Consider the following 72,089-nt stretch of genomic DNA (forward strand, 5'->3'; position numbering starts at 1 on the left):
GACATTCTCACTCTCTCTTACCTCAAGGACAACTCCGTAACACAAGCACATCCTTTGTAGCCTTAGTCGCTACTCTATACTATCTTTGGTAGCCTCCTATAGGTTTTTCTCTTTATTATTACTCATCATCTGAGACATATGTTCTAGTGGCTTCCCAATTGTTATCACATTGTCTTGAATTGCAACAACTTGTACTTCTTGGTTAGTTCCTCAAATAATGACTTCCAAGACAACGAACATGATCTCCATTATTTTGAGGTTACTCCAAGTACTCCTTGGAGTTCTCCTCTAATTTTTTCCTCTATAGACACTCTTAGGGTTTAAAAAATTGACACGTATATATGACCCAACCTCTTTTTCTTATTGTCAATAAGTTTGTAGGTTGGGCTCAAGAGTCAAATCCAAGACTCCTTTCTAACCCATTGCCTATTCTTTCTAAAAACATTTTAATTATATCATTAACCCAATTAGTTAAGTTTGAAGTATAATTATTTTATTAAAGTAATTATTTTATGTTATTTAATTAATAAAAACATTATTACTTATGATTTTAATTAATTAATTAACTAAGTCTATGGTATATTTTTTATTAAAAATAATTTATTTTATTTTATTTCAGAAAATTAAGATGTTACACATTTATGCCTTTCTTTTTAATTTTATAATTTTCAATAAATTTTAACTAATAATAAATTGTACTAGAAATAATATATTAAAGAGTTTATTGTTAGTAACCCTTCCTAATCATAACCTTACTCTAATGAGAATAGTTTTAAATAAATACTATATATGAATAGTTCATCATGTGTGTTTATCATATGGTAGTAGCTAACAATATTTGGTTTCTTGTATGATTTTTGTACAATTAGTTCATCAAGCATTGGGTTCTTTATTTTTTTAATTATTTTCAATTCTTGCTTGTCCTTTTGCACTTCGAGAAAAACCTAGCTCTCTTTCTATTTGGTACAAGTACTTTTCTATGCAAAAAGTATCCGATATCAATCTTGAAGAGTGAATAAAAGGCATGTAATCTTCTTTCTTCAATCTATGGACTTCTTCACATGGAAACCATCATTTTATGAACACAAAGTAAAAACCCATTACACTGGCACAAATGACAAGCACTTTGTTAATATCTTGATGGACAATTGATTGGAGGACACAAATCACCAAAATCTAAAAGTCTTGAAGCATAAATCGTGAGAAAAATTATTTTGGAACAAAATTTGCCCAAAAACAAAAGTTTAAGGACACAAAATACAATTAAACCTCTACCACATATGCTATGTTATTCATATTATCTATATTAGACATGCCACATCATCACTTGTTAGTATTTTGATGGACAATTGATAGACAGGTACAAATCGTTGAAATTTAAAAGTTTGAAGAAAAATTTGTGAGAAAAAAACTTGAAACCAAAATTTGCAAAAATAAAAATAAAACTTCGAGGGCACAAAATAAAGTTAAACCTAATATTTTCTAAAAATATCTTATGAAAATTTTAGCTTATGCAATAATTTTCAATACAAGTATATAGGTAAATAGAATTTGTTGCCATAAGATTCAAGTCGACATAAAAATCCAAATCGATAATTTTTGTTTTTTTAAATGATGATTTTTAAATCATTAATATATATTAACTTATATTAGTGAGATTAAAATTAAATAACATATATACTTTCAGTTTGTAAGCCATATAAAAAATCATAGATTAAGGATCGTTTATGATTTTTATAGTGAATTACATATATACTCTAATCTTCTATTAAATTATGTAATAAGTGGGATTTAATTACATTATGTATTGAACACATCGTGTAAAAGATCGACTACTCATACAAAGTTATTCAATCCATTATTCATGTATTTAACAAAAAAATATAATATGACAATGAAAATTTTTAATTTCTAACATGCCATATTAAATATAGGTAATAGTATCAATAATTTTGAGAAGATGCACAACTGGCAGATTTATTTATTTTGGGAGATATACTCGAATAAAAAATTTAAAGTAGTTAGTTGTAAATTGCATTACCAGATTTGATTGGGAATATACTCAGTTAATTATAAAATGATATTCATATTTCAAATGTGATAAGTATTATATGTAATTGATGGTTTTGGAAATGTTTTGAATTTTTAATGTTTCACACCTATATCACACAGGTATATAAAATGAAGAATACTTTTTTGATTTGATTATAAATATCAAATATTCCCTTATAATTTTAACTACATTTTCAAATTATTTCCTTTAAAATATGAATTGAATAATTTTAAAGCTAACGTCATGTTAGGATATAAACAAGTCTCACATCGATAAAATAAGATAAGAAATAACAATTTATATAACACAAACATACTTTAATGAAAGAGAGGTCTTTTGGGTGATGACCAAAAACAAAACCGTGAGAGCTTAAGTCTAAAGTAGACAATATCTCATCATTATGGAGTATACTTGTATAATAACCTTAAAAAAATAACCCTCATAAAATATCTTCTCAGATAATTTATTATTCGCTATATGTAAATTTAATATTATCATTGTGGAGTATACTTGTGTAATAACTTTAAAAAAATAATTCTCATAAAATATCGGTCCGATTTTTAAAACTATGGTCTTATCTCTCAATTTAAAGGTGAAAATATACAAAAATACAAAATCAACGTACTCGATAAAATTTGTTCCTTTTAATACAAAGTATAACATACTAAAAGATTAACCACTCTACTGACAAGTAGGGATGGCAAATCCCGTATCCGCGGGTAATACCCGAACCCGTCCCGACTTTGACGGGGAATACCCGGTTTGACCGGGTACGGGTACGGGTACGGGTATGTACTTACCCGCCTCGTACCCGTACCCGTACTCGTCCCCGTTCTCATTTTTAATTTAATATTCACTTTCAATTTAATTATATTAAAAAAATTTAATATTTTTTATGTGTGATTATTTATTATAATATGAGATAAATAAATAACCTAATTATAATTATAATATAATAAAAATAATAATTTAAAAATATCATTTTTTTTTACAAAAAATAAAAAATAAAAAATTGACGGGTACGGGTATACCCGATACCCGACGGGGACAGGGATGAGGATGAAAATCTATACCCGACGGGTATGGGGACAGGGATGAGGATGAGTTTAACTTGCGGGGACGGGGACGTGTATCATGAAACCCGTAGCCGCCCCGCCCCGTTGCCATCCCTACTGACAAGTTACTCTTTTAGTTTTATTAGTGAAAAATTTAATACATATAATATATACAATTATTTATAATTATATGTCAAGAAAGGAAACTTTAATATATATATATATATATATATATATATAATTATTTATATATAATTATTTTAATATGGTTCAATCAATCCATAATTTAGTTGTTCTATTAATATTATATTGACTATAATTTTTTTGGAGAACTTTTTTTAAGATATGATATGAATTTTATTAAAATGTATAAGTATGAAATATATATAATTTAAATCTTTTGTTGAAAAAAAATAATAGAAACCGAGTCATGTAGTTTAATTAATGACTCACCAGTTCGAACTTTGACTCACTAATCCATTAATTTAACCAGTTTGATAATCGATTTGATTTTTAAAACATTGTATAGAACTACTTAAACTACTTAAACTAAGAACGGTTGATAAAATAATGTATTCATATATCATGAGTTGATTAAAAAATTAATTCATATATTTACACAAGCCACCAATCTAGTTGTATTAATAAATTATAATTTATAGTATTTAACTTAACATTGTTAAAAACTAAATTAAATTTAAAATTGTATATATTAGATAATTAATTATTACACTTGCATATAATAAAAACAAATTTAAATGACTAAATTATGTAATAGTTAACTTATTAATCAATGTTATTAGGTGATTTATTAAATTAATTTAGATATACTATTAGATATTTTATTAGTTAAAGCTCTTACATTCATCAAAAAAGAATAAAATAAACCAACACTTCATTAACAAGATATTTGCATTTTCTATGCTTAGTGTTTAATGGAAAAAAAATAATTTCATAACATCAAAAGCATATATTGGATATGATATTGTTCATTTAATTTTTTTTCCTCTTGTGGTATATATATATTAACAGCATATTCTAACGTTTATGATATTGTTCTTTTACTGATTTTTTTTCTTCCGATTTGCTAATTATTCATTTTCAATTACCATGAAGCAAGCTTAATCTATAAAAGCCCGTTCACCTATTATTCCTTTACAAGCTAGCAAAAGAAAAATCTTGTTTAATATGTGAGTATACTTTGGTTAAAAATGCAAAGGCTAATAATCTCATGTATCTTGATTCATTTTTTGGTTTCACCCAGTTTGTGTATCCGAAGCAATGCTACAACCCAAATGACATATGTTAATGTGATGGACCAAGGAGCTCGTGGCGACGGCAAAACTGATGATTCAAATGTATATGGCTTTCAATTTTGTTACTTTTTATTATTTAAGGAAATTAATTTTACATCTAAGTATTCATTAATTTAATAGTATCTATATTTTATATATTCTAATTGATTGTAGGAAATTTTAAGTGCGTGGCAACGTGTGTGTGGAATGGGAGGGCCAGTAACTCTAGTCATACCTGCAGGAAAAATATTTTTTGTGAGAAGATTAGAGCTCAATGGTCCTTGTAAGGCACAAAGTTTTTGCATTAGGGTATAGCTTGCTAATCAATTACTTCCATCATACTACATAAGAATAGTACACATTTTGCACCATACAAATGCACAATATGTATATATATTAAATAAATAAATAGTATTAATTACTTATTTACTTTTGTTTTGCTATAATTTGTTGCAGCTTGCAGGGAAAATAGTTGCTCCAACTATGGATACATGGGTTGGTGATAGGGGATGTTGGATTGTGATCCAATATGTAAATGGTTTAACAATTGATGGGCAAGGAGGATATATCGATGGCTATGGTTCTTCTTGGTGGGAGAAATGCAAAAGTTGTCAACGACCAACAGTATGATATATATATATATATATATATATATATATATATATATATATATATATATATATAAATTTAAATAATTATTATTTTAATATTTATTAATTTTGTAACTAATTATTTTGGTGTAACTATTTAATATATGTAGTCCTTGTGTTTCCACTCTTGTAATGGTCTTGTTGTGAGTTCTCTAAGCACGACTAATAGTGCTAGAGCTCACATAGCTATAGATGATTGCAATGGTGCAAGATTTGCTCATATGAATGTTAATGCTCCTGAGAACAGTCCTAACACTGATGGCTTTGATATTGCTAATTCCAAATATATATCGATAGAAGATTCTACTATAGCAACTGGTAAACTAAACTAACAAATACACAGTATTCAATAACTTGTTACACATGCAACTTTAATTTACCTTACATTTTGAAATAGGTGATGATTGTATTGCCATCAACACTGGTTGCTCCTTCATCAATGCTACCAGGATTTTTTGTGGACCAGGCCATGGGATAAGGTTTATATAATTTTTATCTTAATTGGTTGCTCTAATTTTTACTTATATGGTACTTTAAGTAATAAAAAAATCAATTTATACATGAATGTTAATAAATAAATGTATTTAATTTTTACGATTTTAAATTAAATATACACTATATTTTATAAAATATCTTTGATTACACTTATATAGTAAAATAGAGTTTTTATTTATTATCTATTTATTTTAGGAGTATTTTTGAATTAAGAATATTAAATAAAATTGATTTGATTGAAATTTGTTTATATATTAGTCCACAAATTTAATTTTTTTTCCTTATATATTGTAGGTCCAAAGAGTAGTTTATTACACCTAATTGATAGTTTAAATATATGCAAACGGATCTTCAACTTAAAAAATTGTGTTAAATATTTGACAATGTTTTTTTTTTTTTCAATTTTGTTATTCTTATTTTTGACAATTCTAATGCATCAAACATATTTATGAATGAATCAGTGTTGGCAGTTTGGGTAAAAATGGAGCTAAAGAGATAGTTGAAGAGGTTTATGTATATAATTGCACCTTCATTGGGACTACAAATGGAGCAAGAATCAAAACATGGCCGGTGAGTCTAACTAAATAATAAAGACTTTTTTTTTTAATATATTATTTTTTATTTATTTATTTAAATAACTTGGGCCCATACCTAAATAACTCAATTTTGAAGATCAGGTGAGAAATTGGTTACCTAGTATCTGATTTTTCTATTGAGCTTTTTTTTTTTTTCTTTCATTTTTTGGTTTTTGTTTTTATATTTTTGGGTTTTTTTTCTCATTTTTTGTTTTTGTTTCCAGATTTTTATATTTATTTTTTCGTTTTTCAATTTTTAATTTTCAGATTTTAAAAATTTATTATTAATAATTAAAAAAAATTATTTAGTTTAGTTATTAGAATATAAAAAATATATTTATTATTTAAATTCAAATATTTTTAAAAATATTGTTTTGATTAAAAAAAGAAATATAATTAAAAAATAGAGATAATTTAATTGAAAATTGTCAAATAAAATATGTATTAAAAAATATATTTTAATAATGAAATTAAATTTTTTAAATATACAAAATTTAATATTATAATTTAGTAAATCATTTGTTAAAATTATAAATATGTTAATTAAGAATGACATTGATTTACATGCGTCAGAAATCAAATGCTAGGGTTTCAGAGTGTCATTGATGCAATGTGTCATTAATGACTGTGTCATTGATGTAGTGTGTCATTGATGCAGTGTGTCATTGATGACTGTGTCATTGATGCAGTGTGTCATTGATGCAATGTTTAAGGTTTCAAAGTGTCATTGATGAAGTGTTTACGGTTGATGAGTGTAATTGGTTGAACCTTATCTCCACCTTCTATTTAAATAAGACCATTCTTGGGTTCAAATACAGAGTGCAATTGAGCCAAGTATTCTTGTTTTCGTGTGTTAGTCTTTGTCTACAACAATGTCTTCCTCTTCTTTCCATGTGTTAGTCTTCTTCAATGGTGAAATCACTCAAAGAAACAAAGGGGATACTTTTGTATCCTCTAACCCAATGTTTTTATCAATTAGTTCATGTATCACACTTGACGCGTTGAAAGTTAAGATCCAAAGAAAACTCAACTTACCACAACCACATTCAGTTGATCAATTTTACTTTCGATATCCACAAGTGGTAGCGGAGGAATGTTTAATTTCTAGGCTATCAAGCTTACCGACGATGAAGACGTTCATGGTATGATTCAAATGATTCGTGCCCTTAAACATCTTACTTCTGTTCAATTATATGTAGATCTCACACCAATAAATTCTTCTTATGAAAACCAATCTTCTTCCTATCAAAACCAACCTTCTTCCTATGAAAACCAACATTCTTCCTATAAAAATATCCTTTGAGAAATCGGTTATCTAATAACTGATTTCTTACCTAAGCCTAAAAAATGGGTTATTTAGGTAAATAATAATGGGCCCAAGTTATTTAAATAAATAAAAAAATAGTATATTAAAAAAAGTCAAATAATAAATCATAATCCTTATTAAATTGTAAATAAAATCATATTATTTATTCTTCATGTTTTATTTTAAAATATGTCATCTTATCTTCTCTCCATATGTAAAGAACAAAACAATGAATTATTCTTTTTTTATCTCATTTTTTCACTATTTAAGTATTTTTCTAATACTGTCCTATTTTATACAGGGTGGATCAGGTTATGCAAGAAAAATCACATTCGACCAAATCATACTAAAAGATGCTATAAATCCAATAATTATAGACCAGAACTATGGCACTAAAGGACCAAATGCCGGGGTGAAAACATGAATATTTGCATTCACATTATTTCTTGTGATTTTAACTTGTTTATTATTTATTAGTTACAACAATTATGTTTTGAATTTGGACAAAATAGGAGAAAGCAGTCATGGTGAGTGAAGTGACTTATCGTGGATTTGATGGAACTTCGGCTAGGAACTTGGCAATAGACTTAAAATGTTGCACATTGGGTTGTTTCGGTATTACATTTGATCAAGTTCACATTATCTCTTCACAACCCAAAAAATCAACCTATGCTTTTTCTAGTAATGCCCATGGAATAGTTATCAATACTGTTCCAAAAGTCTCTTTGCCGAAATGAATTCAGAAACTTCTGGGGCTATAGTGAAATGAAGATTTAATATATTAGATACTAGTTGATCTTTTAAATTAACTTGTTATGTAAATTTTCTTCCTTTTCCCTAAATAAGAATAATGCCACCTGGATGGCCCTAAGATAATGATGCTACCCAATTATATAGGCTATATACAGTAGCATTTGAATAAAAATTTAATTTAGCTTTTCTTATTATATGTTTAATAAAAAAGCTATTTGCTTTTAATCTCTCTTTAATCATTATGATATTTATCAACAAAATATTTGTTTTTCTCTAATTAATTAATATTTTATAGATATTTATTTTTATAACATTAAAAGCTTATTTTGGCTCGTTAAAAAATATGGCGTACATTATTTGGTAGACTAAAAGGGAAAAAATAATATATTTTAATGATTATGATATTGTTGATTTATTTTATTTTTCATTCCTTAATTTTTCAATTTTTATTATTGTAAAGTGTAGCATCTCAGTCACACTAAAATGAGAGAGATTGTATTTGTGTGAGATTATATAATTGATAATGACTTAAAATAGATCTAATCAGTATTTTCTATATCAACAAGATGCATATACTTTTCACACTACAACAAATGAGCTAAATAATGGAGATTAATTTTACGTTTAGTGAAGGTTTTTATCCTCCACAAAATAAATCGCAAAGATTTTCAAAAACCTCTACAGTTACATTCATCATAAGCAATTATTGATGCTTTTTTAGAAATCTCTCGTATTGTGAGTATAAACTTCATCTTAGGCAAAATATACTAGTAGAAAATATACTAGTAGAAAATTTATCCAAAACAAGAACGGATAAACTTCATGCATCTTGCTCTTTACTCCCAAATAGCACTTCCTAAATATTTCCTATCATAAAATATACTAGTAGAAAATTCCATGTAACATCACTACCTTATTTATGTATAACTCTATCAATCTTGCCAATGAACATCTAATATTAATAAGAGTAAGGTGGGCAAAATTGGTGAGTCTATCCGCTATAAACCAAAAGGAATCAAATTTCTTAAGCGTCTTAGGCAAACCTACAACCAAGTTCATCGACACACCATCTCACTTCCATGCTAGAACGTCTAAAGAATGTCCTAAAGACTTCTGGTGTTCTACCTTAAAATTTTGGCATACTAAACACGAGTACACAAATTTCTCTTCTTCTCTCTTCATCTTAGGCCACCAGAACATCTTTCTACTGTCCTGATACATCTTAGTAGCTCCTGAGAGAATACTAAGAGTACTCGTATGTCCTTCTTCTAAGATCATCTTCTTAAATTCAGGATTACTAAGCACCCAAATTTTAATTTCAAAACAACATCAACTCCTACTCGAAAAGGGTTATCTATACTCCTGCTAATATTCTCCACTTGGTTCACTAAGAAAGGATCTAACTCCTGGGCTTCTCTAATCTCATCCATCAATTTACCAGTCATTTCAACATGCTCAATCTAATGTTCCTAGGGGTAAGTTCACACGTCAAGCTTAAGTCTATGAACTCCTTTATCATATCCAACCCTTAAATCATCCAAGATGATAGGTGAAAAGTCTTTCTACTCAAGGCATCTACTACTATATTATCTTTACTTCTATGACCTTCTCCAATAATCAAGTACCTAAGCGTAAGTTCACTAAGTACACATACCCGGTCTCTAAGTCTTACCACTCCATCTATATCCAAAGTAGATTTCGTTTTACTATCTTGTCCTATAGCCTCACATTTTGCCACCAAAATGAATCATTTAATTGTGCTTCTCCAATTTTCCTTCAATAATCCACTAATTACTCGAGTCATGCCTAGTTATTCATACCACTAGGAGTGATCTCACTAGTCAAACTTAAATCCCTAAATTGAGCCAGAAGATCCATCTTTCTAATCATAAGGGAAGATAACTATGCAGATTTCCTACTCAAAGCATCGGTCACCACATTGGCTTTGCCTAAATGACAATTAAGATCAAAATCATAGTCCTTAAGAAATTTTAACCATCTCCTTTGTCTCATATTGAACTCCTTCTAGTCAAAAGATACTTAAGGTTCTTATGATCACTAAATACCTCAAGCTTAGAATCATACAGGTAGTATCTCCAAATTAAAATGTGAATACCCCAGCCGCTAACTCAAGATCATGGGTAGGGTAACTTCTCTCAAATCCAACTTAGAAGCATCATAATATACCACAAAAGACTTACTAAAATCCAGTAATATTAACACTGACATACTAGTCAATCTTTCCTTAAGAGTTTGGAAACTACTCTCACACTTACTATCCCACATAAAGGCAACTCTCTCTTCTTGGTCAATCCAGTCAAAGGTTTATAATGTTATCTTAGAAATTTCCTCAATAAATCTCCTATAATAATAAGTTAATCCAAGAAAACTCTTAACCTTACTAATTGACTTAGGTATTCTCCCACTTAAGCACAACTTCTACCATAGATAGATCTACATTATACCTCCACTAGAAATTACAAGACCTAGAAAACTCACTTCATACACTCAAAAATCATACTTAGATAACTTAGCCTAAAGTTGTCTTGGATATATCTTCACCCTTAACTCCAATATGATGATATCACACCTTAAGGTCAACCTTACTAAACACACAAACATCCACTAATTGATCCATAAGGTCATCTATCCTCATATCAACATACACGTATATCAAATCATATTAGAATACCTACTTTAAACATTCATATATACCATCCCTAAGCATGTACGAATCAATCACCATTTACTCCATATAGCATGTACATGAACCAACTTTACCACATAGCATTATACAACCTTAAACAAGCTTTCAATCCACATGACAACGCCTCAGAACTTCATAACCAAATTAGTTTTTATCATTGCATTGCCTAACAACTCAAAAACATTATGACAGCATACATCTCCCTTCAACAACTATCAAAGAAAATGACACACAGAGAGTTTCACTCATCCAAATAAGGTCAAACCTGTCTCAAAATAAAGATAAGAGAATAAGCCAAAAATCCTATGAAGACATGAGATTCTAAAAAGATCATCTTCTTAGCTAAAAATTTCAAAATCGCAGCAGATATATTCAGCGCTTACAGCTAGACCTTTGTTCACTAAAACAACCATAACTAGAGTTATAGATCTCCGTTTTACATGATTCCGGTGCCATTGGAAAGATAACATCCAAAGCTACAACTTTTATGAAGACCACATAAGCTATTTATCTCAATATAGAACTTGTACTGGCGTGATAAAACTGCAGCGAAGACATCCCCTGCACCAGACAACAAAAGAGTGCACCAAAGTCCAAGACCACGAAAATACCTTATAATACTTCCAAACTCACTTCTTTCCATCCCAAACTCATACCCAAGCTTCTCACTACAATCCTAAACCAAATCAATTCACATATTCCACACAAAAGACTTAGAGCTGAAATAAAATCTACATGCAACCTAAACCATAAAAAATCAACATGTAAGCATCAAAACTCAAGAAATCACCAACACTTTGGCCTTTCATCAAGAACACTCAAAACTCCAATTCTCAACATACAACCTCCTTGGATTCAATCGCTACAGCTATAGATTTTGAAAACTCCATCAACCATAGACTCTTAATACCTTTGACAAATTAATGTCTCAACGAAATCTAAGGTCCCAATAGTTTCTTGTTGATTAGCACAATATTTCGTCTACTACTACTTGTACATGTGCTCGCAACACGAGTGATACCACCCAACTTCTACTTCTTACATAAGCAAGAAGTATCCAAAACGAATAAGCAATCATGAGAATGAAGAAAGTAATCATAAATAGTATCAGCTAAGCTATATCATGCCTACCAGCCATATTTTGAGAAGAGAAACACCCAATTAAGAACAACAACAACAACAACACAAAGAAACATCATCATCATCATCATCATCATCACAAAGCAAGGCATCATCATGGTACACAACAAGAAAAACACTATCAGAGTACACAACAAAATCATGATGAACACATAACACACATCCAGTTTGAATCAACCAGGCTCTGATACCACTAAATTGACACCCTCTACCCTGCATACCATAACACCTAAATAATAAAATTTGAATAACACAATATTTCATTTTTAAAATACCAAACGTGTTAAGATAGAGAGCACCACATCCATGAGTTAAACAAATAACATAATCAGTGGAAATTACAAAAAAAAATAAGGCTAAGGTTTTCAACATAATTTAATAGAAACACCCTCACCATAGGGTAGGTTGCTGTTGGCCATTTTTGAAATCTTGATTAACACTCAAGAACCTTGATCTAGATACCAATTGTTAGAAAAAAATGGCTCAATCCAAGAGAGAGGGTGAATTGGATTCTATGACACTTAAAAAATTTTCAGAGTTCTAAGGATCTTTATTTAAACTTAAATTTTTCTAATATGAATTCTCAAAGAAGTTCCTTGAAAGACTTGCCAATGGGAATGAGTCCTATATGCTTTCTTGATTAATCTTGATTAAGTTCAATGTTAAGAACAACTAATATGCAATACTTTGATTAAGTTTAAAGCAATGTTATTCATACAAACATATTAATCAAGACCATCCAATTTAACACTAAACCAAGATTTTGCTCAATGTAAAAGATAAGAGTGAGAGAGAAGAATGCACAAGTATTTTGTCATAGTTTAGCCACTCCACATATGACCTACATCTAGTCCTCAATCATAACCTAATCAAGATTTGTTCCACTATCTCAATGAAGAAGTTTTACAAGCATACCACACATGCATATACTCCTACATTCAAGATAACCACTTTCTTGCCCCCAAGAAAACACTTCTTGTAGAAACTCACTACAAGAATTCCTTACCACTTGAGACACCTATTCAAGATTTCCCTTACACTTTACACAAGGAATTAAAGGAACGAACTCACCTGGAAGCTGAACAAATCAAACTGTGAATTCTAAAAGCAAATCTTAATCTTCCTCTCCCAAGAATGTAGTGATGATGATGATCTATTTCAAAGGATTTCACAAAATGTTTTTCTTCTTGGTTTCACAAAGAAAACACCCCCAAGAAGGTCACAAAGACTTCACAATATAGTTTTTCTATCGTTGATTCTCAATTCATTCTCTGTTTTGAAGTTTCAAAGTGTGAAAGCTATTTATAAATATTTCAAACCTAGATAATCGATTATTTTAAAGGATAATCGATTATTTTGCTCTTCATGATTTCTGGAAATCACTCAAGAATAGAATAATCGATTATTTCACAGATAATCGATTATTACAGCAAGGCTCTTTTCACTTGTTGCTGGAATAATCGATTACACTTAATGATAATCGATTATTTTGAGTTAGTTTTCAAAAACTCAATTTTATACTTCAAAAATCTTTTCAAGTATTTTAATTCATCATCATACTCACTCTTAGTCAATTTAGTCTAAAATTAACTCATGCACAAAGCATACACAAGAAAAATAAGCTAATCAAAACAACTCAACTCATAAGAACTTATAAACTACTCCTATTACACATTATGATATTCATATCTTCTTCTTGACTTAGTTTGTGTCCATGGTCAGCTTCAACTCTCAGAATCCACCCTTTGTTATCATCAAAACTCTCATGCTCTCTCATACTTCAGAGCTTAGTCGATTCACTACTCCATGAATCTCACCAATCTCCCCTTTTTTGATGATGACAAACCACTATGTTTTGCCAACCATCTTTTCACATTGTTAGATATGAGTAGCTTATTCCTTGTTCATATTTAGACACTTGCAAAACAAACTCAAACCTTTCTCCCCCTTTGGACAACATAAAAAACAAACAGGTACAAATATATATGTCTAGATATGGAGAATCAATTTTTGCAGATTGCATATGTATTGATATATGCACAAGAGTCATTTGCTCAAAATCAATGCCACAAGACTAACTTAATATTAAGAAATCAGTCAAGCACTATCACCATAGGCATTGTTCGAATCCGAATTAATATTAGAACTTGTATCAGAGAATTTGATAGCAAATTAACACAATTGTATTTCAACACACAATACATCAGCCACATTGTCATAAGTATAATTTCTAATGCACCAACAAATGTGCATTAATTCAATCAAAAATGCATTCCAATGCACAAAATAAACCAATATGGCAACATCAAAATTCAAACCAGAGTAACCAAACACAATATAACCACAATTAAATTCATATTGCACCAGAATTAAAATTGTTCAAACCAAGATAAAATCAAATTCAAACGTTTAGAAATTAAAATTATTACAACCTAATTGAAATTTAGAACATAAATTTTAAAACTAAAACTAGACTTTTAAAAATCCTAAACGCATCACTCTGAATCCTCTTGCATTCCAAGTTGAGCCTTAATCCTAGCAATCTCATGATCAAGGTTATCAAACCGATTAAGAATGCTAGAATAATATGAGTCATGTTTCCTTGACATTTCCATGACAACATCAAGCTTATTGATCATAATCTATTCAAACGGAGAAAACACTTTAGGTTCCAATTCTTGCTCTTGCACTGGTTCATGCTCCACTTGTGGTGGCAGTTCCTCATCATGAGACGGAACTCCATCTTCATCCGTTGTTGGTTCCGGTGTTGGAGGAACATCACCTTTGAACACCCATTTATCTTCTTACTTTAGCATCCCCATATGATGCAAAGAAGATTTTTCAATCTTATTTGAGGCATGGAGAATTATCTTTTTCTCCCCTTGAATATCCATACCAGCTTTCTCAAAAATTATAGACATCAATAAAGCATAGGGTATTAGACCATCCTCCTTTCTCCTAGCCTTCCAAATACAATCATTCACAATTGATACCCAGTCTATTTTAACCTTTTTCTTAATGACATGCATAAGCAAAATATCATCTCTAGACATTTGAGCATGGTTATGAAACCTAGGTTTAAGCATCCAAGCTATTATAAAAGAAATAAACCTAGAGTTTTTCTTCATACCTCTAGCCAGAAATTTGTTGTAATTTGTGGTCTCCAGGTTCCTTTGACAATCCCGAAAGGTTTTCAGCTCTTCAAAGTCACCAAAATTGAAGGGTTGGGGCTTCACACTTCCTATTCCACTAAGCCTAGCCACTTCTTTCAAATTTGGTCCATCAAGCTTTATGAGCTTTCCTTTCGCCACTGATTGCATTATTCCCTTATTGCTTGAGGCAAAACACAAGAACAGCCTAATGAGCTATGGGTAATACGGACCTTCCAACTCCAAGAACTTCCCAAGCTCTTGATGCTCCAAGAGAGGAGGAAAACTAAAACTGACTCTTGAACCACTCCAACTTCAAAGTCTTTGGAGGAATGATTCTCCCACCCGCATACCACTCAAAGTAGTAGTCTTGGGTTTCTTTGTCAGCAAACCATTTGTAGATTAGTTTCTCAACTCCTGTGGGCAGAGGTCTTTTACTCCCCCTGACTTCAAGCTTCTTGATTCTCTTGGAAGATGAGGCCATTTTGTGATTAAAGATGGGTTCTTGGTTGGAAAAGAGAAAATGAAGAAGAATGTAAGATAGAAGGGTTAGGGTTTGTATGTGAGAGTTGAGAGAATGTGTGAGTTTTATAGAATAAGAGGGTTAAGTGATTTTAAAGCCCTACACACCGGATTAGGTAGAAGAGAGGTGCCACTAGGAAAGTGGGAGGTTGGGAGTTGTTGCGAATAAAACCATTCAAAAGCCGTCTGGAAAAACAAGGGTTGCGCAAATAATCGATTATCTATACAAATAATCAATTATTTGTATTAGTAAGATTAGCCTAAAAACCCTGTCTGCACTAAATAATCGATTATTTTTGGAATAATCGATTATTCCAGAGACTCATGTCTCATTTGTGCTTCTAGATAATCGATTATTTTCAGAATAATCGATTATTTGCCTAGTGTTGCTTAAAATAATCGATTAAATTTTACAATAATCGATTATTTCAGAGAAGTTTTGTTTCTTTTACTTTAAACCTTTTAAACCATTCTTGATCCATTTCAATTCTTAAATCACTCTTTTATACACCATATTTCAATGTTCTATACACACATTAATCAAGTTTTATTCAAACAATCACACTCAAGTGTACATTCACAATCAATTCAAACAAGACTCATTGATAATTCCAAGTTCAATTCTCAATTGATTAAATCTTTCTTTTGGTAGAGGTTTTGTAAATATATTATGTAATTGTTTATTTATTTCAACAAACTCTACTTCACAATCATTTTTTTGGAACATGATCTCTTAAAAAATAATGTATTATTTCTATATGTTTTTTCCTAGAGTGTAAGATTGGATTTTTGGTTAGATTGATTGCACTTGTGTTATCACATCTTAACGAAATTTTGTTCAATTCAGTTCCATAATCTCTTAGTTGTTGTTTCATCTAGAGGATTTGTGCACAATAGCTGCCAGCGACTATGTATTCATCCTCAACTGTACTTAAAGCAACACATGCTTGCTTTTTGCTATGCCATGAGACAAGTGCACTTCCAAGTAGGTGACAAGTACCACTTGTGCTTTTCCTATCAAGTCTCACCCAGCATAGTGTGAATCTGAATAACCTATCAGACTTAGTGAGACTCCTTTTGGATACCATAAACCTACATTTGTTGTTCCTCTTATATATTTAAGAATTCTTTTGACAAATTTCATGTGAGACTCTTTTGGATTTGCCTGAAATCTTGCACACAAGAACACAACAAACATTATATCAGGTCTACTAGCTGTCAAATATAAAAGTGATCCAGTGATACCTCTATATTTTGAGTTGTCAAGAGCTATCCCTTTCTCATCCAAGTCAAGATTGCATGAGTTTGATATTGGTGTTGCAGCCTCCTTACACCCTTCCATACCAAACTTTCTCAATAGTTCATTGCAATACTTACTTTAACTTATAAAGATTCCATCCCTTATTTGTTTGATTTGCAACCCCAAGAAGAATGTAAGCTCTCCCATCATTGACATCTCAAATTCACCTTGCATGGTCTTAGCAAATTCTTTGCATAGAGAGAGATTAGTAGATCCAAAAACAATGTCATCCACATAGATTTGAACATACATTTGTTTGATTCTCAATTCATTCTCTGTTTTGAAGTTTCAAAGTGTGAAAGCTATTTATAAATATTTCAAACCTAGATAATCGATTATTTTAAAGGATAATCGATTATTCTGCTCTTCATGATTTCTGGAAATCACTCAAGAATAGAATAATCGATTATTTCATAGATAATCGATTATTACAACAAGACTCTTTTCACCTGTTGCTGGAATAATCGATTACACTTAATGATAATCGATTATTTTGAGTTAGTTTTCAAAGACTCAATTTTATACTTCAAAAATCTTTTCAAGTATTTTAAATCATCATCATACTTACTCTCAGTCAATTTAGTCTAAAATTAACTCATGCACAAAGCAAACACATGCAAAATAAGCTAATCAAAACAACACAACTCATAAGAACTTATAAACTACTCCTATTACACATTATGATATTCATATCTTCTTCTTGACTTAGTTTTTGTCCTTGGTCAGCTTCAACTCTCAGAATCCACCCTTTGTTATCATCAAAACTCTCATGCTCTCTTATACTTCAGAGCTTAGTTGATTCATTACTCCATGAATCTCAACAATATTCATTTTTCACATTATCTCATCATATTCACATAGTCTCCACATAACACTCTAATTCCTATCAAAACATATTCAAACTCAAAATTAAATATACATTCATGCTCAATAATCATCAGCAAACACAATAAAAAAACTCATAAGGTAAAACAGAAAACATTCAAAATATGTCTGTTTCTCATAGGGTTCCCACAGGATCCCGCAAAACACTCTAATTCATATCAAAACTTGTTTATTTTCAAAATTAAACACATATTTACACTCAGCAAACATCAAGGAACACAATAGAAAACTCAGAAGGTAAAATAGAAAATATTAGAAATTTGTCTTTTTCTCATAGGGTTTCCTGTAGGAACCCACAAAAATCTCAAATCATACAATTACAATTCTAAAACTGAAATTAGTCATTCATTCAAGCAATTCATAAAATTAGTTACATACAAGAAGAAAAATAGATAAAATAGACACAATTGGGGAAAACCCCTCATACATGAGCATACAACAAACACAAGATTGGGGCCCAATCCCACTACCTAGCATACATTCCCACACCTAGAGCGAGGTTTCTCAGTCTCCCTTTACCTTGTTGAGCAAAAAAGATGAATGGTTAAGTCCGGGGTGTGATTTCCTCCTCCTTCCAGTTCTTTAAGCTCTAAAGCGTAAATGCGTATGTGAGAAAATATAAAATGTAAAACTTATCAGCGTGAGAAAATATAAAATGTAAAACTTATCAGCTTTCTCTCTCTTTTTTTTTTTTAAACCTAACCTCCCTTTAACCCTTTAGTAAAAATGTGAACCATGGTTATCAAAAATAATTTCCCTTCCCTTATTATAAATAATTAAAATATAATATATAAACAATTACAATAATTTTCTCCAAATACTTATTATAACAAAATATCATAAGAATAGATAGTTCTCTAATAAATATTACACAAAATAATTTTCATAAATATTTATTATTTAATTAAAATACTAATAATTATTAAAAACCTCTAAAATATTCTATAAGACCTATTTAATTAATTAAAACAATTATAAGAAAATAATCCCAATAAATATAAAAATAAATAATAATTAAACTATTATATTAGTAGAAAATTCGGGATATTACACCATGCAGCCAAATACTAAAGTGTGTTTGTGTGTGTATTGCTAATTTTGTCATAAATATACCACACATACTATATAATGATGTGTGCACATTAATTAGTTACATGTGTTTCAGGAGTGAAATAACTAGCCAATTCTTCAGTGATCCTTTCTTCCTTCATTACCATGTAGCCTTAAAAGTTAATTTTGAATTATTTTATTTCTCTTACCATTGGTTTGAGATGGAAAGGCAACACCAAATGAAGAAAAGCTTAAGCTAGAAACACGAAGTCTTGTATTCCTAAATATATTATATGGAACAACACCCAATCCCATGCATTGTACTCTCTCAGAGTGTTCTGGCCCTAACAATCCTTGAAATCAATCCTTGAAGTCAATTTTTCTAAAGAAAAATTTACCATTATAGTCTTTGCTGCATCATTTACAAATGATCCATTTTTCCTTTTATGAGTTTCAATATATAATTGTCCATGAGTTGGTACCTTCCTAGTTTCTAACAACTAAGATAAATAAAGAGTGAGTAAATATTAAACTTTTTAAATAATAAAAGTTAACGTTTAGTGTCATTACTAACTCATTTCTTCTTCTATGATTAGCTTTGGAGCCACCAGTGTGTGGAATAACTTACTTCGAATTTCTTTATTTCTCCTGTGACACCCTTACTACCCCAACACATATATAAATATAATCATATAAATAAACTAAAGAATAAATTTTTTAACGTTGGTAAAAGGGTTCACATAAAACCTTCATATTCATTTATCAATAACCAACATAATAATTGAAAATAAAACTTGAAAGTTTACAAATTGTTTTCAAAATCATATTTACAATTCCAAATCCATATAAAATCTATGTCCTAAAAATCCTCTGCCCCGATATCACAATATCAGAGCATACCCACAATTCAACTTTTGACATTCTAGATGTCACTCGTAACTGGATCTTCCTCACCTAAAACATCCATAATTTATACGGTGAGAAAAGAAAATATCTACATGCAAAGTACATACAACCACATCATAATGAAATCATAATTCATATATATACAAGCATGTATCATAATTTATCAATCCATCACAATCCACACAATTTTACGATTAACAATATCATTTCCACATCCATAATTCAAGCCAATCTTAAAATTAACACTATGCCAAGACCTCGCCACATCTGACACAAGTGATATGGGTTAATTGCCTCACTCAACCCACACCATACTAGGGTTCGTATCATCCCTGATCATCCAGGAGTACGCTCGTCCCTGAAACATCACCTACCCAGGGTTCGTATCATCCCTGATCATTCAGGAGTACGCTCGTCCCTGAAGCATGAGTGTGAGGAACCACAATCACATTACAATCCATACAGTCTCTTGCAATTAACCCTATGCCAGGGCTGCCATAATCGACATAAGTGGTGTGTGTTAACTGTCTTACTCATCCCACACCATGCTAGGATCACGCCCTCCCTGTAGCACCACTTACCCAGGGGTCGTGCCATCCCTAGTCATTAGTGTGATAGGAAACACATCGCAATCACATTCTTAATCATGTCCATACAACATCTCATCTCATATCACGATTTCATATCACATACACAATTCCATATCACATACTCAACAGATAAGTCTAACAAAATAAGGGTTTACACATCCCTCAAGCAATTCACATCTAGATCATCAATTCTTATTAAATAATATAATAATAACATTCATAAATTAATATAATAAACAATAGAATTATCAATTTAATATAATTTTAACATAAATAGTAAAATCCCCAATTGTCCCAAAACCTAGCTCACAGGCACTTTTCTACAATTTCGTTCTCTTTCCCAGATCATCATTCTTACAAATTATTAGCATATTTATAATCCTCAACACATACAGAATCTAATGAGATCCTCAATTCCTCAAACAGAAATCATCCAATTTTCACAACCTAACTTACAAACACTTTTCTATAATTTCGTTCTCTCTCCCAGAGCATCATTTTTACAAATTAAACATATATTCGTAGTCATAAATATATATAGAATCACATAAGACAATTAATTCTCCAAACAGAAATAATTATAAAATTATTCATAACCCTAAGGGCTCTTCCTCTACCTAATTCCCTCATGGAACCCTACATATAAATAATCCCATTTTCCCTCGTACCTGGATAAATAGGAACTAGGGCATAACCTCCTCCTTTCTTTCCTTAAACAAGGACCGGGACTAAAACTGGGGCAGAACCTCATCCTCTGAGTTCCTCTTGGTCTTCAGAGAGAAGAAGAGGAAAGAAGAGCATAAGAGAGAAGGAAGAGAAGGTGTGTGAAAATGAGAGAAATGAGGGTCTCTTTATAGGAATTCTGGCTCACCTATCGGAATGGCCTGTACTGAAAGCGGAACGGCCCGTTCCGGAACCTTCAAGTATACACAAAATTTTCCACTGGAACGGCCCGTTCCAACTAAAATATTTTAAGCATTTTTCTTATTCTGGAACGGCCCGTTTCACTTTGGGAACGGCCCGTTCTGGAACAACCCAAATAGGCAAATTTTCTACTTTGGAACGGCCCGTTCTGATACTTAAAAATGGGTTCATTTTCAACATTTGGAACGGCCCGTTCCACTTTTGGAACGACTCGTTCTGGGCAATCAAACATAGGTATATTTAGTGATTTGGAATGGCCCGTTCCAATTTTGGAACAGCCCGTTCCGGGCTACTGATCCACCCTAATTGGGCCCTTGGCCCAGTGAAAATTGGGCTGTTACATCTCCTACAAAGTTCCTATAGGAAAAGCATTTAAAACTTTACAACTTGACATATTAATCATATAATTAGCCAAAAAAACAAATTAATATTTAAAACAATCAAATTTGCACCAATGTTAATGGTTTCTGACGATAATGAACAAAACGAGCCCATTGATATATATGCAAAAAAAGTAAAGATAGGAAAAATATAAATAGTGTAGAGATAAAGAAAAGTATATATGTGACTAATTATCATACCTTTAAAATTATTTCAAAGCAATCATCAAAATAATCTTTAGGTATGCTTGAAAGTCCAGACCACCTATCTTAATCTATAGGAAATAATTTGCAATCAATTGCCAATGTTCCAAGAAATCCAGCAAGTAAGGCTTGTGCTTCACCAATTGCTTGGCCTTGCTCATCAAAATCCACAATGATGCGTAACTCCCTAGGTAAGCTATTGACTCCCCTTACTTTCACATTAATCTTTTTAATAGTTTCTTTAGAGTCTTTAATAATAAAAGAACTTAATAATAATAAAATTTGATAGTTTATTTTATCATAATTATAAATGAAAATACAATACTTATATACCTATTGCCTCAACATTCGAACATTGTGTAGACTTAGCCCAACATGAAGTCTAATAGTTTCATCTTCTTGTGAAACTTTAGAAGTTGATACATGATAAATTGGAATATTAATAGTTGGGACTTCAAGAGCTTGTGAGGAATCACTTGGTGGGGAATAAATTTGAGGATTCATTGCTAGAGTATAATGTGTTGGAGCTTCTGTCAGAGGTGTATCACATTGTGGTTGAGGTGCTGATTTTTGTGGATTTCTAAAATGCTTCACCTTTGGTATGGGTACACATTAAGAGAAAAATAAAATTAAACATTATATACTATCAAAATCAAAACAAGTTTAAAATAATTAATAAATGAAATAATTACAACATTTACAAGTCAAATTATTGCCTTTAAAGAAGTGCAGATATAAATAAATATAGTCAAACAAGTGTGAATTTCTTGCTATTTTAGGAGTCAAATTAACTTCAATGAATTATACTATCATTTAGATGGTTTGTAGCCAATTGTATGTATTGATCATCAAGCCTAGAAAATTGCTCAAGCTCTTGCTCTTGGTATGGCTCATTTTCATATGCATTTTCTTCTACTTATTCTCCCATGTCATATAAATCTCTTGGCTTTATATGTACAACAACACTCCATCCTCCATTGACTACATTATTTACATAGTACATCATTTGTGCTTGAGATGCTTCAATGTATGGTTCATGTTCTTCACGATTGCCAACATGAATCAATCTGTCAAAGTTAACACAATTAAAATTCTAGCAGTCCTTTTTATACACTCTATCTTGTGTAGTATTAGCCCATTTACATTTGAAAAGGATAACACTAAATCAAGCATAGTAGTTAATCTCAATGATATCTTCCAACTTTCCATAATATGGTAAGTCTGCTTGCCTTAAGTTACCATCAACACTCACTACTACAAAATTATTATTTTACATCATTACATCTACATCGGTTTCTCTATAAACGATGTAAATAAGAAAAAGCGGTGGTAATCTTGTAATTAAATTAAAGAAGTAAACCATTCTACATTGGGTCTATTTCTGACCGATGTAAAATTTGATTGATAATATTATTCTACATCGGGTTTTTCATTTAACCGATGTAAAACTCAAGCCAAATTTTCGATTCACCCTCTCGACACAACACTCTGGTGGGCACTCTCACAAGATTGAACCCTCTCGACACACATCGCCCTCTCCAACCTCTCCCTCCCCTTCGACTACGCCGTCGCCATGGTCCTCTCGCGCCTCGCCCACACCTCTCCGCCAAAACCCTAGCCTCCCGCTATTCCCTCTCCAACATGTGCGGCGCCATCGACACCACCCTCTTCCACCTCCGCTCCAGCCCTAACCCCAACACTTACCGCTGCCGCTATGACTTCCCCTCCTTCCTCCTCTAGGTCGTCTCCGACCACAAGAAGATCTTGTGGGACGTTTACATCAAGGCCACCAGTGCCACCGACGACGCCACCCACAACCGCTCGTGTCATCTCAGCAGTGCCAATTCTTTCCATTTTCTATTCTATTTTTCCTCGCTCAGCTCTTCTCACAGTTCAATTTCACTTATCTCTTCGATCTCGCAGGTCGCTTCCACCGTCGTTGACTACGAATTCTCATTGCGCGGCCTTCACAAGGACTCCGACCAGTACCATCGAGCGATTTCCCATGTTTTTGTTGTTCCAATCGTTTTGGTGATAATAACTTCGATTTTATGTTGTGTTGAGATGTTGAACTCATCATTTTGATGCTTAGGTTCATCTACGCTTTGCCGAGAGGTTTCTCAAGTTATGCGAAGCCAACAAAGGGTTTTACGTGAAGGGCTGCTTCATTTAACATCATTCCTAGCAACACTGGAGCTGCCAAGGTGAACATTTGATACTCTATATGTGGGGTGCATTTGGCTCTTTACCATAAATTGATATTATATTGTTTACAGATAACTTTTTGATTATACTCAGTTTTTCTTTCCTGTGTGAAGGTTGTTGGGAAAGTCCTCCCATCTTTGAATGGAAAATTGACTGGAATGGCATTCCGTGTTCCTACTGTCGATGTCTCTGTTGTTGACCTCACATTGAGGTTGTAGAAGGCAGCTTCATATGAAGATATTAAAAATGCTATCAAGTAAGGGAAAAATATTTGTATTATTAGATCGTATGTGAATTAAAAATATTTATTTGAAAGTGCCTCCATTTTGGAATTGGTACTTCTGCATTAGAGTCTTATATAATGTTGTCTTTCTTAGGGAGGAGTCAGAGGGCAAGTTGAAGGGAATTCTTGGTTACACTGAAGATGATGTGGTCTCCAACGACTTTGTGGGTGATAGCAGGTATAAATTATGTGACAGTTGGAAAGTTATATTTATCACACATGATGGCCGGCAGTGGGGATGCCTTTTTTCATTTGACAATATTTGCCTTTTTCTGGAATGAACTATTGACCTTTTTCTTTATCATTGTGCCAGATAAGCATTTTTGATGCAAAGGCTGGAATTGCATTGAGTAAGAATTTTGTGAAGATTGTGTAGTGGTACGACAATGAGTGGGGATACAGGTAATCCACCTTAAACCTTTTCAAATACATATGATGATGGGGTAGTGCATCACTTAACAGATTTGGGATGTGTTTTTAATTTGGCCAAAAATCTAATACATGCTGTGTTCCGTGGTTCTGCAGCTCCTGCGTGATTGACCTGCTTGTTCACGTTGCCAAGAAGTCTGCATAAATTATAACTTATGTTTATGTCTAGCTGAACTTTGATTTTACAGAATCATTTATATTTTGTAATGTTGCATTGTTCAATTAATGGTTATATTCTAATTTCTATTAAGCCCTCTCGTGCAAGAGCCATTTGGACTAAAAAGTGTGAAAATGCATAAGCTATTGTTTTAGCTTGAATTGAACCTATCTTGGGTAGTGTGTTATCAAATACAATTAACCAATTATGCTATTTATAATATGTTTTTTTTCTACTTGTACTTGCTATTATAGAATACGTGTTCATTTGATTATAATCTCCCTTGTTTTGGTGCAGGTGTATAGCCAGCCACTTTTTGCCACATTTGAGAATTGGTTCCGTTTTAAATTCCCATATAGTATTAAATTCTTTTTGGGTTGGTGCATCATCATATAAATTAGCATTTTCATTTTGGATTAATATGTTGAACCCATGATTTAGCATATTCTGATTAGGATTGATTAGATTTTGATGTTTAATCAGTGGTTTGATAAGGAATCGTTTTATAAATTGGTTTGTTGATTTAAAAGGCGCTTAATTCCGTAGGTATATTCTTGGAATTAATTGACATTTAATTGATTAATTTTAGGGTAAAAAATGAATTGAAACAAGAATTGGGATAGAGCTTTAGAAATTGATGATAGGTCCGATTAGAAAACTTGTGGATTAGTTGTTTTTATTGAATTTATTTCTCTTTATCAATCTGTAATTTGTTTTCGTTCTTAAACCGACTCCTTTTATTTGTTTAGTTTTTTGCATGTTCTTAATTGGTTGATAACAACTAAAGCTCTTGGAGAGAAGACCAAGACTTATATTCTCTAGTTATAAACCAATATAAAAATAATTAGTTATATGAAAAAGTTCATATCTGTAATCTGCTACTGATCTTAGAAATTATTTTTATATAAATCAATATAAAAATAATTAGCAGGCGAGCATACTAAGAGAGTAGGCTATTGTGTCTCTCTGTTTTATTTTTCTTTTAATGTATTGTTTAGGTATAAAATGATAAGTTCTACCAACCGAGTGATGCATATTCATGATAGGTTATGTTGTTTAACTTGAGTTATTTTTGGTACCTGTTCTTTACTATCAACATCATCTTTTAATTCAAGCTGGTTCACAGAATATTACTAATCTGCCGAAAGCTGAAAGTTTTGAATCTCTGTGGATGTGTTAAAGCTGCATCTGATACTGCTTTACAGGTATGATTGAGACTTGTTGGTTTGTCATCTTCATAGAAGAACTAAGATGGTTGAGTATTAATCCAATAAATAAATGAAATGCAGGCTATTGTCGTAGCATTCTGGGATTCCTCCTAATTAAAAAGGCCAAAGGTTCGTAAAAAGAAGTTTATTTACCCTCTGCATTTTGACATTTCTTTAAATCTGATCTTGTTTTAGTGTAACTCTGTTTTATTTGTTTTAGTGTAAATCTGTGATTTGGGTTTTTTGATTGTTTTTCGTTTGTGGGGGTCTTGAATTCTCTCTAAGTTTCGATCTTTTTCAAAAATCTTAATATGGGTCTTCACTTCAGAACTTATAACTTCTGCATACTGTTGAAGATGGAGCTAAAAGACAGATGATAGCATAGTATTTCTAAAATTTGTCATTGGACAAGAACTATTCGATTGTAGGTGTATAGGCTCCCGAAATAGGCCTAGAAGAACAACAAAAATCAAATTTTGGGGAGATTGGATGGGTTAGTTCAAGAAATTCAGTAGGATAATTGTATATTTTTTGGGAGGGGATTTGAATGGTCATGTTGGAAGAGATATGGGGGTTATATGGTGTTATGCACTAAATGAGAAGGTCCTTTGCATGCAGTCTGACCATGACATAAGGCATGTTGCATCATGTTTTTGTGGAGTAGTGATAGCAGCTTGAATTGTGGTTGTCAGTCTGTCACAGCTACCATGGTTAACATTCAATTGAATTCTTGGTTTGCTCTCCTTTTGTTCAACATTTTGAGGTGGTTTATGAAATTTCATTATTTTCTCCCATAAGAATGAAAATAGGGTTTGAAGCGCCTTTCATTCTTCGAAGAATGATGTACTAGGTTGTTCAGTTCTTATGCACCTTCCATCATTGGCCAGCATTGCCTGTTCTAGTGATAGTCTTACTTTTCTAGCAGCTCAATGTTTTCTAGCAGCTCTTTTACTTCTGTTGAATCCGTGCCTTCTTTGTGACTCTTTTCATAGTTCATACTTGCAATATGCCCTTGCTGTAATTTCTTTTATTTTTCAGCAATTCCGTCCTGTGTTTCTTTTTACTGTCTCTGTTCATTTTCTTTGGTTCAGCCAAGGCATCATCATCTCAGTCACATCCAGCCCAGAAGATCACCTGTTTCTCTGATTTAGTCTCTAATTTATTAAAGATTAATTAACCATATCCACAATTCTGGTTGTTAATTGCCAGGAGACCCAAGACATTATCGAACTCTCCTTAGTGAAGTCTGGCATTTTATAGTAGCACTGTTAGAAATGTATGCCATTGTCAATGCCCATAAGCTTTATCAGCTCTCTTTTCTATGTGACCCATGAGAATGCCTTTTGGTGCACAGTTTGCATATGGTTCCCAGGTTCAGTTGAATTATGGCTTTAGGTAGGTTTGAGAACCCAATTGGGCTTATTAATACCTGATTGTAGTGTGATAGTTTATCTATAAACTATGTGACAAATGAAATAAGATGGAAGAGTTAGAGACCTGGGATTATCATCTTGCTGCCTCTTCCTTGGGGAAATTTTCAGCCTTGTTGGTGTGTCAGGCGTATAGAGGCACCAAGGAGTGCAAGGAATATGAGTTATTCAATGATTTCAGAGTTTTTGTTTTTGCTTTCTTTACACGGATCATGTACAATTTTTTAATTCAATTATGTACATTGCAGGCTGGATACTACTGCTCAGTTTGTGAGTGTGTGGTAAACAACTTATCCAATTATATTCTGTTATTCACAATTTGCAATATATTTCCTTAGAGATTGTTTTATTGTAATTTATTTATAAAATGTTATAACTCTATTATGCTTATTATCTTCCAAGGTTTGGTTTTTACCTAATGATACAATTCTTCACCATCAAGTTTTTGTTCCATGAGGCATATGACTTCCCTCTACTATTTTTCTTTAGCAAATGACTGGAATTATGGTAGTAATTTTTTTTTTGTTTTTTTGTTTTTCTTTTGGTGATTAGGTTTTGATTGATTGGTTTTATGTGGTGTGTGTGATTTTGCAGGTATAGTTTGTCGGTGAATGTGATTGGGTTTGTGTATTCTGGGTTGCAGAGATGTGATCTAGTGCGGTACTTGGCTGCGGGAGAGCACTTGGTGGAGCACCAGCTAAGAATCTAAAAAAATAATTTTTTTTTAAAAGCAATCTACATCGGTTTAAAGTAGAACCGATGTAGATATGCGTTCAAATCTACATCGGTTTTATTTACAACCGATGTAGATTTGAACGCAAATCTACATCGGTTTTCTGACAACCGATGTAGATTTGAACGCAAATCTACATCGGTCTATTCTACATCAGTTATAAAACTGATGTAAATTACCTTCCAGAACCGATGTAGAACAGTGCTTTTGTAGTAGTGACTACTTGAAACACATGATGTGTTAGATGTTAAAAAACACCACTATTTTGTGTTTTTAATCCCTCTTCTCGAGCCATGGTTCTAAATTTGAACCCATTAATGTTATATGTAGTAAATTTTCCTGCATTATCCAAAGGTCCTTATGCTAGAAACTTTAGATCAGTAGACATTTCACTCATTATGTCTAGATTCATAATCTAAAAAAATTGGAAGTCAAAGTTTAAAACAAATATCGTAAAAAAAATATCTAACCACTAAATGACTACTCACCCACTTTCTAAACCAATCAACAAACTCTTTATTGAGTTTCTTCTCTATCTCTGTATATGAAAGTCTTCTTCCTTTTAAACTCTTTTTAATGAATCATCTAAATTCACACCATAAATATTTATTATAATCAATGCACATTACTATTATATTTTAAGTAGACTAATAATAAAAGTTTATCTCATTTTACTTACTCTACAAATGGTGTGACTATTGTGCAATTAAGGAGCACATACCGATGAGCTTGTAATTTTTGCATTAGAGTTAAAGTGAACATTGAGCAAACTCCTATCGGTTTACCAATTTGTGGGAAGATAAAAGACACACAAAAGAAGTTTCATTATCAATTGGATCATCACAAACATTTTTAGGCTTATTGAACCTTGTCTCAATATCTTCAATGTACCGACAACAAAAGATAAGGGACTTTTAAGCTAAATACCCCTCAACTATGGATCTTTCAGGTTGTGCCTTGTTTTGCACAAAAGATTTTAAGTGACCTAATTCCCTACATAAATGATTAACAATTAGAGAGCACTAGTATAATATTTGTAATATGACAACATAAGTTTAAGCTATTAAAATATTTACCTCTCCACTGGAATATATATATATATATATATATATATATATATATATATATATATATATATATATATATATATATATATATATTGGGCCTCCAAGTTTTGCTTCCTCTATAAGATGAAAAATTAAATGAAGCATAATTGTTAAAAATGAAGGAGGGAATAACATTTCTTAGTGGCATAGTGTAACCACAATGCAATCTTGGAGCAATTGAAGTTCTAGAAGATTTAAGCTTTTACCACAAAGTAATCTAAAAAAAAGAACAGAATACTCTACTAAGACAAAAGTCACATGGTCTGGCAACAAGTTTCAAATCGCTAGTGGTAGCAATTGTTCCATAATAATATGGCAATCATGACTTTTCAATCCAGATATTTTGTTAAGTTTGTCATCAATACATCTGGAAATGTTACTTGTAGGGATGGCAACGGGGCGGGGCGGGTACGGGTTTCATGATACCCGTCCCCGTCCCCGCGAGCTAAACTCATCCTCGTCCCTGTACCCGTACTCGTCGGGTATGTGATTTTCATCCCCATCCCCGTCCCCGTCGGGTATCGGGTATACCCGTACCCGTACCCGTACCCGTACCCGTACCCGTACCCGTCAAATTTTTTATTTTTTATTTTTTTTAAAAAATATAATATTTTTAAATTATTTTTTTAATTATATTATAATTATAATTATGTTATTTCTTTATCTCATATTATAATAAATAATCACACATAAAAAAATATTAAAATTCTTTAATATAATTAAATTGAAAGTGAGTATTAAATTAAAAATGGGAACGGGGACGGGTACGGGTACGGGGCGGGTAAGTACATACCCGTACCCGATTTAATATATCGGGTTTTACCCGTACCCGTACCCGTACCCGGTCAAACCGGGTATTCCCCGTCAAAGTTGGGATGGGTTCGGGTATTACCCGCGGGTACGGGTATATTTGTCATTCCTAGTTACTTGAGTAACTATTTGGTACTGTAATAATCTTCAAAGTTTCCAAAAATAAATTTTTGGTATCGCGTGTTAGTGAAAATAAAGCAAGGTGATATCTTCTATTATCATCTGGCCAAAGATCATGCCTTAAGCCCAATTATTTTAAATCTTTTCGAGCATTAAGTTGTCTTTTGATTTATCCTTCTAATGGAGCAATGTATACATGACATTTTCACATACAGTTTTCTCAAATGCATAAAATCTAGATTATATATGTCACAAAAATTTAGACTCCTAATATAGAGGTTCAAAGAATATGCCTTTTTTATTCCACTATGTGGGTTCTTTTCTAGATCTTTTTATTGTTCCATTTTGAATGGCCCCACTTCCAAATGTAATATTAATATGTTCCACTTGTCAAAAATTATCAGATCCAGATAATTTTAATGGTGGGTTTCGTTCTTTCGTGTTTCCATCAAAATGAACATGATTCAATCTAAATTTATGATTTCTTCTTAGAAAATGACGGTGGCCCATAAAACACCACTTTTTACAATTTTGAAGGCAACAAGGTTCCGCATTAAAATTGCAAGTTGGGTAAGCCAATCCTCTGTGTGTGTTCCAACCAGATAACATGCTTAAGCTAGTAAAGTTACTAATCTTCCACATAAAAGTTGATCACTTTCTTAACTTTTCATTCAATGATGAGTGATAGGTGTCCACACCATTCCCTAACTCATGTAACTCCTCTACAAGGGGATTTAGGTACACATCTATTTTATTTCCAAGACCTTGCTTTCTTGGAATGATCATTGATAGGATGAACGAAGTGTGGTTTATACATATCCAAGGTGGAAGATTATATGGAATTAAGAACACTGGCCAAATGCTATAGGAAAAACTCAAGGTCCTTGCAGGATTAAAACCATCAGTAACAAGGCCTAAGTGAATATTCTGAGGATTTGAAGAGAACTCAGGATGGATTAAATCAATTGTCTTCCATGCCTCTCCATCTCTTGGATGCCTTATCAACTCATCTTTATTACTTTCCAAAACATGCCATCTCATATCTTTTGTAGTCTTACAACATGTGAACAATCTTTGCAATCTTGGTTTCAATAGAAAGTAACGTAAAACCTTCGCAACTATTTTTTTTTCTTCTTCTTGGGTTTTCATTTAAATTTACCACAATGCTTACAAGCATCCAAACTTTTTTTCATTATCTCCCAAATACAACATGCAATGTTTTGGACAAGCATCAATATTTTTATAGTTAAGATCAAGTTTGTTAATAATTTTCTTGGCGTCATAAACAGAAGGAGGAAACTTTGCTTCTACAAATGCGTCTTTCAACAAATCCAATATCATAGCCATTTCCTTGTCACTTAATCCACACAAAAATTTTATATGATATAATTTGATTTTAAATTCTAGTTTTGTGTATTTGCTTCCTTCATACAATGTTTTGACTCCCATCATTTAGAAGCTAATAAAAGCCATTATAATCCTCCCTTGGCTCATAATTTAATATTTCATTTTCGTTTAATAGTCGTGATGCACCTATATTAGAGACATGTTGCCTATATTGCTCAAATGCATCATTCATCATTGTTTCCATTGGATTTTGAGGTTTAACACCACTATCTTGGAAAACATCTTCCATTTGAGAAGATTCCAATGCTTCCTTTTCACCATGAAGATCCCATATAACAGTTTTGAGGAAATGGTTTATAAAGTAAGTGATCCTCAACTATGTCTCTAGTTTTCCATTAGATAAACCCACATTTTGGACACGGGCTTCGAATCGTATCTCTTACAACTCCATTCTTTAAAGCAAAATCTAAGAATTTACTCAACTTAATGGAGTAATCAATTAAATTTTGGGACTTTGAAATCCATGACTTATCCATTATTAAGGATACCTAAACAATTTTATACGAATAATTTATCAAGCTATGCTAATATAAAATAGTATAATCTACATAAAATAAAGCAAGACCTCCACAAAATTATAATATAAATTATATGTAAAAAAATATAATAATTGTTGAAACTAAGAAAAATAATGGGTGGGAGGAGAAGCATAACCTAAGATTCAATACTAGCTTTTATGTTAGAGCTACTACCATGTGATAGAATAAGAATTGGGTATTTCGAATAAGAACTACTGGAACCAATAAAAAAGTTACCTCTAAATGCAACAATATATAGGGTAATTAAAATAAGAACCAATGGAACTAGTAATGTACCAAAAATGCAACAATATAAGTCTAATAATGGAATAAAGCTGCCAAAAACCAAGGATATAATTAGAACCAAATGAATTTTAAAAAATATAACTAAACATTGATCTTTGATATCAAAATAGAGCAAGTTTAAGACCCTGTCTAAGAAATGTAACAATATAAGTCTATGAGGATGACAAATGTATAAAAGGAATATATAATGAAAATACACTCACATATGCGGTGACAAACTTGTAAATTAGTAGAAACTTTAAGCACATTTACATCGGTTCTATGAAAAACCGATGTAAACATGAAGTATTCTACATCGGGTTTCCTTTTAACCAATATAGAATAGTTGAGCAATTTATCTCCTTTCCACGCGCGCTGTACAGTACCTTTAGTGCCTATGCAAACTTTCGCACACGCTCATCTCCACTGGAAGCATAGTACCTTTAGGGTGGCGACGGTGGTGCTTCACCTTCTACCTTCCCCTCATCTCGTAAGTCTTTTAGATCTATCGATGCATCGAGAAACTCCCCTTGTCACTCTTCATCGTGCTTCGCTCAGCTTTATTTATTTATTATTTATTGCCTATTAGGTTACGAGTTCGCAAATAAACTCTAAATCCTGCCACTTCTTTTCTTCCTCTTCCTTCACCGGGAATCGGCTAAACCCTACCATCGGTGAGTGCCGCCGAACCACTTCCGCTTCCTGATCTGTAATGTAGGGTTTCAATTCCAAAAGGAAATTGTTCTTTTCTGCTTCACTCTTTTTTTTTTCATTCTTAATATCATTGTTTAAACGAGTTGTTTGGTGCCTGTTGTCTGATTCTAGAGTTTGTTGCTGTGGTGCGTTTGAATCGGCGTCGACTCCAGGCACCCTCTCTTGCTCACGTTGCTCCAGATGGTGAGGACCACCAGCACGATGATCTTTTGGAGCGTGTCGGCGGCGATGAAGTGCAAGTTCATATGGTAGGGGTTGTTGGAGGCGATGAAGTGGAAGGAGAGGAGAAGGACCGCAAACAGGGCAACGAAACAGTTTATGCCTGAGCATTGGTCCGGCGAGAAGATTTTCCACCATTTTATTAATCAATATCTCTTCCATTCTCTTGCAATATAACCTTGCTACTTTGTTGGAATGGGATTACAACATGTAAATGAAGAACGGTTCTTTTCTCCTCTCGTTTTTCATAATCTAACTCCAACTACATCTAACTCTGTTGTGCTGAGGAGACTCATGAACATATAGAAAAACTGATTTCTATTTGAAAAAAAAATGTAATTATAGTTTGAAGATTGTATATGTTGAAAACCTCTTTTGTGAACCACAGATTCATTTTTAGATTATGTGTGTAAAAAGTGTAACAGAACTATCCAACTGATCCTGACCCCTTGCGTTTTCCCTGAAATTTGAATTTGTTCTAGGTTAGAGTCTGTAGGGAGAAGACAAGTGGTCATGTATATACAATGAAGAAGCTTAAAAAATCATAGATGCTTCGCAGAGGCCAGGTTTACAACATTGATCTGGCTAAATTTTGTTATTCTGGTTATTAGTAGTTTAAGTGCGTATGGTGAATAAGGCCATCATACTTAATCCCATTTGTTAATTTTTTCAGGTTGAGCATGTTAAAGCTGAAAGGAATCTCCTTGCAGTGGTTGATAGCAATTGCATTGTCAAACTTTATTGTTCTTTTCAGGATGATGAATATTTGTATCTTATTATGGAGTACCTACCGGGTGGGGATATGATGACTCTACTTATGAGAAAGGATACCTTGACTGAAGATGAAGCCAGATTTTATGTAGGAGAAACAATTCAAGCCATTGAATCTATACATAAACACAATTATATACATAGGTATTTACATGTTCATTTACTTTCAGAGTAGTACTATTTCCTTAGTTATACCCAATACATTTAACTTCTTTTTGTAGGGTTAGCTTCTAATTGAGTCTGGTATAACTTTGAGCTAATTTCCATAATATATGTTATATTTGTGAAGCTTATTGTGAGCTAATTTCCTGAATATCTGTTATAATTGTGAAGCTTATCTGTTATAACTTTGAGTCTGTTTGATGTATGAAGTTGCATGTATATGTATGTGTTTATATTTTAAACTAAAGCAAACTTAATTAGTTATATAGTATAAGTTTGTCTATTCAATATTTTGTGTTACAGGGATATCATGCCAGACAACTTATTACTTGATAGATATGGACACTTGAAATTGTCAGATTTTGGACTTTGTAAACCATTAGATTGTAGTACACTTGAAGAAAAGGATTTTTCTGTGGGTCAGAATGTGAATGGATCTACACAAAATGAAGATCGCACAACTCCCAAACGCTCACAACAAGAACAACTGCTACATTGGCAAATGAACAGGAGGACACTTGTAAGTTCACTGCTATAATGCTATTATGTTCTCACTCAATTTTATTTGTTATGATTGTACACACAATTGTAAAACTTGATGCGGTGTTTTCCTTATATGTGGTGGTGTTTAAAGTCATATAATAATAAATTGTACATGTCAAACCCCTCTCCACCCACCCAACCCAAAATAAATAAATAAAACATAAATGGCTGCATTTAACTATTGAGGTTATTTGTATGGATAGTGTTCCTCATGTGTTTAAGATAGTGTTCTTTTACATCTTGTGTGTGCTTGTAATTTTTAAATGTATAATCATTGCACGCTTATTCCACAATTGGTACACCAGATTATATTGCTCCAGAAGTTCTTTTAAAGAAAGGTTATGCGATGGAATGTGATTGGTGAGTTTTATGCGTGTAAATGTTAGCATATTATCAAATATCGATTTGTCTTTGCCATAGTGTATGTATATCATAGGATCCAATTTATCTTTTCATTCATTTATAGTGATCCTTTCAATAATTTTCAAGTTTCAACACAGTTTGGCATTCAAATTTCTTACTTTCATTCTTGGGATGCAATTTGGGGTGTTTTCCTTTATTATTATTATTATTATTATTATTTATTATTATCATTTCCCTTTCAAATGTTCTGAAAACATATTGGATTTTGCTTAATTTATGTGGAGTATGTGAATATATAAGATTGTCGCCACCGGCCCGAAACGGGCTTTCGGCATTCGCGAGGGATGGTTGGACTCGTTTATTTGTTTTAAAATGTGGATTGCTAGAATGACTTATTCTCAAAATGAGACCTCGTCAAACGAGCAATTTTATTAAATGATTCACCAATCCATATTAATCCCAAGCGGGACCCTCCATGGATTAGTGGTTTTCGTAAAAGGAGGGTTCGTGGAGTCGCCACCAATGTTTTACTCAAAACATTGGAAAAAGGGATAAGGCAATTGATTTTATAAATCAACTTTGGCCATTACAACCAGAGTTGGGTAAGGGAGTCGGTTACGCGTGGGGAAGGTGTTAGCACCCCACAGCGCCCCTTTCGGGTTCCCTATGACAGATTATTTCTAAAAATAATAGTGTAAAATTACTAAATTACCCCTATTTATTCTAAACAATTATAAATTAACTATCTACATGATGACAGTTTAAATATGCACACAGAAAGCAGTAAAAGGAAGGATTTAAGAAGAAACCTCTTGAAGCGTGCTTTTATATATTGAGTAAAACTGGGAAGCTTTTTGGCGTTCCCTCGCTCTACAAGCTCGCTCGCTCCTTCCTACAAAATTTTAACTATGGAAATCCGGAGGATTTCCCTTCTACTAAGTTCGATCCTCAAGCAAAATGGCTCGGGGCTCAAGAACTTCGTCGGATCGACTCCCAGAGAGATTTCTAGGGCAGAACACTGCTCAAAAACCCCAGAATACTCAAGGAGGGAGTCAAAACCGTGTGTAGAAGTGTGGTAGGACGTCCAAATGGCCTCCTATTTATAGGAATGGGGCTCAGTACGGCCCCTGGGTTCAATACGGTCCGTATTGCCTTTTTGCACTTCAATACGGCCCGTATTGAATTCAGTACGGCCGTATTGAAGCACCGACACTTGCCGACACTTCAATGCGGCCGTATTGATTCAATACGGCCCGTATTGTAGTGCAAAACATGCAATACGGCCGTATTGGTTTCAGTACGGGCCGTATTGGTTGCAGTACGGGCCGTATTGGTTCAGTACGGGCCGTATTGTAGTACAAAATGTGCAGTACGGCCGTACTGAACTCCAAGGAGGCCGTATTGAGCTCTAAACCTCCCACTTTCTTATTTTTTGCTACTCTAAGACCTCTAAACCTACAAATAGTCATCCTATGGTCTTCTGGGAGTCCTTCTGGCTGACTTTCCTTTGATCTTTGAGAGTCTTCGAGTCTTATTTCCGACCCGGACAATTTTAGGGGTCTACAGCTGCCCCCCCTTTACTTAGTCGGACGGTCTTTTGGTGTACCGGCTGACAAGTAAAGGAGTTGACCCAATTGTCCGGGTGATGTGCCAACCTTCTGACTTGTAGCGTCTTCCGGTGGAAAATTATTGAGGAGCCTCTCCAGGTTGTTGCATACCTCGGCGCTTCTGACAACCTCGGTAGCTAAGTTTAACACCAACGTGCCTCTAACGACGTTGATGGTTGAGTATTGTCTCTCCAGACCTTGAGTATTGTCTCTCCAGACCTTGAGTACTGTCTCTCCAGACCTAGCTTCACTAGACGCCCTAGCCGGAAGCTGCGAGTACGGTCTCTCCAGATACAACTTCACTCGACGCCCGAGCCGGAAGTTGCATACCTCCATGTTTTCTGAACACTTCGGTACTTGAGTTTGCCCTCTCCAGGGTTAGCTTCACTAGACGCCCTAGCCGGAAGCTGCGAGTACGGTCTCTCCAGATACAACTTCACTCGACGCCCGAGCCGGAAGTTGCATACCTCCATGTTTTCTGAACACTTCGGTACTTGAGTTTGCCCTCTCCAGGGTTAGCTTCACTAGACGCCCTAGCCGGAAGCTGCGAGTACGGTCTCTCCAGATACAACTTCACTCGACGCCCGAGCCGGAAGTTGCATACCTCCATGTTTTCTGAACACTTCGGTACTTGGGTTTGCCCTCTCCAGGGTTAGCTTCACTAGACGCCCTAGCCGGAAGCTGCGAGTACGGTCTCTCCAGATACAACTTCACTCGACGCCCGAGCCGGAAGTTGCATACCTCCATGTTTTCTGAACACTTCGGTACTTGAGTTTGCCCTCTCCAGGGTTAGCTTCACTAGACGCCCTAGCCGGAAGCTGCGAGTACGGTCTCTCCAGACACAACTTCACTCGACGCCCGAGCCGGAAGTTGCACACCTCCATGTTTTCTGAACACTTCGGTGATTGAGTTTGCCCTCTCCAGGGTCTGCGTCCGTGTCTTCTGATCACTTCGGCAATGCGAGTTTACCCTCTCCAGGGTTTTGTGATGGTTTTGTCTCCACAGTCCACGATGCTGCTTCGACGATTTGTTTTTGATTTTTGTGCCACTGAGGGCTGGATAACGCAGGGATCCGTCTAGGGGATGTGCAGTCATTCATAGGTTCCTGTGCCCCAACTTGCATTGCATTGTTGGTACCCATGGGGAATTTCTGACTCCTTGGGGTATAGACACAGATGCTCTTTCTCTCTGAGTTGAGCGATGCCTTATGTTTGGCTGACGTCCTTTGACGTTGGTGGAGTATCCCGGTTTATCCTTATTCGGGTGACTCTTTTTGATTTTTTTGATTTTGTAGCCTCTGTGTAGGCTGTTATCCGCTGGGGGATTCTGCTGTGATGATTTTGATTGGCCTCTTCTGTTAGGCGGATCATCTTGACGTTCAATGATAGGCTGAGAGCCGGATTCCGCTTGGGGAATGCTTATTGATTTTTTTTGGATTTTTTCTCTTTTTGAAGGGGTGCCTCTTGAGTAGGCGACTGGGGAATGAGGGATCTTATGTATCCCAGAGTATTATTTAGGAAGCCTCTGCAGGCTTAGCCTCACTCAACACTTGAGTTGGAGAGCTATCTTCACTGAGGAAGTTTAAGTCCTTTGACTTGGATATTCTGCTTGGGAGATCGTACTTCCATTGGGAATTTTGTCGATCTTGCTTTGATAGCTTTCGCTGGGGATTTGTTCTGAGCGCGAGCTGAGGTTTCTCTGGGGAGTATTATTTCTGCAAGCCTCTCCAGGCTCAATTATTCTGAAAGAGTATTATTTCAGCAAGCCTCTCCAGGCTCAATTATTCTGAGAGTATTATTTCGGCGAGCCTCTCCAGGCTCAATTATTAATTATTCTGAGAGAGTATTATTTCGGCGAGCCTCTCCAGGCTCAATTATTTTGAGAGAGTATTATTTCGGCGAGCCTCTCCAGGCTCAGTTATTCTGTATGACGCTGTTGATTTTCTGAATCTTTGCATTTTGTTTGCTGCTGTCATACACAAGCAATTTTTTTCTATTTTTTCTATTTTATGCAATTGCCTCATGACGAGGTCTTTGAAAATTTCTTTATGGCCAATACGGCCGTATCCATTTCAGTATGCCCGTATTGAATTGAAAATTTGTTCATAACCCCAATTTTAGTACGGGTGTACTGAACATGATACGGGCGCATTGTTTTTTCTGAAATTTATATTTTTTATATTTTTTGTTTTTTTTTGTTTTTGTTTTTGTTTTTTTTTTTTTTTTTTTTTCAATAAACAGAGAATAAGTGATCTTCCAGTACACCTATCATCTGTATGCATGTATGCAGTATGATGCACCTAATTCTATTTGATTCTTTTTTCAAAAGAATTAACCGATGCGTTTTTGGATTTTGCCATTCCTCCAGACGGGCTGTGCGCTGGCGATTTCTGTAACCGAGGAATGATGCGTATTTGATTTTGGTGTCATCAACCAAATGATCCTTCCCTTTCTTCAGAAGATGTGTCAACCCTCCTATTGACCACTATATCTCCATGTTTCCACTAGATTATTCAAAAATCGTTGGGACAAGAGAGAAAAGAAGGAAAGGGTATATTTTTCAAAAGTTTGTGTTTTAGAGGGGATTATTTTATTTTTTGAAAAATGGATTTTGTAAGAATGGCTTGGCCATTGGTAGGCTTATTGTGTTTAGGCTTGTTCGATTAAACACTTATGAGGTTAAGCACATCTTTGTTATTAATGATTGTGCTTTGACAACTTGGATAACTTCCCTTGAACCTTTCTTTTTGAATTCGGTTCATGGTACCATCATGGATTTCTTTCGTTTTTTGATTGTCCTTATTTTTGCCTAAAACACCCTTTTGTGGCATTTTAGCGGACCTTTGTTTTTGTTCATTTTTGCAACCCTAACTTTTGCCTAGGTCACCCTTTCGTGGGATTCCTAGTGGGTCTTTTGCTCTTATTTTTGCGCAGCCCCCTTTTTTGGGTTTTCTGCCGAGCTTATTATCTTTAGGATTTCTTTATCCATGATGGCACTTATTGAGACCAAGAAAAGGTGCTCCAAGCTGTCATGCACATTTCCACATAAAAATGATGCGGGTTTATTATTATTAAGATGATTTTAACCTCATTCATGTTTATTCAAACAGGGTTAAAAATAATGTGGTTTAGAATTTTATTATAAGCAAGAAAAGAAGCAATGAAGAATGATTTTATTATAATCGTAGAGGAAACATGTGCCCTATTGACGCTCGGGGGTCGGGCTGTCCCCGAGGAGTAATCTCTAATAGTCATCAGGTTTATACATCCTTATCGGAAGGAGAGGAGCACTTGATGACGACGACCAGCCTTGATGCTTGTGAACCGGCCTTCCTAAAGATCTGACTTAAAGAACGTCGAGAAGGATCTTGATTCCTCTTCGTTCTTTGATCTTTAACAGGGTTGTATCCTAACCCTTGTTTCCCCGGATTATCCTTGATAATGGGTAGCTCCGGGATTCCTTGGGAGTCCTTGCCTAATCCTTGTCCTGGCAAGTATCCGTTCTTTGTGAGCATATGAGCTACCTTCTTCATTTCTCGGGGAAATGTTTCAACATTGGCAATTTCCAATGCTTGGAAGGCGGTTTCTAAAGCTTCCTCTGCTGCATCCACGTAAGGTATAGCAGCTGGCTTGCTGATGAGTATGTCATTTTCAGCTTGTACAGTCACCAGTTTGTCACCCACTATGAACTTGACTTTCTGGTGGAGCGTAGAGGGTACAGCTTTTGCATCATGAATCCAAGGTCGGCCAAGGAGACAGCTATATGCCGGAGTAATGTCCATCACTTGGAATTCGACATTAAAGATAGTGGGTCCAATTTGGATTGGAAGATTGATCTCTCCCACCACTCCTCTCTTAGAACCGTCGAAGGCTCGAACGATCATGTTGCTCGGGCGCATTTGGACTCCCTTGATTGCCACTTGATCAAGAGTTCTTTTAGGCATCACATTCAAGGAAGATCCATTATCCACCAAGACTTTTGCGATGTGATATTCCTTGCACTTTACAGAGATGTGCAAGGGCTTGTTGTGATTTGGTCCCTCGGCGGGGATATCTTCATTGGTGAAAGTGAGGTGATCATTAGCCGTGATGTGACTAACAATCCCCTCAAACTTGTCTTGGGAGATAGTGTGCGACACATATGCCTCGTTCAAGACTTTCAACAGAGCTTGCCGATGCGGTTCGGAGCTTAGGATCAACGACAACAACGTAATCTTTGCTGGTGTCCTATGAAGTTGATCCACGATGGAGTACTCGCTCTGTCGGATATACTTTAACAGCTCATCAGTCTCCTCCTCGGATTCTTTTTCCTCGGTTTTCTTTTCTTCTTTTTCTTTATTCTTGGGGGTTTTGTCATGAAGATCTTTGGGAGTGTAGATCCTGCCACTCCTAGTCATGCCCCCAAGTCCAGCGATGTTAGAGATATCGCTGTCGGCAGAAGAATGGATGTCGTATATCCATGGCACAGCCTTATTTGATTCGTAGGGAAAAGGTCTTGGAGCGATGATCCTTAACGGCGTTGGACCTTCCCCTTTGTTTGTCTTGATTACCAACAACGGAGTTGACGTGTGCTCGCTTGGCGCGGTTGTTGGCTTACTCTTGATAACGAACGGCGTGCGATCCATTCTTTGAACATACGCATCGATTAATCCTTTCTTTTTATTAATGTTTATTAATGAATTACTAGGAGGGATGTATGAAATGCAAACCTAGATCCCTCCATGATTTTCGATAAGAATGCATGATATGAGATGATGATGTTGAATATGCATGCATTGTGTTTATTGAACTAAGCATTATCATGTTTTCGGGATGTCCCTAAGATGATGCATGATATTGCTTGGTTTGGATAAATAACCCTTTTTTCTTTTTTTCTTTGGGTATTTTGTATCTTTTTGTATTTTTCTTTGGTGAAAATGGAAACTACCTACATGAATGTGATGAGGGTAGATGTTAACACCATGTACTTAGAAGATCCTTATTCCTATTTATTCTTATTTTAAAAAGGAATGTTGTATGTTTAAAGAAATGCAATGTATGCTCAAACAATGTCACATAAACAATGCACAAACAATTCACTCATCCACGAACAGTCACGAGCGAATCACGAGGTAGGGGTATCCTGCAGAAAAGTGCATATTCAAGGTGGTTCTAACTGTTCTCACCGGTCTGAGGCCCCCAAGGTGCCCCCATTATAGGGACCCAATTCCTCTCGTCGTAAGTCGATGGAAAATTCCACCGCACTGTCGGACTTAAGTTCATGGTTATCACCTTGAGTGACGTTTTCCGACAACGGTCTCGTAGGCTCCTATAGACCCATTCAACCGGCCGTACTAACATCCACTCCCTATGGTTAATCACTCATGCCCCCGGGTATAGAGGGAACTGTTGTGTGCAAAGGTTTGTGTACAGTTTGTATTTCAAACAATTGCGGAATTTAAACATACAACAGTTATTTAAAGGCCAAATAGATAAAACATATTATCATACAAACAAGGGGTACTAGAGTAATTTTAACTATTATTTGTTAAAAATAATCTGTCACTAAATGGGACTGACTCTCGAGGCTTCCCCAGTGGAGTCGCCATCTGTCGCCACCGGCCCGAAACGGGCTTTCGGCATTCGCGAGGGATGGTTGGACTCGTTTATTTGTTTTAAAATGTGGATTGCTAGAATGACTTATTCTCAAAATGAGACCTCGTCAAACGAGCAATTTTATTAAATGATTCACCAATCCATATTAATCCCAAGCGGGACCCTCCATGGATTAGTGGTTTTCGTAAAAGGAGGGTTCGTGGAGTCGCCACCAATGTTTTACTCAAAACATTGGAAAAAGGGATAAGGCAATTGATTTTATAAATCAACTTTGGCCATTACAACCAGAGTTGGGTAAGGGAGTCGGTTACGCGTGGGGAAGGTGTTAGCACCCCACAGCGCCCCTTTCGGGTTCCCTATGACAGATTATTTCTAAAAATAATAGTGTAAAATTACTAAATTACCCCTATTTATTCTAAACAATTATAAATTAACTATCTACATGATGACAGTTTAAATATGCACACAGAAAGCAGTAAAAGGAAGGATTTAAGAAGAAACCTCTTGAAGCGTGCTTTTATATATTGAGTAAAACTGGGAAGCTTTTTGGCGTTCCCTCGCTCTACAAGCTCGCTCGCTCCTTCCTACAAAATTTTAACTATGGAAATCCGGAGGATTTCCCTTCTACTAAGTTCGATCCTCAAGCAAAATGGCTCGGGGCTCAAGAACTTCGTCGGATCGACTCCCAGAGAGATTTCTAGGGCAGAACACTGCTCAAAAACCCCAGAATACTCAAGGAGGGAGTCAAAACCGTGTGTAGAAGTGTGGTAGGACGTCCAAATGGCCTCCTATTTATAGGAATGGGGCTCAGTACGGCCCCTGGGTTCAATACGGTCCGTATTGCCTTTTTGCACTTCAATACGGCCCGTATTGAATTCAGTACGGCCGTATTGAAGCACCGACACTTGCCGACACTTCAATGCGGCCGTATTGATTCAATACGGCCCGTATTGTAGTGCAAAACATGCAATACGGCCGTATTGGTTTCAGTACGGGCCGTATTGGTTGCAGTACGGGCCGTATTGGTTCAGTACGGGCCGTATTGTAGTACAAAATGTGCAGTACGGCCGTACTGAACTCCAAGGAGGCCGTATTGAGCTCTAAACCTCCCACTTTCTTATTTTTTGCTACTCTAAGACCTCTAAACCTACAAATAGTCATCCTATGGTCTTCTGGGAGTCCTTCTGGCTGACTTTCCTTTGATCTTTGAGAGTCTTCGAGTCTTATTTCCGACCCGGACAATTTTAGGGGTCTACAAAGATCAGGGTTACATATTTTATTTTTAATGCAATGATTGTTACAAAATTCCCAGGTGGTCACTCGGAGCTATTATGTACGAAATGTTGGTGGGATATCCACATTTTTATTCTGATGATCCGATGTTAACTTGTAGGAAGGTAATCTTTCTAATAGAAATGTTTCTTGTGACTAATGCTTGGTTGATATCCACTTTTGTTATTATGATAAATCTCTGCAGGACACTCTTAAAATTTATTTTGACTTTTGCTTTGCATTTATTTTGAACTTTTAGCTATAAGCTACTTTTCTGTCTGTCTGTCTGTCTCTCTTTTTGTAGTTTCTATCAAAGTCTATTTTCTAGTATCAAATTGCTTGCTATGTTGCTTACCCTCATTTGGTTCATGTCTTTGGACTGATTTACTTGTTACTGGTCTGAAGGATTTTTGTGAGATCAAATACTGGATCCCTGATAAATAGAGTATTCTCACAAAAATAATCATGATTTTTTTTATAAAAAAAATGAAATCTACATCGGTTCTAAAAAAACGATGTAGATTTAAGCATAAATCTACATCGATTTTTCAGAACCGATGTAAAAATGTATACATTTTCTACGTCGCTCTATTCTACATCGGTTTTAGAACCGATGTATATGCCTTTAGAGAACCGATGTAGAATATGCATCTTGTAGTAGTGTTAATGTCTTAACTATCATAACTAAATGATTTTCCTTATATATATATATATATATATATATATATATATTCTAAATTTCTAGATTTATACTCAATAATTTAAAGAATTGTTGGTTTCTTTTGTGTGCATTCTACTAATAAAAGGAATGATGTTAGAAGAAGAGAACAATCATTTTAAAGGAAAATGGTGAGAAACATAAAATATTTAAAAGTAAAAACATAATTGAAAAGCTAATAAACATTATGATAGATAGATAATATACATTTTCCTTAATCAATCCTCCAAATTACAAAAAAATAATTAAAAAAGAGTCTTATTATTTTAACTTTGAAAGTTTTTAATACTTTTTTCTTCTTCTTGTAAGTAATTTTAACTTAGAAAACACTTGATGCTTACCTCAATGAACGTCAATGTGCCTCTAATAATATATATGAATTTTCTCAATTACTCTTGCACACTTATGTATATGCACAATTACTTAAAATCTTTGGACATTTTAAATTATATATTACATGGGATGAATAAAATCATGTATTTTTATATTATGCTTCATCTTTAATTTGGTATTTTTTGCATTTTCTCAAAATGCATAGGACCAACAATACATGTTGCAGTAAAGAAAGAAGATACACTACAATTACTAATGAAATCAAAAGTAAAGGAGCCACATGATGAGTGAATATTGATATGACGTGATAGAAAATAGGAAGCAATGAATCTTATTTTATTAATACTGGATTCCTAATCCAAGTTAAATTAAACATGGAAACAAATAAAAAAAATATATACTCCTTTTACGAACCTACAAAGGAAACAGAGAAAGAGAAGAACTATTTTATTGCTTGATTGAAAATAAACATTACAAGATAAAGATTTTTCCTTACAAAGGTTTCATTTTTTCACAATTGAACCACTACTATGTTTTCCCAAACTAACAAATCTGTATGTTTTTACTTTCTAATTCTATTTCCTAGGATCTGTTTCCTATAAATATTGTTGTTGGAAACTACATCAACAACATGTTTGAAGAAAGGTACATATTTAAGTGTTATTAAAAGCATCATGTATTTTTAATCATCATTAAAATTCAATTTATTATAATTATTCTTTCATGTAAGTGACTAGACACCATTAAGATGATTCATATTATGTTAAATAACACCAACCCTTTTCATTATAAAGGAGAATAACAAATAATAAATATAAAATCCAAAGTAATTTCTAATTATAATTGACTGACTTAGACTCTAATTAACATGATAAAATATCCACCTTTAACTTCAAATTCCAAGTGATCGTTTAAATTCCCATTTTGAATAGTTACTAACTAAAGTAATGGCTATTAGTGATCATGGATACTTTTTTGAATGGGGAAGGAAAAATACTGGAAAGACAACATGGCATAACAGATGACTAATTTGAAAGAAGAATCATGAAAATAAAATATAGCTATGAATTTTAGGAAGCTATACATTGATAAGAGATAAGTCACATATTAATAATAATGACTAGTTTGATAGAAGAATCATTGAAATTAAGTAAAAATCAGAATTTAGGAAGCTCTGTTGTATAGTAGTGATATGAGACCAATCATGAAGGAAAATCTCTCCTTGATGCCATGTTCAAATTATGGGGGGTTTAGGTATTGAGGGAAGAGATTGAGCAAACAAAGACTTTAAATAAATTTTTTTTTTCAATTAGGAAGCAAAGAATCTATTTATTATTAGATGCTCTAAATTTTGAATCATGCTAAGATTGATTAAGATATCAATAGTAGAAGTCATTTCTTTTAGCTATCATACAACTATTGCTAAAATGTACACTTTATTATAATTAATCCATAAAGAGACCAAGGAATATGTATGAGTTGAATTTCTTTCTAGATTATTGATTACTTTATCAAATGGCTTTTTCTTGTTGATTAACACAACAACAGAAAATTAAGAAATGCTTAATACTCCACTGGACATTTAGAAATACTTCGGATGAGCATGCTAATTTAGTTCATTACATTTTAGTCAAAAAAATGAATTTTCAAGTAATTTTAGTGTACCAAAGGATATATAGACAATCAACCACATAACAACTTTAGTCCACCTTGTTTTCTCCCACCATGAAATAATACTAGGAATCAAAGCATAACACATGGACAACTAGATATAAGATTTAGGTTGTATATATTTTTAAAAGTCCTTAATCTTAATATAAAATTTGTGTTTGTAATTAATTTAACCACATCTCAATCATTTTCAATAGTTTAAATTGATTCTATCAAATTCAATTTCCAAAGAAGAAAGACCTTGCACCAACCCCTAAGTTCGATTTTGAAGATAATGTGATGTTATTTTCTAAACATCCCCAAGGTGACCAAGATAACAACTTGAAAATTATTTATAGATGCATTAGGAACTTTTTTAAATTATTATACACATAAATTTACAAGTCGTATAAAAAATATACTAAAAGGTCTTAGCCAACTTCTAGTTTAAGAAAGTAGAACCATAACATTTAGTTGTGCTATTCAATGAATTCATGTTCATAATAATGAAAGCTTGGACCCCAAAAAAATATTAACTAAAACAAAATAGGAAAAGACTAAAATAAAAGCCCAAACAGTGGCTGAGAATAGAAAATGGAAAAAGAATTATAAAGAATGCAACAAACCTAAACATTAATGAATGGGAGGAAGTAAATCAATGAACCAATGTATTAAGGTCCACCTTGTTTTCTTCCACCATAAAAAGCAAAATCTTCTTTTGGTTTATTTTTGGACAACATTTAATCTAACTCCTTTCTCTTAGTATAAATAGATATCAATGCTTTTATATTTTCTATGCACCACCTCAATATAATCTTGTTAATCTAACTCCTTTCTTTGTCTTTGTCCATACCTAAATCTTTTTATTTAAAGTGACATGCCCATAACTAAAATAACACAGGTTTTGTACAAGAATTAATGGGGATTTTTTTTTTCTTTTCTCGCTAGTTACAACTATCAATGCCTAGGATAGTAGAACAAAAATGACAAAAATCCAGGATATCAATGCCCACATAGTGGAACAAAAAAAAAGAAGCCTTGCAATTGATAGCTAGCATTAACAACGAGAAACACTATGGTGATGTATGCAAGTAAGAGCATAATAGTGACAGGAACTCAGGAGAGCACTACGATAACGAGAACTCGGGAGAACGCTATGACAATGGGAAATGAGAGCACTATAGATGAATAAGCACTATAGCAATAACAACTTGGAAGAACACGACAACGACGACTAAAAAGAGCACGATGACAACGATAAACGAATGGTTTTGGAATTTCTTTAGGGAGAGACAACGTGGACAACTAGGTTTAGGGATTTCTTTTGGAAACTCATGAGAGAAAGGAAAATGAATGATTTTGAGTTTTTTTTTATAGAAATTTGAGAGGGAAACATTAATTTACTATCTTTTGTTCTATTTTAGAGGAAAAAAAAAGGATTTAAGTGAGAAAATAAAATTTTAATTAGAAGAGGTTATAAACCTCCATAGATTAAGTAAAAAACTATTTTTTCAACTCATTTTGGAACATTGAAACAAATTGTTAAATTTTTAATAATTTAAAGAGGTTTTTTTAAAATCTCTAGAAAATAACCTCCTTTATTTAGCATTTTTTTTGTAGTGTCAGTAGCTAATCACTTAAGAACTTTACAGTTAAACATGTTTAACATATAGTAATTTATAGATGGGTGACCTTCTAAGGAGTTTTCTAGAAAATGTGAGTGAGGACAAAAAAAGTTGAAGTTTTCTTCCTAGCTTCAACTAAAGTTTTCTTCCGAATTTTGTCTTGCTGAAGCTCAAGTTCATAGACTTTTAAGAAAGCCAATCAACTCTTCGAGTGATAACTTGTTAATCAAGTCTTTTAATGCTCATAAAGTTGTTACTTGGAATCTTCACTACTTGGTAAACTACTAATCAATTTGACAATCTTTTCAAAATTATCATAAACTTTTACAAGAAAAGATAATTCATTTCCTTTATTTTGAAAGTGACTAAACTTGGTTTAAATACTTTTATTCTCTTATATGGTGAAAAGCTCATACATATTTTCCAACAAGCTTAGTTTGTTATATTTTACCTTTTTGGATCCTTCATAGGTGAGAGCTAAGGTGTCCAACATCTGTCTGATACTTTTAAAGCTATGTGCCTTTGTGTACTTATCATCAAATAGTGCACACATGATGAAATTGCAAGCTTTTGAGTTAAGTAAAAATATATACTTTTGCTTGTCATTCCATATTGCGTTGAGAATTTCCTTTACATTTATCATCCAAAGGAATGTAAATATGTAATCCCCATTCTCCACTACATCCCACATATCTAGGTGATAGTAATCGAAGAAGGTAATCATCTTTCGCTTCTAGTAATTGCATTTGACTCCCTTAAATAGAGGTGGATGATTAACAACCGATCCTTCGTTTTCCATGGATCGTTTTCCCCTACATGGTTATATGCTTAACCCCAAAAGGCCCAACTTTGATACAAATTAAAATAATAAGTAAACAAACAAAAGGAAGGTTCAATATGTATGATGTTTTTAAACACTTTTGCAAGTATTGTCACTAACTTGGAGAATTTTTGCAACAAGTATTCTTATTGCCACTTCTGGCGTTAGGATGCAACCAATTGTTACAATGTTTGTTCATTAACTTCTTCAGCCTTATAAGATAGTTAAGGTTATGTTGTTATAAGGTAACTATCGTAGAGAGGATATGTAAGTTGAAGTACACTAAGAGAAAACTTGCTTGCTAAGGCAATGATATTCTAGACTTAAGCTTTTCTTAATGATCGTCCACTGGATGAATATTATAAGACTTAAAGGAATATATGATTAGAGTTTGGGCACAACTAATGAAAGGCACCTATTCATAATATTAATAATGATTTGCATATTCTCTTTAAGCCATTTTGTATTTATAGGTTTCATAAAAATATTTGTTGATGTGAAAGCCTTGTAACATGGATGTTCTGACTCGTGATAAATGCTATTGGAATATGGTCATATATTCTTCACTATTCAAAGCCTCATAAATGCTTTTACATGATATGGGAATGATGTAGAAAAGTTCTAACTAAACATATGTTTCTTTAGGTGTTGACAATTTCTTTTGCTGTTGACTTTTCTTTTATAAATGTTATGTTAGGACTACTTTATTGTACCATTCAATGTACATACACATATGAGGAAATAAAGCATACAATAATTTATAACAAGCACAAGTTATTAGAACACTTATCAATGAATGTTTCTGAACATTTTAAGTTGTTTTCAATCCGCGTAGATATTCAAAAAAGTGTTGAACTTGTAAAACTTAAGGACGTAAATGTTGGTCTTAGTGTGTTGTACGTTGGATTTAGATGTTGACTATTGTTTTACTAATTGTTACACTTGTTCATTTCATGAATTTGTAAAATAAGGTTTGTTTATATATAAAACATTTTCATTCTTTAATTATTCTATGTTTTGTACATATGATTCCTGTATAGACTTGGAAAATTCTGTAAGTCCATCAAGGTCATCATTTTTTTATCATCAAAACTAGAGTATTAGATGCATACTTTGTCCCTGGTTCAACATAGGGGAGTAATCATTCTCAAATGTTAAAGGATGGTCTGTTGTTGATGCATGCCATCAAGAACAATAAACATATTGATTGAGTTTATGTGTTGAATGATACCTTAATGAAAGCTAGAAGGAAAATTGACGGGTCATATCCTTATGCACTATTGGTTTCATGACTGATTAATGATGTTGAAGTTGACTTGAAAGGTGAGAAAGTCCATAATTTCATCTAGTTCTAATGTTATTGGCTACACTTTTTATTTTATTTTATATAACATGGGAATGTTGGAGTTAGGGAGCAAATTAAATGAACCTTTAGGGTTGATAGACCACCAGCTCTTAAACTACCTGTTAATGAAGATGTTGTAATTAGAGAATAGGAAGTTGTTGAGGATCAACTAAATGAGCTATAAGTTAAGCCATTCTAACCATTTTAGTAGCTCATGCTCAATAAGTTAATTAACTTGTGAAAAAGAATAGGCAACATGAGAAGTGCTCCACTAGAGTATTTGATTACTTTTATGACCTCCAAGATCATCTTAATTCGATTAAACAAAATACGAGAATCCATGATAATGATGGTTGAAGATGTAATATAATTATAATACTTTATGCTTTTGGTTATTTATGTTCTATTTTACTATTTGTTTTGTGTGTTCTATATATTTTTTGAATTATGTTTTTATAATACATGGTTAATCTACTTGAATTCAATGATCAACGCATGAAGCTTATGTTTTGGAAATTTTCAATGGTCATTATTCAACACTTTTTTTTTTTTTTGTATAGGTACATTGTTTGAAAGACAAAGAAACACATAAGGGGTTAAATGTGTGTAATAAGTTTTACGCAAAACTTTTCGCAGACGCATAAATATAAATGTTAGATTAAAGAAGATCTTAGGCCTTTCAAGTTTTCATATAAATCAACAAGATGAAGTTGCATAATATGATCTACTAAGATGATTAGTGATCTTGACATTAAGTCTAATGGACAAAACACTTCATCTGCAAGACATTTATTTTGAATCCATATCATTTATGATGTTTGATAACTAAATCAATCTTTTTTCACATGATTCCTTAATAAGTCAAAGTGAAATAGCTTCCTTGATACTCACAAATAACGAAAGAACAAAATACTTGTTGTCCATCTGAAAAAGATGAGCGCATCTGTTAAATAATGAAATTCCTCAAAAAAAATTGTTTTGTCCTGAAATATGCTTGGCTCCACTTGTTTGATACCTAAAAGGTGATAAATAGCTTCCTTGATCAAATAAGAAGTGACAATTTGATGAAACACATTTAATATAAGCAATTAATACACCAACAAAAACTTCTCTCCACAAGAAACAAAAAATAAAGATATATGAAACAAGTAAATGAGAGATGCTCAAGGATTTGTAATAGTTATCTTCATTAAGGCACCTATATAAAAAAGTTTGAAGATTTAGAAAGATAGAGAACCATTCACAGAAAACATAATGTAAATATCTATTATTTCTATTAAGCTTTGTACTTATTTGGTTGTACCACGTCTTGATAGTTAGACAAAACAACATTGTTATCTTACCCTGCTTTAACTTAGTGTTATTGCTTTGAGCTTGGAGAGGCTTGACTGTAAAAGAATACTTCATTTGTTGAAGCTTAAAGAGACTTTTTGGTCAAAGGATACTTGGTTGTTTGAAGTCTAAAGAGGCTTTGTGTTTAAAGAATACTTGAGTAGTTGCTTAAGGAGGTAAGTGAAAGAATACTTAGGTTAAGCCAAAAATGACTTATGAAAGAATATATGCATTCTAAAATATAGTGGAACTTGATCAAGTTGTTGAAGAACTAGACATAGTCTCGATAATTAAGATAAACTAGTTTAAAAACATCTTGTGTTATACTTTTCTTATCTCTTTGTCTATATTCCTAAAGTTAAGCTATTGCTTCGTTGTTTAGAAGAGTGTGAGTTTTCAGATTGACACTATTCACCCCCTTCTAGTGTCTCTTTTTTCCCCACAATAAGTTATAACAATGTTTTGTCTAAAGCATGTGAGGGGAATAAATAAATATGAACACGCTAGTTATTATATTGATTCACTCAATTTGAGCTGCGTCTAGTTATCTTCTAACTCGAAGGGTTTCGTTAACACTTGAAACTTACAAGTATTTTTCACTACCGCTTCTGGCTTATATACGTAAATAGTTGTGTACAATATTCATTACTAGCCTCTTTAGGCTTAGAGTTTTCAAGATGAAGTGTTTGTGAGGATAACTCTAAAGAAAAGGATATGTAAGTTCTAGCTCATTGAAAAAGATAATTTTTTAAGGTAAGGATAGGCTAAGTTAAACTTTTCTTATCACCTAGTGGACAAAGCTTACAAGAGAATGGGTTGAGATATAAAAAATAATGAGTTTAGATCACTGTGTTCACTTTTTCAACTTTTCTTGTATTTATAAGCTTTTTAAAGTATAATCATTGTGTTGAGTTGGAGCCCTTCATGATCATCATGACTTTGTCTTTAATGCGTGCATTAATTCATGTATTTTTAGGTCTAGGTGCTTTCTAGAGGCTTCACCATTGATAAGGTATAAGCCTTTGTTGACTTTGGTTGAACACTCTTTTGTTAGGGCTATTAATTTCATTTGTAGTTTACTTTCCTTTTCTAGAAGTTGCCCCAAGTGAGATGGGCTAGACTTGATGGAAGAAGCCCCAAGCTCATGTCGAGCATTAGATACTTTTTGTAGTCCATTTCTTCTTCTTTGTTAATATTTCTTTGTAAATATTTTCTTTTATTTTGACCTTGTATTTTTGGGTCAATTTATTTAGGAATTTATTTTCTTGTAATTTTATTTTTAGGGATATATTTAGTAATTTAGGGGGGTTACAACTAGTATTTGGAAGATGTACTTATTGAGATTGTTTGAACCATAAGAGAGTGGAGAATCTTCTCCAAGAGTGGGACGTCCATTCCTTGTACTTTTCTCTTTGTCATTAGCTCACACATAACCCACCAAAGTCACATGTTTCACACACTAGTCATGCCTTTTGCATGCTTGCTTCTATATCCTTTTTTCTCCTAACACCCCATAACACCTTTTGCATCTTATCATGTGACAAACTCTCATTTTCTTTTCTAGATCTAGGATGTTGAAGTTTTTAACCTTGGTTAGCTTAACATGCACCATAAATACCAAACTCTATGTGTGTGTGTGTGTGTGTGTCTGTATATATATATATATGGGAACCTTAGGTGTATCTATCATCGCTTTTGGATATTAATGAGATTTGAGATTGAATTTTCTCTCATTTTCAAGAGTTTTGGGAGTTACTCTCTTTGGATGCAACTTTATTTGAATCTCTTATCAAGGATCATTTCCTTGTGATAAGAAGTATTTTGGGATTATCTTGTTTTTGATGTGGAAACTATTTCTCGTCTACTCCATCATTTTCAAGTTTCTTCTTCTTCAAAGACTTCATGGATGAAAGATCAAGGAAGTAGGGACAAGCCTAGTAGAAAAATCAATCATCCTAAAGCTAATTCCATTACATTTTGTGTGCATGCAAAAATAAGGAGATAAAGCATATGTGTTTATAATCAAAGAAGGTTATCAGGACACTTATCAACATTTTTTTTATGTGTTTAAAGATTATTTAAAGTGTGAATATAGTGAAACAAGTTTTGGACTTGCATAAACTAGTAGATGGAGACATTTGCATGGCACATTGGACGTTGGACGCATACTTAATCTAGAAGCATAAAGATCAGGTTATAATTGATATGTTTGTGCATTTGATAAAACATTTCTTGTTTAGATTAAAACCTTTTGTCTCCACATATATTTTCTACAATGACTTAGTCAAGATATTAACATTTCAATATCATGACTTTTTTAAACTAAAGTGCTAGACATGTCTTAATGTATTTGGTTCAACAATATCTTTTTTAATGATGACAAGCTTATGATTTTAATTTTCCAATAAGAATGAAAAATGCCTCAAATAATATATATATTAAAGCATATACATATGTTAGTATTCATATCAAGCACATACATCTTAAGGCAATTAAAAACTAGAATATGTGAAAGATTCCTTATAGACACCAGATTTCATCTGGGTCACCCTTACCAAGGTTAGAAGATCACTAGGATGATTCGAGTAGCCCTCGAGGGCCCAACAAAGCGCCTAAACAGACCAGGACAACATTAGAAGGCCCAAGAACCTTGAAACCCTAATTTCAGTCTCGGAACAACCATTCCCAAACCTAGAACGACCATTCCCAATTGAAAAAATGGCCTATAACTCTAGTTGGGAACAGGCCGTTCCAAAGGCCCTTTCATGTCTGAATTTATGGGCCAAAAGGGTTGTTCCAATCCTGGGAACGACCATTCCACGCCCTCAAAATCCTATTTAAGTGTTTTTAAGGCACGTGCTTTCACACACTATTTAGTTGACCTAGTCCTAGTAGAATCTCTCTCTTTCCTCCCCCTTTGTATTTTCTTGAGTTTTTGTGAGACTTGTGTAGAGCGAAAGGCTACCAAAACGTGTTTATGTACCACATTTGGAGGATTAATTGTATAAAAGCTTGCTATAGAGGTATTTCATCAAATTCTCCCACTCTTCCTTTATTTATTTGTTTTATTTGAATTATTGTCATAGAAATGTCATTCACCATGTAGATTTTTAATATGAAAAATAAATTAATAAAAGGGATAAACTGTAACACTCCAGTTTTCCAAAATGGTTATTATTATTATATTTGATAGTTATCTTTTATTCCAAGTGTAGCTAATTCACACTCCATTTATGCTTAATTATAGGCTTTAGAAACATATGTATATTGTTGGGCTTAATTAGATAGTTGTAAACTTTCTTTTTGTTAAAATCGTTTTCGCTGGGCTGACTGGCAAGCCTCGGTTTTTGGGGCATAACTCGGTCTGTGGTTGTCCAAATGATACAAACTTTATATCAATGGAAAGCTAAGATACAATACTATAACTTTTATGAAGAAACCATTTTCAAATTCCTTCATCTACCATGTTGAAAATTCTAAAAACCGCAACATATTTAACTCACGCTGGCAGCCTGACCCCTGTTCACTAAAACAGTCATATCTGGAGTTATAGATCTCCTTTTTCGGTGATTCCAAAACGATTGAAAAGATAACATCCTAAGCTACAACTTTCATGAAGACCTCGTGACCAAATTCAGTCTTCTAGAAGGTCAAAATGGGAGTGCCAAAGGACGTGTCCACTAAACTCCACTAACCATCCACCATCACCACTAACTCCTCCACTACCACCACTAACTCCTCCACTACCACCACTAACTCATCCACTAAACCTAATTTCCTTATATTTTAATGTCTTTTGAAGGCTATAAATAGCCCCTCAATTCTTCATTTCAGAACCTCCCTAAAAACACTTCTCATTTCTCTTCTCTTGTAATTTTTCTCTCTACGTTCTGCTTAGACTGAAGGAGCCTAGGAGAAGAAGTTCTGCTCTAAGTTTTAGCGAGATTCTGCCCAAATTTCTGTATATCCAGGTAAGGGGGGGGGAGTGGGAAACCTCGCTTGGGGGTGTGGGAGTAATCGTTAAATAGTTGTTTGTAGATTGGCTCCCGATCTTATGTCTGTTGTTTGTATGAAATATTGTTATTAATGTGCTTTGCTTTTTATATTACTTGATTTCTTGTCTGTAGTAAATAATAACTATACTATTTTTATAAAAGAAAAATAAATAAATTGTTTATTAATAAAGATATGGAAGGCTAAGCCTCCTATTAATTAATAAATATGTAATTGATGTTAAAAATGAATAAGTTTTAAAATAAAAATACCTATACGAACTTATGAAGATCTTATTATGACTTGAGTATATGAAGTATATATGAGACCTGTGCGGACCTATGAGGATATGACTGTATGAAATATGTACTCATGACTTGTGACCTATGATCCATGAATGGACCATTGAACTGTTGAACTATTGGACCGTTGGACTATTGGACTATTAAAGTTGGATTAATAAAATAAATCATAATTATGAAATATGAATCTTATATGTGTAATATGCTAAATGTTGAGTCTATGAATGTATGACATGCATCATATGCATATATTATTCCAGGTGTGCCGCTGAGGCCGCATACCAGTGATGCTAACAAGGTGTATGAACACCAGTGATAGGTGTGCCTTCGGGACACCAGTGATGTAACATGTTAACAAGGTGTATGAACACCAGTGATAGGTGTGCCTTCGGGACACCAGTGATGTAACATGCTAACGAGGTGTATGAACACCAGTGATAGGTGTACCTTTGGGTCACCAGTGATAAATTCTGAAACTTCCGTATGGCGCCACATGCATGCATTTTGTGAGTCGAGTCAATAAAATCATTGCATGATTTATAAATGTACATATATATATATATGATATTGATTATATTGTATGTGTGTGTGCTATTTAACTTTTATTTCTATACCTGCAACTAAGTGAGAAGTTTCTCACTCCTCTTGTTATTCTTGTATATGTTTAAATTTATGTTGCAGGTAATCTTAATCATGAGGATGTTGGTAATGAAGTCTAGAGGCTTAAGTGGGCATGCTCTGATAGGATGTGACATCGGGCTTAGCTAGGCTTCTTTCTGGGATAATAATGTTTTATTTTCCTTCTTTTGAAATTTAAATATATTTGTATGATATAAACAAAAATTATAAATTGATTCCTAACTAGGAGGCACTGCCACCTTTACTGGGATTAATTTATAATCTTTGATCTTATTATGACTTCTTGAGTTTGGTATAAATGTTAATTACGAATGTGCATCTCCTACCTTATGATATTTATTATCACTCTAATATATTTTTTTTAATATAGTTAATGCTTATTAAGTAATTATGTTGGGGTAGAGGGTGTCACATTTAGTGGTATCAGAGCCAGGTTGATTTTATCAACCGTGTGTGTTATGTGCTTATCATGACTCTGTTGTGTACTCTGACTATGTCTTGTTTGTTGTGTACTATGATGATGATGTTCGTCCTGTGTTGATATTGTTGAGTTTGAGATTGTTAAGTTAGTTTGTAATCAGAGGAATGATAATCATGATAGTGTTAGCCAACTCGAATTATTAGAACCTTGGATGGGAGGTGATATATTGGGTGTACTAAGAGTTTATGATTGGTGAAGTTTCTGACATCTATAGTTGTAGCAGGTTGAATCTAAAGGTGGTTGTCTCTTTGGTGAGAGATCGAAATGATGGTAATTCCCTTAAGTGTTATTATTGGTATGTTAATTATTTATGGTTTAGGTAACATGAGAGTTGTTTTGATTGAGAAAAGTAAGGAGAGACTTGAATGAGAAAATTAAGTAGTGAATTTGGAAAAAGTTGAGGTATTTTGTGGCATTAGATATATTGATACATTATTGCTATTTGGTGTCGAAAATATTTTCATTATAGTTTGTTATGATAGTATGAGTATTATATCGACAAAATTTATATTTTGAGGTCTTTATGAAGAATATGGCTTTAGATATTATCTTATCAATAGAACTAGGATAAGATGAAATAAAAATCTAGAACTTCAAGTTATGACTGCCTTGGTGATTAGAAATTTAGTAAGCATTGAATTTATTAGTGGTGATATTTGAATCTTTAGCTAAAGAGATGATCTCTTGGAAATCTTATGTCTTCATAAAGAGTTGTAGCTTATTCACTTAACTTTCGTTTGAGATAGGTTTGAAATCATTTGGACGAATACAACTCTGTGTGTCAGGTAGATATATGCTATCATGATATTTTGAGTTGTTAGGCATAAAAATAGATTTAAACTAGATTGTCTAAGTATGAATTTGGATTGTATGAGGTGAGTATTTTAGACCATGAAATTTCTTGCGGAGGAAGATCTACCTAAGTTGTGCTTAAGTGACAGATACTTGAGTCAATTAGTAAAATCAGGAGACTTGTTTGATAGTTTATATGAAAATTCAGTGAGTAATTTTTTTTTTACAGCTGTTCATGGTTTAAACTGCTCTCACTATAAAAATTGCTTTTGCCTTCGTTTCTTTGGTTATTAAGATGTTTCAGTTCACTAGGTTGTTTCTTGCCTACCCTTGGAATCAACCGTAAGGATAATCTATATCAGGAATTCTTGAACCTATGTATATTTTTAACTACCCAAATCATTTTGTTGCTTACTTCTTTGAATTACTTACTATTACCTTTGACTGAATTGACTAGAAAGGAGTTACATTAGTATGGGATAACAATTGAGGAAGTAGTTTTCAAACTCTTAAGGAAAGATTGACTAGTGTTAATATTACTAGATTTTAGTAAGATTATTGTGATATATAAATATGTCTCTGAAAATAGGTTTAGGAAGAATATTGTGGCAAGAAGAAAAGATAGTAGCTTATGTTTCTAAGAAATTGAAAATTCATGAGAGAAATTACCTTACCCATAACCTTGTTAGCGACTTTGTCATTTATACTAAGATTTGGAGACACTAACTATACGATTCTATGGTTGAGGTATTTAGTGATCATAAGAACCTTAAATATCTTTTGACCAAAGGGGTTGAATACGAGATAAAAGAAATAGTTGAAATTTCTTAAGGAGTAAAATTTTGATCTTAGCCATTGTGGTGATTGATGTTTTGAGGAAATCTTTATCTTTCATTATGATTAGAGAGATGAATCTTTTTGGCTCAAATTAGAAATTTAAGTTTGGATTATAAGGTTACTTCTAGTATTGTGAGATTAAGTATGAATAACGAATGGATTGTTGAAGAAAATTATAGGAGCATAATTAGTTGATTTATTTTGGTAACAAGTTATAAGGCTATAGGTTAAAATGATGGATATGATTATGACTTGGGTGAAGATGAAATGGTGAAACTAGAGAACTGATATGGATACCAAGTGTACATTATGCTTAGGTACCTGATCTTTAGAATTGATCATAGAAGAGTTTGAATTGGTTGTAGATAGAGTAGTAAAATTAGTGATCTGATATGTGTATCTAATGCTTAGGTGTTGATGTTGTGGCAAATATCTGGATTACAATGATAACCAAATTATTATTTTGATGATTTAAGGATTGAATTTGATTGCAGAATTTAGAAACTTATGCTTGATGTGTAAGATTACCCTAGTAGCATTGAATTATTTATGTTGAAAGTAACTATCAGATTAATAGATGAGATTAGAGGAACTAGGAGTTAGATCCTTTATTAGTGACCCAAATAAGCAAGAGATTAGAAAGGACACAGTTGGATGTTTAGTTATAAAACTTGAAAGGACATAAGACTACTCTTAACATTTATTTAGAAGTTACTAAAATGTATCAGAGTGGCGCAGGGGAAGCGTGATGGTCTAATATGGAAAGAGAAGTAGAGAACTTGAATCAAGATATGGAGAGTGAGTTTAAATTTGGAGTGGATGGAGTTTTGAGATTTAAGGATAAGTTGTGCATTCCTAGTGTGCTAGAATTTAATAAAGCAATCCTAGAAGAAGGTCATAAGAGTATCTTTAGTATCCATTCAGAAACTACTAAGATGTACCAAAATCTTAAGAAGATATTTTGTGACCTAAGATGAAGAGAGGAGTAAAGCAATTGTATATTTATGGTTAGCATACTAGAAGTTTTTAAGAATCTTGTAGCACTTAGATGCTCCATTTTGGAAGTAAGATGGTGAATAGATAGACCCTAGTGGAAGATTTGTCTAAGACGCTTAAGAAATTGATTTTGTTTGTGTTTAAGTGGATAAATTCGTCAAGATCTTTCCCTAAGCAAATCCTTTGAGGAAATTGATAAAAGTTGTACATCAACAAGGTAGTGATGTTGCATAAGAATTAGAAGTAAGAGTGCGAAGAGTTTACCATTGCAAAAATTTCGAGGACGAAATTTCTTAAAAGGAGGGGAGAATTGTAACACCCCAGTTTTCCAAAATGGTTATTATTATTATATTTGATAGTTATCTTTTATTCCAAGTGTAGCTAATTCACACTCCATTTATGCTTAATTATAGGCTTTAGAAACATATGTATATTGTTGGGCTTAATTAGATAGTTGTAAACTTTCTTTTTGTTAAAATCGTTTTCGCTGGGCTGACTGGCAAGCCTCGGTTTTTGGGGCATAACTCGGTCTGTGGTTGTCCAAATGATACAAACTTTATATCAATGGAAAGCTAAGATACAATACTATAACTTTTATGAAGAAACCATTTTCAAAATTCCTTCATCTACCATGTTGAAAATTCTAAAAACCGCAACATATTTAACTCACGCTGGCAGCCTGACCCCTGTTCACTAAAACAGTCATATCTGGAGTTATAGATCTCCTTTTTCGGTGATTCCAAAACGATTGAAAAGATAACATCCTAAGATACAACTTTCATGAAGACCTCGTGACCAAATTCAGTCTTCTAGAAGGTCAAAATGGGAGTGCCAAAGGACGTGTCCACTAAACTCCACTAACCATCCACCATCACCACTAACTCCTCCACTACCACCACTAACTCCTCCACTACCACCACTAACTCATCCACTAAACCTAATTTCCTTATATTTTAATGTCTTTTGAAGGCTATAAATAGCCCCTCAATTCTTCATTTCAGAACCTCCCTAAAAACACTTCTCATTTCTCTTCTCTTGTAATTTTTCTCTCTACGTTCTGCTTAGACTGAAGGAGCCTAGGAGAAGAAGTTCTGCTCTAAGTTTTAGCGAGATTCTGCCCAAATTTCTGTATATCCAGGTAAGGGGGGGGAGTGGGAAACCTCGCTTGGGGGTGTGGGAGTAATCGTTAAATAGTTGTTTGTAGATTGGCTCCCGATCTTATGTCTGTTGTTTGTATGAAATATTGTTATTAATGTGCTTTGCTTTTTATATTACTTGATTTCTTGTCTGTAGTAAATAATAACTATACTATTTTTATAAAAGAAAAATAAATAAATTGTTTATTAATAAAGATATGGAAGGCTAAGCCTCCTATTAATTAATAAATATGTAATTGATGTTAAAAATGAATAAGTTTTAAAATAAAAATACCTATACGAACTTATGAAGATCTTATTATGACTTGAGTATATGAAGTATATATGAGACCTGTGCGGACCTATGAGGATATGACTGTATGAAATATGTACTCATGACTTGTGACCTATGATCCATGAATGGACCATTGAACTGTTGAACTATTGGACCGTTGGACTATTGGACTATTAAAGTTGGATTAATAAAATAAATCATAATTATGAAATATGAATCTTATATGTGTAATATGCTAAATGTTGAGTCTATGAATGTATGACATGCATCATATGCATATATTATTCCAGGTGTGCCGCTGAGGCCGCATACCAGTGATGCTAACAAGGTGTATGAACACCAGTGATAGGTGTGCCTTCGGGACACCAGTGATGTAACATGTTAACAAGGTGTATGAACACCAGTGATAGGTGTGCCTTCGGGACACCAGTGATGTAACATGCTAACGAGGTGTATGAACACCAGTGATAGGTGTACCTTTGGGTCACCAGTGATAAATTCTGAAACTTCCGTATGGCGCCACATGCATGCATTTTGTGAGTCGAGTCAATAAAATCATTGCATGATTTATAAATGTACATATATATATATATGATATTGATTATATTGTATGTGTGTGTGCTATTTAACTTTTATTTCTATACCTGCAACTAAGTGAGAAGTTTCTCACTCCTCTTGTTATTCTTGTATATGTTTAAATTTATGTTGCAGGTAATCTTAATCATGAGGATGTTGGTAATGAAGTCTAGAGGCTTAAGTGGGCATGCTCTGATAGGATGTGACATCGGGCTTAGCTAGGCTTCTTTCTGGGATAATAATGTTTTATTTTCCTTCTTTTGAAATTTAAATATATTTGTATGATATAAACAAAAATTATAAATTGATTCCTAACTAGGAGGCACTGCCACCTTTACTGGGATTAATTTATAATCTTTGATCTTATTATGACTTCTTGAGTTTGGTATAAATGTTAATTACGAATGTGCATCTTCTACCTTATGATATTTATTATCACTCTAATATATTTTTTTTAATATAGTTAATGCTTATTAAGTAATTATGTTGGGGTAGAGGGTGTCACATAAACATTTAAATTATTTTTTATTATTATGTTAAAATCGTCATAGGGTACCAAATTAGGGCGTTGTAGAGTGCCTAACACCTTTCCTACACGTAACTGAGCCCTGAACCCAATTCTAGTTGTCAAGGCCATTATTGATTTTTGAAAATATTTTCCTTTTTCCAACATTTTGAGTAAAATGTTGGTGGCACTCCTAAGAATCTTTTTTTTCAAAAACCATTGACGAATGATTAGTCCAGTTCTCGGGCATTCCTAAACTAATGAGATTTTCAATAAAAAAAAAATCAAAACTATCTATAGGCAAGATCGATTATTTTGGGTTCCGACACTCCTCCATAGTTTTTACAAAATTCATGCAAATATGTGAATACATAAGTGTATATATGCACATGTAATGGAAAAGGCATGACCAAAGGTCTTACCATTAGGGTTATAACTAGGAAGATCTAGGAGGATTCAACTAGAATGAGGTTAGTGGACCTAAGTTTATCTTAAGTAATATGTTACTAAATATTTAAGCTTAATAGTTAATACCTCCATATACTTGTATATAAGTTCTTTGTTTTGGGGCAAGTAGAATATGGGATTTATTGTAATTTTCCCCTTAAAATATATTTGTTGGGCCTAGTATAGTGCAATTCAATTTTGGGCCCATGATTATAATTGATTTGAATTTGTATACACATGTGGCCATCCAAGTAGGTGCACATGGTGTAGCCAAATTCAAATTCAATTGGTTAATTACATGGCTTCAAAATTAAGTCACACTTAACTTACTTGTCATATGACCTACTCTCATCGACTATTGTGCATCTTAGATCTATAATCACATGGGTACACATGGTGGAAGTTTGTATGCATAAATTTGAATTTTGAATTCAAATTTTCCATCTAGCTCACTCTAGGTTAAGCAACCTTGGATAATTCTTAACATTGGTTGCCTAGCTTGCTCCATAAAATTCTAAGCTCTATTTAAGGCCTTTCTCTACATGTAGCCTCGTCATTTTTTAGATTTATAGACGTGAGAATTTAGAGAACTCTCTCTCATTCTTTCTTGAATCACTTAGGAGAATTATCTCCTTAAGCACTTTCATCAAGGAAACTCTCCTTGTGGCAAGTGCCTCCCTACTAGCTTATCTTTTCCATTGAGAAGTGGGGTGCCTCCTTCTCCAATTGTCACTAGTGCAAAAATTAATTTTAAAATCATAACTTTAAGATCAATTAAGAGGGAACTGATTTTAAAAGTGTTGCAGTGACAATTTTGTAAATAATGTGACCACATTTAAGATCAGTTAAATTTTAATCGATCTTAAAAGTACTTTTAAGATCAGTTTTTCTATAACTGATCTTAAAAGGTATGTTTGATACAACTTTTAAGATCGGGTATAAAAAGAACTGATTTTGTATACTGCTTTTAAGATTGGTTCTTTTATACTGGATCTTAAAAGTTTTATCAAACATATCTTTTAAGATCGGTCATAAAAGAATCGATCTTAAAAGTACTTTTAAGATTGGTTAAAATTCAACTAATTTCAAAAGTCCCATAAGTATGAATGAAACACGCTCCTCACTGTATTTGCTTACACCTCTATGTTTGTTGTCTCTCTCGGTCTCCCTCGTTCACCCTCATCTCATCTCATCCAAATCCCAAACCCAATCCATAAAATAAAAAACCTGATTCTGCTAGGTTCCATTCCCGAAGAAGATGGTTTGTGACGAGGAGAAGGCTTAGTCGATACTGAATTTCTTCATCATGATGAAGGCTGAGGAGAAGAAGAAACTGACTAGTGGCACTAACAAATCATACACAAGATTGGGCTTAAAGTGGTGGCAATCCAGAATGAGGGCCTTGGAGAGCACCGTCTTCGTGACCTCAATAATGAGATCAAAAAACTCATTTGCGAGAAGTCCCATTGGGATCGCATCCTCGACCTTTCCAAGATAACTATCCTCGATGGAAAAATCGTCAACGTCCCCAAACCCGATGGCTACGATTACTGTTACCACTACTTCAATGCCACAAAAAACCCTCAATGTTCACAAGCTCTTCAACAAAACCTTAAAGCTCTGCCGCTGTCGGACCTACTATGACATTTAAAAACTGGTAGTTTTAAGATTATTTCTTTTAAGATCGGTTAAATAACCAATTTTAAAAGTAAAAAATAATTGATCTTAAAAGTCTTTTTTTCTATTAATGTGTCTTCATCTTTTCACTTTTCAATTTGAGTATTGGATTGATGGAAAGCAACTTGAAGGGCTTTGAAGCAACTTAGGTGAATTTAGCTATCATTTAACCAAGGAGTTTCCATCAACATGAAAAATAATAAATGTCTTAAAGTTTATACATATAAATGTATAAATCTTTTCTCCCTATATATGCCAAAGGGAAAGCTATTGGAAAAATTTTAGAGACTAAAACTAAATAAATTTTATTCAGACTAAAAATAAAATTTATAAAAATTTCATGCATAGCACAAAAACATATTTAATCCAATTATTGATTGTCATTTCACAATAGCTTTAGTTATTTTATTCAATCATTATTTTATTTTTTAGTATCTCTAATGGCAGTTTTAGACCCTATTATAGTAGCTATTAGATGCCTATCATATTTGTAGACACCTAATTTTTTCCGGGATATGAAACTTGAACAGACCAGAACAACATCAAAACGGCTAGAATATGACACTTGAACAGACCAGAACAACATCAGCGGGCCCAAAAGCACAAAAGGCTAAATAGGAGCTCGAAATGGGTTGTTCCTAAATTGGAACGTGCCATTCCAAATCATCAAAAAGGCTTAAAATTCCTAGGTTAGAATGGGCCGTTTGAGATCCAAAACGGGTCATTTCAGATCCAAAACAAGCCATTCTGACCCAAGTTGTTATGAACAAAACACTAATTTGAAACGGGCTATTTCGATTTTGAAACAGACCATTCTAAATTTAAATTTTTGCCATAATAGACTAATCTGGAATGGCCCATTTCAGTGACCAAAACGATCGTTCTAGTTAGATTTTAAGCCTATAAATAGACGTCTCGTGCACAATGCGAAGGGGACTGAAAATTTGGCCTATTTTAGACTATATAGCATAAAAGTTCTCTTTTTCTCTCTCTTTCTCTCTCTATCTCTCCCTTTTATTTTTCTTGAGTTTGTGAGAATATTTGTTAGTGAGAAAGACTTCCAAAACGCGCCTACAAACCGCCATTGAAGCATTTTTATAAAGCTTGCTACAGAGGTATTTTCATCAAATTCTTCTCTTCTTTACTATTTTCTTATTCTTATTGTATATTGCCATAATAAAAAGCAACTATGTGGATATATTAGTCTCAAACGTGTAAAATTAATATGTAAATAATCATTAATAAAAGGATTAAATATTTAAACTTTTATTCTTTATTAGGCTAATTTCATCATAGGGTACCAAAATAGGGTGTTGTAGGGTGTCTAATATCTTTCCTATTCGTAACTGACCCCCAAACCCAAGGCTGGCTATGTAGTCCGCTTTGGTCATTTTTGAAAACTTTCTTTCTTCTTTTTCGATGTTTTGATTAAAATATCAATGGCAATTCCTTCAAACTCTTTTCAAAAACCATTGGTTAGTGATTAGTCTAGTTGCCAAGCATTCCCTAACCGATGAGATTTTCAAATGGAGGTCCAATCCATGTGTAGCAAGTTCGGAATCTTTCGCATTCCGACAATATTCACATGCAATTGAAGGCTCATTGACCAATCACTTTTAGAAATAATTTACTGACCTAGTGTTGTTCTCAAATTTATTACTACTTTAGGGTAGTCAATATTGAAAATCGCAGGTGAAACCTACATATTTCGGGCCACATAGGCGTTTTTATTTTATTTAATAAACAAATAATCATGTTATTAGCATTTCATTGATGTGTTCATAATTCCTCCAATCACATACATCAAAATCTTGAGTGTTTAGAGGCAACTTCACTGCCTATATTTCTCATACATGTTACAAGATAGATAGTTCTTACTCCTTTCTAACCTTAGATGATGATTTCTAATGCAATTGAGTGTGGACTTATTGATCTAGAAAATACTTCGCTTGATCCTTAAACAAAGATTCTTCTAAAAGCTCTTTCTCAAACATTAAAAGGCAAAACAATGAAACTAAAGTATTTAAAGACTAACCCCTTTCTTTCTATTTGATAGCGTAGACTTTAAGTTAAACTTCTAAAGTACAAAGCTAATACTTAAAATTCACACTATTGGGAAAAATGCTTTTAAAATTGGTTATTTTTAACTTTTAAAATCGGTTCCGTAACCGATTTTAAAAGAGCCGATTTTAAAAGTTAGACTTTTGAAATCGGTTAAATAACCGATTTTAAAAGTTAACTTTTAAGATCGGTTATTTTATGACCGATCTTAAAAGTCCTGGTTTTGAAAAAGAATTAAACTGGAACGGGTTGTTCCAGGTTGTGAAAAAAACTACTTGAAGAACGGACATTAGAACGGCCCGTTCTCCTTGCAGAACGTGTCGTTCTCATTGCAGAACGGGTCGTGCTCCTTGCAGAACGGGTCATTCTCCTTGCAGAACGGGCCGTTCCAGATTCAAAATTTACCCAAAATGAACCTACAACAAAAACAGAGACAAGAGAAGAGCATGAGAAAACGAAAGAGACACAAGAAGAGCATGAGAAGACGAAAACGAAAACGAAAACGACAACGAAATTTACCTTAGAAAATGAGAGCGCGAGAGAGTAAAAAAAGGAATGGAGGAAAAAATTAAAGAAAATGAGAATGGAGGGAAATATAAAAGGTTTCTGACAATATTTTTAAAATTGGTTATTTAAGAACCGATTTTGTATACTACATACAAAATCAATTCTGAAATAATCGATTTTAAAAGTAGCACTATTAAAATCGGTCATAAAATAACCGATCTTAAAAGTACTTTTAAGATCGGTTAAATTTTAATCGATCTTAAAAGTGTTCATATTATTTACAAAATTGTCACCGTGTCACTTTTAAGATCGATTACCTTGTAACCGATCTTAAATCTCCGATTCTAAATCCAATTTTTGCACTAGTATCAAAAGCATAACCCACTCAATCCAAAAATAGTTTTATTTTTATAAAACAAACCTTATTTGATATTGAAAGCCTAACCAAATAAATTATTTAAAAGCCAGTAAAATAAACCTTAGCCTATATAATTATATTATATTATTTTATAAAAAATAAGATGGTACACATAACAAGTAAGAATAACCTAAAGACAATTTTAGAGGAAGTTGGCAACATTGTAGTAGGGAGCAATGATAATCTAAACACAATTTTAAAGGAAGTTGCTTACCTTTTAGCGCGAAGCAATTTTTATTGTTTAGCAATTGTACCTTAACAATATAATTTCTCATAAATCGATTTTTCCAAGAACAATTGTACTTTTATTTCTTGAGAATATATATATATATATATATATATATATATATATATATATATATATATATATATCAAATATAGTAATTCTTAGAATATGAAATTATTAATGAAATCAATTGAATATATATCAAAAGTTCTTATACAAAGTTGATCAATTAGTTTTTAAAATTTCTTACATATAGTGACATACAAAAAGTGTCACTATAAGTATAATATATGTAGGTATATATTTATTTGACATATAGCTACACACAATTTTAGTGTTGATTTTGAATGAGATTTAACAACATATTTTGTGTGCCACTATAGCTTATACCCATACTTTTTAACAATATACCAACATATATTATATTTATTTTGTAGGTAAAAGTAATTTTTAGTGACACATATTGTATCACTATAGGATGTGTGTCACTATATGACAATTTTCTTGTATTGGGAGCAATGATAATCTAAACACAATTTTAAAGGAAGTTGCTTACCTTTTAGCGCGAAGCAATTTTTATTGTTTAGCAATTGTACCTTAACAATATAATTTCTCATAAATCGATTTTTCCAAGAACAATTTTATTTTTATTTCTTGAGAATATATATATATATATATATATATATATATATATATATATATATATATATATATATATATATATATCAAATATAGTATTTCTTAGAATATGAAATTATTAATGAAATCAATTGAATATATATCGAAAGTTCTTATACAAAGTTGATCAATTAGTTTTTAAAAGTTTTTACATATATGATATATCTTATATTTTATCATACTACCTTAATGAAAGAATACATTATTGAAAATATAAGTAAAATGAAAGTCTGCATTATATTATTACTAACGTTTCTACCATACAGACTACAGTCTAATTATAATCATAATTCAAAGAGTAATTAATAGTAAATATACAAAATTATACAATTTCTGCAACATATTTTTTATGTCACTAGTACAGAATACACATTTTACGTCAGTTATTTTAGGGATTTTACATCAGTAAAAGCTCCAACGTAGTAGCGGGAGACGTAAATTTACGTTAGGGTGCAAAAACCGATGTAAATTTACGTCGGACATTACAAGGTCCGACGTAAAAAGTTGTGAAAAATTTTTATAAAAAAAAAAAGAAAGAAAAACGATTTCAATCAGAACGGGCCGTTCTGGTTGGAGAACGGCCCGTTCTCCAAGCAGAACGGCCCGTTTTGCTTGGAGAACGGCCCGTTCTGCAACCTGAACTTGGCCACTTCCTTCTCCAGCTTCAAAAACTCAGAATGCAACGCATAAAAACTCAGAATTGCTAAAAGATCTGTCAAAATACTTCACAAATACACCCGTAAGTGAACCTAGGAACAACTATTTTAAACAGAACCTTTTAATCAAGGGCAATAACTCCATTTCCTATTTTGTAACACGACTACACCAAAAAATTACAAGGTTCAAAATGAAAGAAGAAGTAAAACCACCAAACATCACCAACAACAACCCTAGAATATCACAAGCAACAAGAACAGAGTGCAAATCAAGAAAGAAGCATATGCTATGACACTGCCGCTATCGCTCCAAAAATCAGTACGAATATGATTTTGCTCCAGATTTGCTCCGGGTGGATCCTAAGCTTATCCAGGAGCAGCCACGATTTGAGGAGGCGCGGGAGAAGCTTATCCAGATTTGAAATCTCCACTGCGTGAACCTCCTTTTAATTAATGGGTGTGGATTATTTACGTCGGCCCTAAAGGAGTCTGACGTAAATTTTAACATCTACGTCAGACACAATGCATAGCCGACGTAGATGTTAAAATTTATGTCGGACCCTAAGAGGTCCGACGTAAATAATTTAACTAAAATTACGAACCATGTCACCGCATTTTTATTACGTCGGGTGTTTGTATGTCCGACGTAAAATGGGTGATGTAATATCCTAATTTTCCACTAGTGTGTTTAACATTCTCCATCATTAATAAATGTAACAAATTAACAAACTGATGGAAAAGATAAACACACATAACAATAATGGACAAGTTAGTATAGAATATTTTTTATACACTTATCATTATTCTAAAAATAAAACCTAAATATAATTTCTTAAGTATAATTAAGATTATTCTTCGATTAAAATTAAAATTTTACTTTAATAATAAACACTTGTATTTAATATAAATTTTATTAATATATATTTATTTATAATATTAAAGTAAGTACTTATTATTAAACATATAATAACATTAACGACACTACAAAAATTGTAATTAAATTTTGTCTTCAACCCTAGTCCAAGTTTGAACCAAGTTGGCAAGTACTTTTGTAGAGGATCCAAATTCTCCAACAGCATCCAAAGCCATGCACTTCAACTTCAAACTCCTTTCCCTCATCTCTTCCGACTCCATCACTTCCCTCACCCTCTTCTCCACTTCCTCTCCACTTACTAACCCATCTTCCTCCCATCGCTCCACCGCTGCCTTCATCTCCGTCACCATCACGTGCTTGTTCACGTGCTGCTCCGCGTACAACGGCCATGCAACCATTGGCACCCCCGCAACCACCCCTTCCAACACCGAGTTCCACCCGCAGTGAGTCACGAACCCGCCCACCGAGTCATGACTCAGTACCTTCACTTGTGGGCCCATGAACTCACCACTAGGCCCCTCTCCTTGGTTCTCTCCATGAACCCATTTGGCAGCACCGAACTCGGATCGAACTCTCCCTTTGTGTCGTGAACGAGGTTTGTTCCCTCTTCTTGTGTTGGTCTTTTCACCACCCATAAGAACCTGTGCCCACTTCTCTCTAACCCCTTTGCTATTTCGCTTAATTGAGACACTGAGAATGATCCAAGGCTTCCGAAACATAGGAATACCACGCTTCTAGGTGGTTGTTCATCTAACCATGATAAGCATTGTTTACTGTCCCTTGCTTCATCTGATTTTGTAGAAGCAAAGAATAAAAAGTTTCGAAGTAAACTTGCAATTTGTTTAATAAAATATATGATAATTTTTTTTTCACAAATTATTCTCTTATTCCAATTATATGATGGTATACGTTTGTGAATGAGTTACTTTCGATTTACGTTTATTCTAGTAAAACAAAAAGAATTACTTCTATGTATTGTGCATTGGAACCAACAAATATCTTTTAAGACTTTCTAAATAACAATCTAAGCACACACTTACTCTAGTAGATATTGGATATAATTAATAAATATGGAACAATTTAGGTTAATTTGTAAGAGTTTAATTTCATTTTATAAAATGGTATGGATCAATAAAAATACATATTAAGTATGACTTTTAAAATAATTATTTTAAAAGTTAACAAAGATACATATTAATTTATTATTAAATGTGATATATTATAATTTTGCATTGTGATTACATAAATATATTATTTACATAATTTATAAACTTAACATTACATGTTAAAACAAAGTGAATAAAGGAGTAAAATATACTTCATAGATCATATTCATATATATATATATATATATTGAAAAATTACTGTGAAATATTGTAACAGAACATATCTAATATCTAATGTTTTTAGCTAACTCATCCTCTCTTATAAGGTAAATTTTGTGGGATTTCACTAAACATGTGGCTCTTATTATGATTTAGCGAGTTTGGTTTCCGAATCAGTGAAACGTTGGTGGAATCTCACAAAATATATATAATTGATTTTAAATTAAAATTTGAATATAGACATATTATTACCACAACTCTCAACCTTAGTGATTCATATTTACATATTATTTAATTATAAATACTCACTATAATTTTTTTTATCATTTGGTGACAAATACTTTATAATGACACAATATATGTCACTAAAAATTATTTTTACCTACATTATAAATACAACATATGTTGGTATATTATTAAAATGTGTAAATATAAATTATAGTGACATATAATATATATTGTTGAATCTTATTTAAAATTAACACTTAAAATTATATAGCAAATAGATTTATATTATAATGAAACTTTTTGTATGACATTTTATGTAATTAATTTTTAGTGACTCTATTAAGTAACACTTATTCTCCATATCACTTTTTACCGCAATATATGATCACTGGTTATATTTATATTCTTTAGCTATCAAAATTAAATTCATTGAAAAATTACTGTGAAATATTGTAACAGCACATTATCTAATTTTTGTTAGCCAACTCATCCTCTCTTATTAGGTAAAATCTGTGGGATTTTGCTAATCATGTGGCTCTTATTATGATTTAGCGAGTTTGGTTTCCGAATTAGTGAAACGTTCGTTGAATCTCACAAAAAAAAAAAAATATATATATATATATATATATATATATATATATAATTGATTTTAAATTAAAATTTGAATATAGACATATTATTACCACAATTGTCAACCTTAGTTGTTCATATTTACATATCATTTAATTATAAATACTCATTA

At 33.1% G+C, this 72,089-nt stretch overlaps 3 protein-coding genes, 1 long non-coding RNA gene and 1 pseudogene across 5 annotated transcripts in view; 4 read left to right on the plus strand and 1 right to left on the minus strand.

Moving 5' to 3' along the window:
* Positions 1-4,403: 4,403 nt before the first annotated feature.
* Positions 4,404-8,446, plus strand: LOC109819167 (putative polygalacturonase At3g15720). The gene is made up of 8 exons (XM_083071828.1): positions 4,404-4,466; positions 4,578-4,711; positions 4,925-5,027; positions 5,164-5,371; positions 5,451-5,532; positions 6,010-6,118; positions 7,731-7,818; positions 7,949-8,446. The coding sequence occupies exons 1-8, from the start codon at positions 4,404-4,406 to the stop codon at positions 8,164-8,166; spliced, it is 1,005 nt and encodes a 334-aa protein (XP_082927954.1). The 3' UTR covers positions 8,167-8,446.
* A 13,594-nt stretch (positions 8,447-22,040) lies between these two features.
* LOC109796035 (glyceraldehyde-3-phosphate dehydrogenase GAPC2, cytosolic) lies at positions 22,041-26,485 on the plus strand. Its single transcript, XM_083071829.1, is given in 9 exon segments — positions 22,041-22,061; positions 22,386-22,499; positions 23,863-23,924; positions 24,098-24,143; positions 24,258-24,400; positions 24,522-24,605; positions 24,741-24,829; positions 24,953-26,218; positions 26,303-26,485. Coding segments are annotated over 7 exon segments (474 nt in total). The 3' UTR covers positions 24,745-24,829; positions 24,953-26,218; positions 26,303-26,485.
* A 7,626-nt stretch (positions 26,486-34,111) lies between these two features.
* On the plus strand, positions 34,112-35,034 carry LOC109819168 (uncharacterized). The gene is made up of 3 exons (XM_083071830.1): positions 34,112-34,129; positions 34,237-34,478; positions 34,800-35,034. The coding sequence occupies exons 1-3, from the start codon at positions 34,112-34,114 to the stop codon at positions 35,032-35,034; spliced, it is 495 nt and encodes a 164-aa protein (XP_082927956.1).
* A 19,795-nt stretch (positions 35,035-54,829) lies between these two features.
* Positions 54,830-56,971, plus strand: LOC145955742 (uncharacterized). The gene is made up of 2 exons (XR_014432419.1): positions 54,830-55,669; positions 56,675-56,971. It is a non-coding gene; the product is annotated as an uncharacterized LOC145955742 (long non-coding RNA).
* Positions 56,972-68,964: 11,993 nt separating this feature from the next.
* LOC109819163 (UDP-glycosyltransferase 88F5-like) overlaps positions 68,965-72,089 on the minus strand; it is a 4,454-nt pseudogene continuing 1,329 nt past the window's right edge. The window contains exon 2 of the transcript XR_014432420.1: positions 68,965-70,583. The product of XR_014432420.1 is annotated as a UDP-glycosyltransferase 88F5-like (transcript). The remainder of the gene's footprint in view (positions 70,584-72,089) is intronic.

The sequence above is a fragment of the Cajanus cajan genome, chromosome 3 (assembly GCF_000230855.2).
Source record: "Cajanus cajan strain Asha chromosome 3, NIPB_CcT2T_4, whole genome shotgun sequence".
NCBI classification, from domain to species: domain Eukaryota; kingdom Viridiplantae; phylum Streptophyta; class Magnoliopsida; order Fabales; family Fabaceae; genus Cajanus; species Cajanus cajan.

Bases quoted from the DNA above. Each gene is read 5' to 3' on its own strand.
- LOC109819167 (XM_083071828.1), top strand. From the start codon at position 4,404: ATGACATATGTTAATGTGATGGACCAAGGAGCTCGTGGCGACGGCAAA. The intron at 5,028-5,163 runs GTATGATATATA...TAATATATGTAG, and splicing joins AAAGTTGTCAACGACCAACA to TCCTTGTGTTTCCACTCTTG. The intron at 6,119-7,730 runs GTGAGTCTAACT...TATTTTATACAG, and splicing joins CAAGAATCAAAACATGGCCG to GGTGGATCAGGTTATGCAAG.
- LOC109819168 (XM_083071830.1), top strand. The intron at 34,479-34,799 runs GTATTTACATGT...TTTGTGTTACAG, and splicing joins AAACACAATTATATACATAG to GGATATCATGCCAGACAACT.